We start from the raw sequence: 72,089 nt of genomic DNA on the forward strand, positions 1-72,089 counted from the left end.
TCTCTTACATGCTCAATTAGTGAGCCTGGGGAGTTACAGCTGCATCCCCCCGATCTCCTAATGAGCGCTAACTTCGCCCACTCATGCCAATCCTGGCAGTGGTCTCATGCTGTGCTCGTAATAAGACAGTACAGTGTCTGGATTGGCTCTGAGATGCTCTGAGATGCGGTTAGCAGGCCTCTTTAAACAACTGAAGCTAAAGCGCAGGTGCCGCGAAAGCGACCCTTGACCCTGTCTGGCAGGCAGGTCGCTCCCCCACGCTGCGCAGCTCCTCCTGACTGTGCCCACATCTCAGCCTCAATCTGTGCTTGTTGCCTGCTCAGTTCTGATTTTGTACTTTTCCCCCCCTTTTTTCCGCTGTGCCCATTTTTCTTTCTGCCACCACCGGTCCCGCCGTTGCGTCCCCACCCCACCCCCCCCGCTCCCATTTGTCCGCTCCCCCCCTCCCAGCTGCTCCTCCCTCCCACCTCCCTTTATTATGGCGGCCGCTATGCGGCCGCGCTGCTGGCGTGCCACATGCGTGCCTAAGGCAGGCCCGTCTGCACCTGTCCGCGCCTGGACTGCGCCCAGCGCCAGAACACCTGGCCCCCGCAAACACCACAACGCCCGACAGAGCTACGATGCCAGCACCCTCCACGCACTCAACCCCGGACTTGAACACACCTGCTACCAGGCCACCCCGAAGCGCACCCAAGGACCCTTCACCTGCCTGAACTGAAGCTTCACCGGCACTCGGTCCGCAAAACCACCAACCGAAGGACCCAACTACTTAAGATGCTTCCTCCTCAACATCCGCTCCGCCCGCAAACACGCCATCAAACTCTGGGACCTTCTCGACTCTACCTCCCCAGACGTTGCCTTTCTGACAGAGACCTGGCTGAACCCCACCTCAGCTCCCGACTTCACCATAGCCATCCCGGAAGGCTACAAGATCACCTGCAGGGACCGCACCAACGGCATAGGAGGAGGTATCGCCATCGTCTACAGGAACACCATCAGAGTCTCGACCAACACCGATGACACCCTCAGCATCGCCGAACACATGCACTTCCAGATCCACACCAACCCCAATACCACCCTGAGAGGAACCCTTGTCTACAAACCCCCCGGACCCCGACTACCATCCAGCGACTCCATCGCCGACTTCATCAGCACACACGCCCTCGCCTCCACAGACTACATCCTCCTCGGGGACCTGAACTTCCACCCCGAGAACAACAACAACACCAACTCCACCACCCTGATCGCCAACCTTGCCAACCTCTGACTCAGACAGCTCATGACAACACCAACCCACGCCGCCGGCCACACGCTCAACCCCATCTTCATAGCAAGCCCCCACGTCTCCTTCAACCACACCACTGAACCCCACTGGACCGATCAGCACTGCATCCACTTCACCTTCAGGAAGCCCACCACACACCATTGCACCCAACAGATGCCTTGACGCTGCTGGAGCAAGGTCACAGAAGACCAGCTAACCACCTCCCTCACCCAGAACCCACCCAACGACTCCACCAACCTCGCTGCCCGCAACCTCAGGCAATGGATCAACGAATGTGCCAACACCCTCGCCCCGCTCAAGACACCCTCCAACAGCCACACCAACAAGAAAGCCACCTAGTTCACCGAAGACCTCCAGGCCTCCAAACTAACGTGCCGAAAACTGGAGAAGAACTGGTTCCGTGAACGAACACCAGACAGCTACGCAGCCCACAAGAACGCCACCCGCAGACACCATCAACTCATCAGAGCCGCCAAGAGGACGTCATTCAAAGACCGCCTGGATAACAACGCACACAACAGCAAAGAGCTCTTCAACATCATGAAGGAACTCTCCAACCCCAGCTCCAACACCAACGACACCCCACTTTCGCAAGACCAGTGCGACTCGCTGGCCACCTTCTTCCACCGCAAGATCACCAACATCCACAACAGCTTCAACGCCATGGCTGCCCCGACAACCCCTGCCCCCATGACCTCCACCTGCACCAACCGCTTGCTCTCCTGGACCAGCATCAGTGACGAGAACACCAGCGAGATCATGAACACCATCCACTCCGGATCACTGTTAGACCCATGCCCTCACCACATCTTCAACAAAGCCAGCACAGCCATCGTACCCCATCTCTGGAAAGTAATCAACATCTCCTTCGAGACCGCAACCTTCCCGGAAATCTGGAAGCATGCTGAGATCAACGCCTTACTCAAGAAACCCAAGGCGGGTCCGAAGGACCTCAAGAACTTCCGACCCATCTCCCTGCGCCCGTTCCCAGCAAAGGTCACCGAGAAAATCGTCAACAAACAACTGACCCACTTCCTCAAGGAGAACAGCATCCTGGACCTGTCCCAGTCTGGGTTCCGCAGCAAACACAGCACTGAAACTGCCCTCATCGCCGGGCATCGACAGGACTCAGAGCATCCGCCTCCCCCCCTTCCGCTCCATTGCCACCGAAATCATATGCGGCGTACCACAGGGCTCTTCCCTCAGTCCGATGCTGTTCAACATCTACATGGCACCCCTCACCCACGTCGCCTGACAGCACGACCTCAACATCATCTCCTACGCCGACGACACCCAGCTGATCATCTCCCTCACCAAAGACCCCCACACTGCCAAAACCAACCTCCACGAAGGAATGAAGGCCGTCGCCGAATGGATGAGGAACAGCCAACTGAAGCTGAACTCGGACAAGACGGAGGTCCTCATCCTCGGCTCCAGCCCTTCAGCCTGGGACGACTCCTGGTGGCCGACAACACTAGGAACAGCCCCGACACCCACCAACCACGCACGCAATCTAGGGGTCATCCTTGACTCCACCCTCTCCATGACTAAGCAGGTCAACGCCATCTCCTCATCCTGCTTCAACACCCTCCAAATGCTTCGCAGGATCTTCAAGTGGATCCCCACTGAGACGAGAAGAACAGTCACCCAGGCCCTCGTCACCAGCAGGCTGGACTACAGAAACGCTCTCTACGCAGGAACGTCGGTCAAGCTCCTGAGACGATTGCAACGCATCCAGAACACCTCGGCACGTCTGATCCTCAACATCCCCCACCGCAGCCAAGTCACACCCCACCTGAGAGACCTGCACTGGCTCCCCGTCAACAAGAGGATAACCTTCAAACTCCTCATCCACGTGCACAAAGCTCTCCACAAGACCGGCCCAGCATACCTCAACAGACGACTTAACTTCTACACCCCCACCCGCCAGCTCCGCTCCACCAGCCTCGCCCTCGCCACAGTCCCCCGCATCCGAAGAACGACCGCCGGCGGCATATCCTTCTCCCACCTCGCCGCCAAGACCTAGAACACCCTCCCCACCAACCTGCGGCAGACCCTAGACCCACTGGCCTTCAGAAGACTCCTTAAGACCTGGCTGTTCGATCACTAGCAGCACCCCACCCCCCAGCGCCTTGAGACCCTCACGGATATGTTGTGCGGTTTATAAATGACATGATTGAATGATTGATTGAATGCTTCAAAAGTCAATAAATAGACAAAAATGAGCCTGCATGCCTTTTTTCTAGTTCTATACTATCGCGGCACCCGAACTTTAGCTGTAAACATCTTAAGCTAAAGCTCGGTTGCCGCAATTGCTTATAAATGGAAAAAAATACGCTGCATGCATTTTTTTCTATTTCGTTAATTTTGTTATAATCGCGGCACTCACGCTTTCGCTTTAAACATCTTAACCTAAAGGGTCGGTGCCGCAATTGCTTCAAAAGTAAATAAATAGAATAAAATACGCCTGCAGGAATTTTTTTTCTATTTCTTTACTTTTGTAGCAATGGCAGCATCCGCGTTTTAGCATTAAACCTCTTAAGCTAAAGGCAGGTTCTGCGATTGCTTCAAAAGTCAATAAATAGAAGAAAAAAATGCGGCCACACACCTTTTTTTCTATTTCTTTAATTTTCTTACATTTGCAGCACTCCCCGCTTTAGTTTTAAACATCTTAAGCTAAAGCATGGGTGCCGCGATAGCTTCAAAAGTAAATACATTGGGGGAAAAAGCATTTGCAATGCAATAGGTCTTGCATTACTGAAAGTTTGAGCTATTGGCGTTGCAATATTATTACCAGAGCCAATAGCTCAAACTTTCAGTATTGCAAGACCTATCGTATTACAATTGCTTGTTGTTTCTGCCAAAGGTGATTTTTAAACAGAGGTTGTTGATATTTCTGAACTGCTGGAGGCACAGGGCAATGGATTTTGTTTTTACCGATTTTTATTGTGCCCTGTTATTCTGCCTGTTACTTAGCTGGGCATGTGATCCTTATTTTGAGGTTTATGGTGCTATTTGCACAAAGATTGGTCATGCTCGTAAAGCAGAGGTCAGTGTTGCTCTATATGCAGAGGGCAGTATTTTCTTCATGTAGAGCTTGATCCTGCTCTTTTACGGAGGTTGGTGGAGCCCTTCATGCAGAGATTTGTTGTCCTCTTTATGAAAAGGTAAGTAGTACTCTTTTTGTTATAGGTTGGTGATGCCCTCTAAGCAGAGGTTAGCACTGCTCTTTATGTAAAGCTTGGTTCTGCTCTTTTGGTGTGGCTGGTGGTGCACTTCGTGCAGAGATCGATCTGTTGTCCTCTTGATGGAGAAGTAAGTAGTACTCATTGTTGAGGTTGGTGGTGCTCTTTGTGCAGAGAATGGCTGTACTAATAATGTAGGTGCTGACATGCTCCTCATGTATAGGTGGTTCTGCTCTTTATGCAAGAGCTGATAATTAGTGTGCTGCTTGTGGAGTGCTATTGGGACTCCTAACAGAGAGCTAGTCAGTGCTCCACATCAGAGCTTGGTGATGCCAACTGGAACTGTTCAGCCATGCAGAAGCGCCCACATTCCTCTGATGTAGCTTCCATTTACACTCCAGTCGTTATTCGCAGTAAAACCCAGACGCCCTTCCAGCCAAGACCTCGTGCATTCTGTCATTAGTTGAGCTTGACCTCTTGCTCTCGAATTACAGAGTAACCCAGAGTTGGCAGACCAATGTTGTGGAGAACTTTGGACCTCTGGACCACTGTGCTACTGCCATTCTGGTTCTGGCACCATCCCATAGACCCGCGCTCGATCGCAATAGTTAATATCTCATCCAGCATTACAAAGTCCTGAAGTTGTTGTACTGCCCGCTGTGACAGTGGGGGTGCCTCAGTTGCAATGGTAATGCAGTTCCACGAAAGCCGGATTCATCCGGTTGAGGTCAATTCTACGGCCATGTCCTAAGATCACTCACCCCTTGCACAATCTCTTGACTATATTAAGAGGATGCTCCACACTCCCTGCATACAGGTGGTCCTCTCCTTCCAATCCCTCTATCCTCTCACGCCTCACCTCCCCCGACACCAAGACAGCAGCAGCATGAAGATTATTATGGTAAGTAGAACCCTATCCATTTTCTTCCTTGGCATTTACTGATTTGACTGCCCATGGCATTTTTCTGTTTTACCTTTTGATCTCAAATGTCTAGTAAAAGGCTGGAGGGTGCGACTAGCTCAGGCAGCACGCTGTCAAAGAATGTAGAATGGTCTGCCCCACTACTCAATAATATTAGAAATCTGCCTGGGCTCATATACGCTGGTGCACTATACGTACACCAATGACAATGTGTTTGAATGAGGCATCCTCTGGGACTGGCATCACCATGGCACGGCTCTCCCGAGACCTGGATACATGTGGCCTCTTAAGTAATTCCAGCCATGCTCCTTAGGTATGATCAACCAATGAGATGCTGACTTGGCCACACAGCGTATGTAGGAGAAATACACCTGGTTTTAGCCTACAGGATACACCTGGTTGTAGAGGTTTCTATAACTTTTTAACCCCTTTCTTCTTTGATCTTCCACTTTACCATGTGGGGCAAAAACTTGGTGGAAAGCCCTTTAGTATCTGGGCTGGGCTGGGCAGGGCTCAGAGTTCATCTGACAAATGTTAATCTGGCTGCTTAGGAGTCGGGGAATTTCATCTCTTCGGATGATTTCTGGGGGAGGTTCAACCACTTAGCATTGCCACTTGTCCGAGTTTCACCCCAGCAGTACAGTTTATGTAGATTTGGGCCATAGGTCCAGTCTGCCCCATAGCAGCAGGTAGTGGATTCGCATCTGGTTTAATTTTAGCTCTGGCCAGAGGAGAAAATACCTCCCTGCTGGGTTCAGCGATGTGTTGAGGTCCGGTGAAGATTCCAGGCAGCATTTTTTAGGTCTGGCTTGAAAAATGGGTGAAATCCTGCAGCAAAGCTGCCTCATAGCACTGCATTTGTGAGTTATTTCAAACACTCCGTTTCCTTTAACCCTTTAAGAAGGCAAACTCATTATTGGTGCAATACAGGATAAACTCTTCAAACCACTACTTCCATCTCCTGGCCATCCTTAAGCCAGAAGTCCAAAGAGGCAGGTGTAGGACAGGAGACACTCGGGAAAGATCCCACCTCATTCCCCTAGAGTCAGCCGGGAGCAGGAAGATGTTTATACTTGGGGTTCTGTTGGCTGAGCGCTAAGTGTGCTGTGAAAGTGCTGCTCGGAGAGGAACTGCTGGAGAAATGACTAGTCTCCCCTCCTTCCAGTGCATTTGGTATTCACTACCACCTGTCTCTTAAAAGATCACAGCCCAGAGCTGGGCAGCATCCTGCTCGCAGGAGGGGTGGGTCGGGGGGGACTGGTGGAGGGAGCTGAGAGCATTAGGTGAGAGAGTGTGCAGTACAGTGTTGGATCACCAAATATGCAAAGTAGGCACCGGCCAGTGCACAACGCCCTTTGGGCTGAAAGGACTGTAGTGTCTGGAGTCTTATCTCCGGCCCACCCGAGTTTTTCACAGGTCTTTTTTAGAGACCATTTGCATATTCACATGCATATTTACATGCCTTTATTAACTGGTTACCCAGGCTTTGTTTTTTTCTGGTTCCAGGGCCCCTTGGCCCCCACTCTGCCTATTCTTTTGCCATAGTGTGAGAATAAATTTAATGAAAAGGAACATAAATTAGAGACACCTAAATAGGGTTATAACTAAAAAAGTCAGTATTCATTTGTAATGTGACTTTTCTATCCTTGTTCCCTTTAATTATCAGGCATGGATCATTCAGGCAGCCCTAGAACACCATTAAAAGTGTGTTATATTTATATCTGCTTTTCGAAGTATACAAGGATAAGTTTATTTTTGTACCGTCTGGGACATCAAAATAATAAGCTGGCAACCCTAATCAAAAGACTGGAGGTTTGTTGCAGGATCAGCACATTATATATTTCCTCCACCCTCAATCCCTGATTAATGCCATAATAGCAATAGTTTAACTTATATCTTAAACCCTACGCCACCGTCAATACATGCTGAGGTACTTCAAGAATCTGGGAATGCACTCTGCATTCATACAACACACTCCTCATTCACGCCCTTCACTTTCACGCTCACCCTGCACTCACAGCAATCAAAATGCACTCATACTGCTCACCTGGCACTCACATTGATCACTCTGCACTCACCATGCATTTGTGCTGTTCATCCTGTACCTCACCATGCAGTCACACAAGCACACTACTCACCCTGAACTTATGTGACACTACACTAACCATGCATTCATTCCTCTCACTGTGCACTTACATCCACACCCAAATTCATATGGTCATCTCACTCACCTTGCAGTCACTCCTCACACTGTCACATCACTCACCGTGCACTCACATGGGCACTTCTGCCATCCACACAGCACAGAGGATTAATGTTCCTGCTACAAAGGACGTGTACAATGTAGGTCCCAGAACTGAGTGTGAGTAAACTATGAGTAGCTCTATAAAAACATGAAATGTTTGTCAGAAAGGTGCTGTAGAGAGATGCATTATTGGTGAGTGGTAGTGAGGGAATTCATGGAGAAGGAGGAAATGGGGGAGGGGTGCCAAAAAAGACTGTTGCACCGTGTGCGACCAGTGCTAAGGCCATCACTGGCTGGGAGTGTTAGCCCCCAGGGGCGGCTCCTCCACTATGGCGGAGGAGTGTCGCCCCACTGCTTTCGAACAGTGGAGAGGAGATATAAAATAATGACTTTCAGTTATTATCATTTTATGTTTCCTTTGCGGGCAGGCAGATCTGCTTTGGGAGCAGGGCAGGGGAGGAGTGGTATGCCCACTCCCAAGTGCACAATGACTGTTTAGTCATGCACACTCTCCCCTTCTCCATGCAGGCTGCATTACAGCTTGCATGGAGAAAATGCCCATCCCTACAAATCCTGCCTGAGCACCATGTTAGGGCGCTCAGACCAATCATAATGTTGCATTGCAGCATTATGATTGGCTTAGGGGAGGGGGTCTGGCTGCCTTTTCCTGTTCCTGAAGTTTGAAGCAGGAGCAGGACCAGAGACGCCGGACCTGGGCCCCGGCTGGCGGAAAGGTACAGTTGTTTTCCCCTATAATGACCCTCCCCCTGCACACACCCCTGCCACCTGAGAGATGCCGGCCGCCCCTGTTAGCCACCCCCTTTCCCCCCGAAGTTCGGGTGTACTTGCACCCCTGGCACCGGCCTATGGGCCCCACTCCTTTTAGGGGCCCACGACAACGGATCAAAATAATATTGATTTGATCTTGAAAGAAAATTACAAGCAAGCTTTCTTAAATTGTTGTCAAATAATTTTTTATTAATAATTGTTAAAGTTTAGTTTTGTGTAATAAAATTGGTTTATTAAAACTGTTGGTTGACAGAATAAAAAAAGTAATTAGGAGTTAATTTGCGACAGGGGTCCCGACACTTCGCCTGCATCGGGCCTCCACAGGGTTTAATCAGGCACTGGTGCAGCAGAGAAGCACACATAGGCTTGGCTCGTGTTTGATTCCAGGGCACAAGAGGACATGAGCTCCAGTATGGCTCAGCCCCTTAGTGGCTCACCCACCTCTGATTCTTTCCAAGCAGTATTAGCTCCTCAGAGGCACAACCTGGCTCGAAAGCTTCCAAATCTCTATATATGATGCCCGCCTCTGTAAAGCAGTGTTTAGTCGAATGATAAGCATTGTACTGTGCAGTCCCTAGAATTTCTAAAATATAAATGTGACACTTGTAACTTGGCATCATCTAATTTAGAAGAGTTTGGTGGGCCAGGTGCTTATTTCAGCACTTTGCTCAGAAATTCAAAAAGACCTCCATTGTGTATGGGCCATATCAGAGAAACTTTATACTGAAGCTAACAAAGGGCTAAACATTTTGCACTGTTTTGCTACTTGTTTAATAGTGAATAAACCAAGCTAATCTTGCCCCAGTATATGTTACAAAAATGTGTTTTGCACCGGGAAAAAAAGTAAACAATATATTATTAGCCATTGCTAAAACACATATAACACATTTGTTTTAAATCATTTTATTTACGTTATGGAGATTTTGCTAAATATGTCCTAGACCATGAACAATTCAGATAAATATGCATGTAAATCACTTACCACTGTCAATGCAAATTGTATACTCAAACGAGCCACACATTGATTTTCCATGAAATATCTATAAAGTGGAAGACATGCTAACCTTTGTCTTATGCTTGTTTGTCATTATATTACAGTCAAACTGCTTAGTTTGTAAACAAAGCAAAAATAATGGGGAATCAGTTTGTGCCATGTCTACCCTGGTGCAAACGCAATTTGCTCAATTCACATTCCTCAAAAAAGTACCAACTAAACGGTGCAAAGGGGTGTGCTCTCTTTCTCCTGCAACAGTGCAATGTTTTTGTAGTACGGGCCCAAACGGGCAAGCGTCATCCTAAAAGGGAACACAGAATGCTATTGCCTGACATGTGAATTGTTTTATTCCACTCTCATACTCATGGTTTATGTTACTGCCAATGACTATGTATCATTTTCCATGTATTCAGTGTACAACATTTCTGGTTGAACTACCCAAGAAACCAATAAATACACATATACAGAGGGCAAAGGGTGAAGGTCTGTGTGAGCAAATGAAGCCACCATTGAAGAAAGATCTCCAGATGTTAGGTCCCATTAAAAAACAGGTTTAGGGGTTGCATCTTGGGGTATTATGTACCCTCTTTCTGTAGAAAGCAATGCAATCTTCCCTTCCTGTCTTCCACTTACACATCTTCTTTCAGGTAATCCCAATAATTTGCCTTGTTTCTAATGACTGGTTTGTCTCCACATTTCCAGGGGCCCGATCCTTCTCTGGTCTATCGGCCGGATATTGATCCAGATGATGTCACAGACAAAGAAAAGTACAGGAATTACACAGTAAGAGATTTCACTCCATTGAGGGCACAACTGGTGAAAGGTACAGGATCGCAGGGCGATGGAAGACCAAAGATGGCAGTAATTGGTAGAACTGGGCTTGGAAGTCTTTGGGTATACTTTACATATTAGAGGGGGATCGGTGCACTGAGAGCACTAGAGGTAAGAAGTGAGAGGGCCCGATTCACACAATGACCTTAAGACTAAATCCTAAACTTACTGCTATTTGGTATTCACAGAATGCACTTACTACTTTCGGGATTCACAGAGTGAACATACTACTTTCGGGATTCACAGAATGAATTTACTGCTTTCGGTATTCACAGAACAGATTTAAGACTTCTAAGTTTACGTCCGCACTCGGGCCGAAAATTCCGGCCCGGAGGCAGAGTTTCCAGTCCGGAGGCGGGGCTTCTGGCTTGGGGGGCAGAGCTTGTGGCCCAGAGATGGAGTTTCTGGCCCAGAGGCGGGGCTTGTGGCTTGGAGGCGGAGCTTCCGGCTCGGAAGTGGGGATTTAGCCATGGCTGAAATCTCCACCTTTGAGCCGCAAGCTCCGCCTCCGGGCCGGAAACTCCGCCTCCGGGCCGGAATTTCCGGCCCGAGTGCGGACGTAAAGTTAGTAGTCTTAAATCGATTTTGTGAATACCGAAAGTAGTAAGTTCATTCTGTGAATCCCGAAAGTAGTAAGTTCACTCTGTGAATCCCGAAAGTAGTAAGTGCATTCTGTGAATACCAAATAGTAGTAAGTTTAGGATTTAGTCTTAAGTTCATTCTGTGAATCGGGCCCAGAGAGTGCAATGTGGTGTATTTTGGGAGATGATACGGAGAATGTACAGAACGGAGACGTATGAAATATGGCAAGCCATAAGAAGCATGGCTAGGGTGAGGGCGAGCAAGAGTGAAGGTAGTGACCTTGCAGAACATTTAACGGTTCGGAATATTGAGGCCCAGACAGTCACGGAGGGTGTGATAACATAATTTGGGAAATTGCAGTAAATATGAGGTTTGGAGCCATTTGGGGAGTGGGATGAAATTCATGCTAAATAATTCAGACAAATATAATTTAGAATAACTGGAGGAGCTGGGTAACATCCAAGGTCAGTGAGACAAAAAAGGGGAAGTCTGAGTAGACAGAATTGTGGAACAATAGCAGGTGGGTACCAGTAAAGGAGGAGAGATTGAAGTATGATGGACTTACTGTCATCGAAAGAGGCAACTGTAGAAGGTATTCATTATCTTATAACTGAGGGGGGACTTTCAATGTAGTTGTCAACGTTTGAATGTGAGTCAAAGAAAATTTGAGAGGGTTTCATCCTTAAATATATCAATTGAGGAAAACTTGTTGATGGCCATCAATAAATAAACCATTCATTGACAAATTTGAGTCTCGATCTCTTACCCTCTATTACATCATCATCATTGACAAACAATAAGGGTTCCAGAATGTCCCTATGTATGATGATGTCTAGTTGGGCTAATGAAGCTATTGTGACATCATTCAGTAGATGGCCCCTTTGAAGGCCATGTCTTCTAAAGTATTGGTAGAGACTACCACTGAAGGGGTTGATTTGTTTGGAAAAGGCAGCCATTATTGACAATGAGTTAGAAAGAATTAGGGCTGCTGTTGAAATAACTGGAAGAGCCCGCCATTGAAGACGTTGAATGTGAAGAAGGTGGCTGCGCCTGCCGTAGGCAATGATGGCTTTAGAATGATGGGAGAGGCTTCCTGTAATGGCTCTGGGTTTGGATGTTTTGAGAGAGACTGCAATTGGAAGGCTTTGGATTTGTAATCACTCTTGGGGAAAGTATATCAGTAATTAGGGCTATTTTGGAAGAATTTTGAGGGGTTACCATTGAGGGCATTAGTTTGGAAAAATATGGAGAGACTACAATTGAACAAGGTGAATTTGGAAGGATGGGAGCTGCAGTCATCGAAAGTATTGGATATGGAAGGATTGAGAGAGATGACTTACAAGACTTTGCATCTAGGAGAGCGGCGAGTGGCTGCTATGAAATCATTTGAAGCGGCTGATGCGGAGTGAGTGCCATGTTCCACCAGTATTATGATGCGATACACAAGAAGAAGTCGCTATTGAAGGTGTTTAGTTCTTTAAGTGGTAACTGTTGAAGTTGGAAGAATTTTGACGGGCTGCCATTGTGGGTGCTGGATATGAAAGAGTAGAGAGAATCTACCATATTAGGTCTCTACTTTGGAATGATAGGGAGAAGCTGCCACTAGGGTGTTTGGTTCAGAAGGATGTGCAGAGGGTAACTTTGAAAAGTTGGCTAAAGTCCTCATTTTAGGCAATGCATTTGGATGAGTTTTGGGGGGGCTACCTCTGAGGGTTCTGGGCCTGAATTAAATGGGAAAGATGTCATTGATGACTCTGGTCTAGAAGGACAGGGATTGCTTTGAAGGGGTTGACTTTGAAAGGATTCGCTGAGGTTGCCACTCTAGATGCTGCATTTTGAAAAATTAAGAAACCTGCCCTTGAAGGTGATGAGTCTGAAACGTTTGAAAGAATCAAAATGGAAGACTTTGAGTATGAAATATTGAAGGAGTCTGGAGGTATTTGTATATACTGATAGTATCTAAGCGACAGGCTGTGAGTCTAATGTGACTGGATACAGTGGTATAAGCTGCTTTTGGAGAAACTGGCAGAGGTTGGATTTTGACATTGGAACATGTCGCAGCATTCGAGATTACTGAAGAAACATCAAGGCCTTTGTAAGGTGGGATTGCCTGCGACTTTAGGTTTTTGGAATGGTTGTAACGACTTGACAGCATTGAATGCAATAGAAATAAAATTCACTTCGCACAATGCATGCTTATAGTTAGGACACTAACCTGATGAGCCCGTGTTACTGCACTTACTCAATGTAAGGGCTATCCTTTGAGAGATGTTGGGTAGGTTATGCTCAAGATTGACACCTGTGATCTGCCACACCAAGATGAGGAGGTGAGTAGCTTGCAAGATCGGACCACGCAAGAGCACTTTACTGCTAAGAACCAGGATGTAAGGCCCCAAAAAGTTCTGAACACTTCCTTCTTTAGGAGCAATGATCTGGCAAGTAAAGTGACGTCAGAACCCACAGGCAGGAATTAGTCTTGACAGGGGCGGTGTGGTGTCATGAGATATTAGGGACTGTTACTGGCAAAGGGTCAAGTTTCAGAAGAACATGGAATATTTGAGAGTGGAATCTACTTTACAGGATTATGCATGCCTAATTTGGGAATACAGATGTCTTTTTGGTTGCCCTGGGAAGTGATTTCACTGGAGCCAAGCAAGTGTGTGATCAGGAAATAGTGGCCTCTTAGAGGTTGTGAGATTTGTAGACTTATGGCAGTTTTGAGAGCTACTCTGAATAAGATTAAAACCAGAGTTGGCTGGCCGCAGGAATGTGTATATATGACTCCAGAAATGTTTCCTAAAGTATGCCTCGCTGTCACTGATACCCCTCACCCACCATCTCTCTTCATTTCCGTTTCAGAATGGGCCTCTCCAGGAACGTGTATTGAACACATACACCCTGATGCACACATACCAGTCGGTGGAGTTTGTCAAGCATAAGGTGTGGCTCCATTACTCAGGCATGTCATATATGGGATTGTTGCAGCAGTGGTCTTCAAACTGTATACCTCAGAGTGGGATCTTCCAATCACAAACCCAAGAGCATTACAAAGGCACACCACCTGACTTAGCCCTCTTCCATGTGACCACCCAGGTCCATACAGTCTTCTACCCCTCCCTGTTTTCCCTCAGGAGCAATGATGAGACTAGGTTGGAGGAGATGTCTACACTGCTGGCACGCAAAACGGGTGCATTGCTGCAGTTCCCTAGTCAAGGTACACTGCCTACAAGTTAAAAGAGAAATTGTCATAATGTTCCATGCCTCTAAAATTCCTGAAAGCCTAAGGCAAATTAGGCTTGTCAGATAGTTTACTGCCATTCTCCACCCATTGCACACTTTCAGATATAACAACTCTCAAATATGGGGTCATAAGGAAGTATATGCTAAGACATAGAGTGATCTATCCTATACTACTTCCAGAAAAATATTACTCACACAAGATATAGGGTAGCAGGGTACAACTAAGGAAAGGCTGTGGCAGGAAGGGCACAACAGGTGTTTGAACGAGAACCCTCACTCACCCGAGGGTGACATCAGAATAATTTGTATTGCCAGGAACCACTGTGATGGCCGTTCCTGGCAATGTTTTTTTAAATGACCACATAAAAGCAATGTGAGACAGGGTTATGGATGCGTACCCTGTAGTATGGTCAACATGTTTCTGCCCTATTTGACAAATAAGTTCAAGGCATTCATCAGGACCAAGATCTTCAGTCACTCTGCTGGAAAAAACGTGCAAAAGTAAAATAAGAAATATACTCAGGCCTCTATTCTTGACCAACCATGCGTGGCAGTAACAATCAGTGGGGTAGGTGAGATGGCCCTATGAACAACATGTACAGTGTGACTCTACCATCTACAGAGTCTCTCACCACATACATTCCTCTTACGTATCACGGTGGTGAGCTATCATAGCCTCACATTGCTTTTATCCCCTATCACGTAGGACATAATAATAAAGTTGTTGTCCCTACTTAGACAGTTTTAAACACACACTTTTTGTTGCACTCTGCCCCTCAACTTCACCCTTGAAGTATTGAAATCTGACGTGCTCTATATAAACACTACTGCTCCTTCCCCGACAGGAAGTTGTAGCCCACACTGGGCACCTTGTGGTCCTAATGTGTTGGAGGAACCCAATGATGAAGCATGTCACCCTCGAGTGAGTGAGGGTTCTCGTCCAAACACATGTTGTGCCCCTCCTGCCATAGCCTTTCCTTAGTTGCACCCTGCTGCCATATATCTTGTATGAGTAATAACACTTTCTGATATAACAGGCCATTAATTAACTTACAGAAGTGTCCGAATGATGTTTTACCCTGCAGATCAGGGCCAACGCTGTTGTATTCTCTATGACAAAATCACGTCATTCCTCTAAAGTCTGCTATTGATATGAATGTGGTGGGGTCAAGCATGTGCCCACTCGTGCACTAACTGAGCGGCACTACCCAGGACAGGAGACAAAGGGGGTGATTTATTTCTTAGTGGGTGCCCTGCCTTTCCACCAAAGGGGAAGATGAAATTACTCCGTCAACATGGTGGAGAGGCCGCCCACCTAACTTATAAATGGCCACCAAGCCAGTGGTCATTTATAAAAACATTGCCAGGAACGGCCGTCACAGTGGTCCCTGGCAATACATATTATTCTGATGCAGCCCTTTAGCCCTGCAGCACAGAGTATTTATTTATTTACAAAAAGAAAATCCCAAAAATGTAGTTTCTCTACGTAAAGATAAATATAATGCTCTCCTCACCATAAGATAATTTTTTCTTGAGGGTGAAAAAGAAAAAAATTATTTAAGGTTTTTGTTTTTCTTTTGATTTCTGTCAAAAGTGTTTTTGTTGTTTATTGTTGTATATAGGTGTGTATATAGGTATGTATATAGTGGTATATGGTGTATTAAGTATTGGTAAAAAAATGTTTGTTTGTTAAAAGAAAAAAAGAGAATAAGAAATAAGATAAAAATTATTTATGCTGATTACAAAGAATAAAATGTGTAATCATGTCCCCTTGTGCGAGTGATGATGTACAGAATGTTTAATTAATTTAATAGTGAACATTTGGCATAGAAATAGGTGAATTAATTGTCTCCTATTTTCTAAAATAGTGTAGATCTGTTCTTCCTTTTTCCATTGTTCTTGTTTCTTGCTCCTCACCATAAGAGTCATCTCCCATGGCAGGGGAAGCATTATAATGTTTCTACTGTAAAGCTTGGCGGTAAAAAACAGCAAAAAAAGTATGTCTGCCCATCTAAATTGGGCAGGCGGACATGTAGTCATTTCTCTGATGATCCTTACTCCCCATGGCTGTCAGAGAAGTTTGGCCATGGCGGAGACAGCGTAGTCTCCTTCGTGGCCAAACGGAAGGTCAGGCTGCATTTTAGATTGGACGGGCAGCCCTTCATGTTGGCGCTATGAATACTCTGTTGCTGTTGCGATGGAGTATAGGTACTGCCAACATATAAATCACCCCGAAAATACCTTGCCTGTAGAGCAGTTTCTCAGTACTAGCATCAGGCCAGCCAGAGGTCTTACTTTTTAGACTTGTCAGAAGGAGTGGGGCAAGGAAGAGAAGAAGTGAACAAAACTTGCTGTAGGACGTGTGGCCATGTCTTTCAAGGAGCTCTGGGCATGCATGCTCCTTGTATTTGCTTGTAGACATGTTCTCCTATTTAGGAATCTGGACGCTCCACACCCCAGGCCTCTTTGGAGCTTGTTGGAGCTTCCTCTGCTTATGTCATATACCAGTGATGTAAGGCTTTTTTTTAAAGGGAACATCTCCCATAGTCCATCTTCAATGTCAAAGTGGAACTTCTATTTGCCACAAAGATAACCATCGATCATTGGGGAAAAGTCCATTGCCGGAAGCAGAGTAACAGCCACGCTGTATGATTGCCCAGTTCTTGACTAACATCTTTCCCACCAATTATTTACCCTGACTCACACACTTCCGTTACTGTGGATGTTGCCTCTGACTCAGTATGTGCACTTTCCTTGTAGAATGCAAAGTGGTGTTCCTTCAACCACAAACAAATGTCCATCATGGAGGCACTGAATATGCTGGACGACTTGGTAGATGAGTCTGACCCAGATGTGGATTTCCCAAACTCTTACCATGCCTATCAGACGGCAGAAGGCATCCGGAAGAAGCACTCGGACAAAGGTGAGGCTCCATCATCATGGGCAGCTCACAGCAGAGATTACACATGGGCAAAGGTAGGTGTCTATCACCAGGTACGTCTCACAGCAGAGGGTAACAGGAGGATACACATTGACAAAGGTAGGAGTCTATCACCAGGTGCATCTCACACCAGATGACAACAGGAGAATGCACATGGACAAAGGTATAAGCCTATTGCCATGTGCATCACACAGCAGAGGTTAATAGGGAGATACACATGGACAAAGGTAGGAGTCTATCACCAGGTGCATCTCACAGCAGAGGGTAATAGGGGGATGCACATGGACAAAGGTAGAAGCCTATTGCCATGTGCATCTCACAGCAAAAGGTAACAGGGGGGTGCATATGGGAAACGGTAGGGGTCTATCACCAGGTGCATCTCACAGCAGAGGGTAACATGAGGATGCACATGGACAAAGGTAGGAGTCTATCACCAGGTGCATCTCACAGCAGGGGGTAACATGAGGATGCACATGGACAAAGGTAGAAGCCTTTTGCCATGTGCATCTCACAGAAAAAGGTAACAGGGGAATGCATATGGGAAAAGGTAGGGGTCTATCACCAGGTGCATCTCACAGCAGAGGGTAACATGAGGATGCACATGGACAAAGGTAGGAGTCTATCACCAGGTGCATCTCACAGCAGAGGGTAACAGGGGGATACACATGGACAAAGCGAGGAGTCTATCACCAGGTGCATCTCACAGCAGAGGGTAATAGGGGGATACACATGGACAAAGGTAGGAGTCTATCCCCAGGTGCATCTCACAGCAGAGAGTAACATGTGGATGCACATGGACAAAGGTAGTGTTCTACCACCATGCCTAACAGACATCAGAGTAGCAGGTAAAAGATTTCCATGAAAGGAAACATTGTTGTGTATAGAGGTACCATTAAACTTTTTTGTAATGTGAGGTTGAAAGTCATCACATCTTTGCTTTTTTAAGAGAGATAATACCTGTTTTGTCAGTCGCGATTTACTTATTCTCCCTGTCTGTGTGGCCATCAGGGTTTGGCTCTTTCTACAATGTAACAGGCCTCCATCATATGTAAGTCATGGACCTGTTGCATAATGAAGTTTTTTTTCTTCAAACAACAAGTGAGATAACTCCAAAAAGTTAATTTAGAAGCCACAGCTCAAAGAATTGTGAAAGCTGTTCAATTTCAGCGTGGACATGATAGAATAAAACCAAGATCATTTTAAGTGTAAGCATCTTGTATGATTAGTAAGGGCCATTTTAATTTGACCTTCCTATTTTTTTATTTTTGTTGTGCTCCCAATATCGGTGCTTGGAATTTACATAAATAGACTAAATTGTGCTTTATATTTCTCAAACAGAGTTGTAAAGAACAAGTGAGCTTGTATGTAAACAAAAATTAATTGTAATACTGAGGCAGTGGTACTAACACCGTATATTGAAGTATCACAGCAACTTATGAAGCAATTTGTGCAGCTTATGAAGTATTAGAACATTGGAATGTTGATTGAGCCTTCGGCTCGGGCCTTTAACGCTACAGCGAGCCTTTAATAGCCAGTATAGCCCGCTATGGCGGGCTAAAAGGCTATATTAAACAGTATGCCAAAATATAAGAATAAGCTCAAAGCTATGAAATGATTACTGGTTAAAGGTTTCTTTTTTTTTTTTTAAATCATCTATTTTTTTTTAATGAAGCTTGCACAGAATATACATCCTGATGAAGACCTGTTGAGTTACAGATGTGGCTGAAACACATTAATCACACAAACAGCTTCAATACGAGAATAATGACAGACTAATAAAAATGTATCTTTCTTTAAAAAAACACAGTTGATTATTTTCAACTATATAATACAATTAACTTAATACTATATCTATGTGTGAGATTTATGTAACACCAGTAGCAAAAACATCTCTGTGTGTTTCAGCAGATAAAAAGTTAATATTAGACCAAAAGAAACTGTATAAATTGCTTTACCCGATTTTGCTAGATAATCAACTTGTGCTGAAAGACAACAAAAGCAACTTTTGAGTGGAAGCTAACATATTTGACTAACAAGCTGCCCTATAATCAACATTTTACTAATATGTAAAACAATCTATGTTTTTAAAATTCTCTAATTGTAAGACTTTTTGATCCCTAAAAATTCCTATACATAACTACAGGACTTCCTAGGAAACATTCACCCTTACTATATTATACCTATTGCAGCATTACTGGGGCACCTTAAACTATGTATATCATAAAAGAGAGGGCATCTGAAGGAGGCACATGGGCAAAGGCAGGACCCTGCTACCATGCTGACTACAGAGTATCAGTAGCTGGTAACAAAAAATGCTATCAGAAGCCCAAATTCTAGTCCTTCACTGAAAGTTTTTTTCTCATTGTATATGTACTGTCTTGAGTATTATCAGGCATGTTTCATTATTTCCTCTCTCCCACAGGTTGGTTCCAACTGGTTGGTTTGCTCCACGATATTGGGAAGATTCTTTCTCTTTACAATGAGCCACAGGTAAATCATGGGTTAACTAATTTAAAAGAAAATAAAAATAGGGGAAGGAGCCAAAATAGCCTTTCATCTTGTCTATTGCACAAATGTAACACAGTCCTAGCCGGCCAAGCAAAATACGTAAACCGTCTGACTAGCATCTCATTCCAGAATAGAGCCCAAAAACACAGAACAATTGAAGAACTGTGCTGTGCACATGATAATGGCACAATAGAACATAACAATGCATTTTACTCTCATACTAAAGAGATTGCAAAATCCCACGCTACCTCTTACCACACATGAACTGCCGGTCCAGGGACATGGAACTAGTGCAGAGTATCCTCATTGGCAGTTAATGGACAGGAAGGTGGTGCAAAATCTCATTGCTGATGCTCCATGAAAATGGAACAGCTGGAGAATCTCGTTGATGTTGATGTAGAGACATGGAACTAGGGTTGAATCTTACTGCTGAAAGTCCATAGAAATGGAATTGGTGCAGAATGTCAACACTGACAATCTATAGACATTAATCAGGTGCAGAACACGACTGCTGATGGTCCGCGGACATGGGACTAGGCCAGAATCAATGGAACTGGTGCAGATTGGCATCACTATTGAGCTAAAGTCATGGATCTGGTGCAGAACCCGATGGATGATGGTTCATGGACGTGGAACTGATGCACAATCTCACCGCTGCCAGTTTATGGACCTAGAGGTGGTGCAGGATCCCGCTAATTATAGTTCATGGAATTGGTGAAGAATCTCACCACTACATGTATATGGACAGATAGGTGATGCAGAATCATATTGCTGATAGTCTATGGACATGGAACTAGTGCAAAACTCACTGGTTCAGATTATGGACAAGGAAGTAGGGAGAAGGCCTTCGCTGCTGCTCCAGGGACATACTATGCAATATTATACTATTTACATTTCTATAGCAAGTGACAATAAATAGGCATCTCAGCACAGAAAGGACAATACTGGATTGCCGAATAACTCCGTCTGGGGATAATTCTCAAAAACACAACTTTGAAGCAAGTTTCAGAAGGACAGTTCATTGGCCACAATCTGCAAGGCCGGGGGAAGGTAATGCCAGAGCCAAGTAGTACTGTAGCAGAAGCACCCTCCTTCACTTCTTGCTCTTCTGATAGGAGGGACTAAAGCTCTTTGTGCTATGGAGGTCCGGAGGACCCTCTTGGGAATGTAGGGTGTTATGAGCTGCCGAGAGATAGGTGGTCCTTGCTTTCATTCAAAGGGCTCTGTGAGTGATGCTCAAGGCCCTAATTTTGATTCTTTTTGTGCTATGGGGAGCCAGTGGAGGTCTGCCAGACTTTGTCTGACTGAGGTGTGCCTGGGAATCTGTAGCAAAGTGCCTGCTGCTGAGTTCTGCACAAACTGTAACTTGCTGACAACTATTTTGGGTGCACCCAAGTAGAGTGAATTGGCGTAGTCCAGATGGGAGATAATCAGTACCTGAACTGCCAGCCGCTTGGATGATGAGGAGAGCACGTAAAGTATTTTATGTAGCATTAGAAGGATTTCGAAGCAGCAGACCGAGAGCTTGGTTGTCTGGGTATCCATAGATAGTGTCGTGTCCAGCCATACCCCCATATTTTTTATAATTGTTTTGAGGGTAGGGGGTGGGTCTAAGCATTCTGGCCAGCTCAGGGACTATTGGGAGTTAGGATTGTTCCCTAAGATCATCAGTTCTGTCTTATTCCCATTCAGCTTGAGGCAAGACTTTTGAACCCAGCTGGCTACCTATTCCAGACATGGTCCCAGAGTGGGAGCTGCAGGGTCCAGGTCTGGGGTGACAGAGAATACCAGCTGGGTATCATCTGCGTAGGATACAATTGAGATCACAAATAGTGTAACCATGTTCGCGAGTGGCTGCAAGTAAAGATTAAAAAGTTTGGGACTGAAGGATGAATCCTGAAGAACTCCACATTTTTGTGGGGAATTCTATCTGAGAAGCAGGACTTGTCGATACCAGGAAGGATCCATCCTTCAGGAATGAGATGAGCAACTTTCTCTGAGACTCTAGCCCTGTGAATCCCTTTTAGGAGAGTGTTATGGTTAACTGTATCACAGTTAGCGCTAAGGTGAAGAAGTGTTATGGCAACTGTTACTCCTTGGACAAGCTTCCTTTATGCGTCCTTCACCACCGCAAGAAGGGTAGTTTCAGTGCTATGTTTACTTTGAAAACCGGTTTAGGTGGTGTGAAGGAAACCGGTTGCTTTGATGAATTCAGAAAGGTGGATATTGAGGTGTTTTTCAACTCTTTACTTAAACGTTTAGGATGGTTTGCCCAAGGCGTGTTTCCACTCCAAGGGTACTATTCACTTCTCCAAGAACAGGTTAACCATGTCAAGGAGGATGGGAAAGATGAGTTTACATGAAATTAGTGACGAATTCTATTGCTACACGTTTAGGGACCCCACCTTTCAAGGGGCCCACTGTTAAGGTGATTGGGACAGTCAAAGTACCCTCCATCATAAAGGTGTGAATAAAACCAGATTTTATTTTTAATTTGGGGTCTGATAATGCTTAACAGACTCTTAGAGCGCATGCCCGGACTGGACAACCTTAACCCCCACACTCTCAGCCAGTTGGTGGCAATTAAATCGAAAAATAATCTTTGTGATTGATCACTTCTTACTTCACCTCACCCGTCTCTTTACTTTTCTTTCTACCTGTCTCTACATCTCTATGTACCTACACTCTGCAGCGAAGTACTTCAGTGAGCGGTGAACAGCTCTGTCCCTGACACACTCTACAGTGGTGCAGGAATAATATTTAGAGGGAAGGATTCTGCCATCAATGGTACATCACTGATGTCATGGGGACTTTGAAAAATAAACATTCCAGCATCACCCAAAGAATAACTACAGAAAAATTAGCCACGTCCATTCAGCATGAGAGTAGTATGGATGTGTATGTGCCACTGTCACATATATTACTAAACCATGGTATAATATTGCACTGTCATTTATAGACAGCACATTTTCCACTAAAATGGGCCCTAAATTTGCAGAGGGAATTGGGGTTTCAGCAAATATTCATCATCTCCTCCTCACCAAGTAGAATGTCTTCATTTGCTTTGATCTGTTTCCATCACACTTCAGAATTACCAAAAAAATTTGCTTTCATGTGTGCTGCCTTCCCTAACTGCTGATATATGTTCAAATGTGCGTTAAGTTAAGTTCCAGGCATATAAATTTTGTTAGAAAAAACAATTACATGAAAGCCTTTCCTTGTACACTCCTAGTACCCCTTCAAGATCACCACATACACTTTGCAGTCAGAAAAAGAAAAGTAAACACCAATCTCCATTTTAAAAGAATAAGCAGCAATTTGTGAGCAGACATAGCCTGACAAAGCCAAGCGAAAAACATAGCCAAGCTTAAAACAAAAATATAAGATACGTTTCTTACTCATTCACCTTCTGAACTCCAGCATGTTATTTGGGGGACGCTGCGGCACCTCGCGCACCACTACTTCCAGCAGCTACGTCACTTTGATCTGAGATCATCCTTAAAAGCATTTCTGAAGTGCGTCACAGATGGCAAGCACCCCTTTGATGCATTAAATATAGGGGCAGAAGCATTTAAAAATGGGCTGGTAGTTTAACGGAAATAATGCAGGCTCGTATACACTAACATACATAGATAATGAGGTTTTTCCTGATCTCAGGAGTATCCTACGTATTTCCAGGATCACTCGACGGCCTAATAAATTATTATCCTCAATCACTAATTTTTCAATGTTTCATGGAATTAAACACATTTTTATTGTGATATGAAACAAGTAATACTTTTCTCTTGCGAATAAATGTTTTAGCATTTTTATAAAACACCTTCCTCTATATGATTTCGACGAAAGAACACGAGTACATTAGAGATAATATTCCAAAGCTTAAAAATCATTAATTGTTGCCGAGTGTGGGGTCAATCGCGATACAGAAGCGTGCAGAGCCACCTACTGGCAGGATGCTGAAACACTACTAAAACTGTTCACTCAAACTGCTCTCCAATGCGGAGTAGTTCATATTATGTGAGAGAAATTGCGCAAAATGACAAAAAAATTACCTGAAAGTATGCGTTATTATGTGAAATGCTAGCTTTGGCATTTTAAACTATTTTAGCCAGAAAAGTATCCGTGCGACTATTTCTGACGTGATAGTACATATAAATATGCGCGAACAGTCCTTGCGTTCACCTCCTTCGCCTTATTTAGTCCGATATCATTTTTACACACAACAAGATTAGCGCAGTCCTAGGTGTAATTCCCATTAAGGTGCAAAAATAAACTAATTAATAGAATTCGTTTGCACTTTGAGGTGTATTTCTAGGTATTATCGTCTGCTGATGCTCTTTCTCCGTCCGCAGTGGTGTGTTGTGGGGGACACGTTTCCTGTGGGCTGCAAGTTTCAAGATTCAATCGTCTTCCAAGACTGCACGTTCGAGAAGAACCCGGACAACAAACACTCCGAATACAGGTGAGTCGAGGGGCAGGCAGGGTCCCCTACGTCTCGCAGAATGAGGTAAGCGACTCCCCCTAGAGAACAGTCAAAACCACGTAAGTTGTATGGAAGGGATTACCAGGCTTCGCCTTCTCCGGAGCTATTGTGGGGACGGGATCCCTCTCTTGATTTAATAGCTCAATCATTTATATCAAAGTAGAGCCAAATGTACATTTGGAGGTTCATCTAGCATATGGCGCCATCTTGTGGCAACTCCCGTTGCCTGCCTTGTAAAGAAGTACAAACGCCGTTATGAGTTTGTACAAGTACTTTTATTTAGGAGCGCCGGGGCTGGCTTTCCTAGCGGTCGGCGCCAGGGAAACAATATGGCCGCCTTCCACTTCCTCTGTTGTCACTTCCTGTTCCGCCTTGGAACAACTAGAGCGCTACCACATCTCCCCCCTTTAATCACAATAAACAAATTTACAAAAGTCTTACTTCCAGTCCATCTCATAGTCCTTGAATCTCTCCGGTACCTTAATTCTCCGTCCTGCTCGAGTTTCTCTTCTCTCACTCGTTCTCTCTCCTCCTGTAGTCTCTTGTTCCTTTCTCTCTCTCTCACCTTCCGCTTTCCCGTCCTTTGCCATCTTCTCACTCTCTTCTTCGCCTCTGCTCCTTCCTTCCGTAGTCTCTCTACTCACTCTTTCTTCACCTGCCGTTTGTCCTTCCGTTCCGTTCACATACTCTCCTTGCCTTTCTCCACCTACACTTTCTCCATCCTCTATGACATTCTCCGTTCCTTCTTCCGCCTCATCTTCCCACTTCAGTATCTTGCTGCATTTGGCCATTCTGTCCATGGACCAAATCTTACCATCGCTCAGGAGAGCTGATCTAGCATAGGGCTCCACCACCTTGAGGGGAGGTGAGAACTTGCTCTCTCCTTTCTTCTTCATGATGGCTAGCTTCACCCTCACCCAATCACCTTTGTCTAGTTCTGTACTTTGAGTGTTCCGTCTTCTGTTGTAGTGTGCCGTGTAGACTTCCTGGGCTCTCTCTAAATTTTTCCTGACCACCGCCGGTGACCACTTACTCTGGACAATCAACTTCCTCCATGCTGCATTGTCTTTGGTGAAGGCCTCCCTGCCTCTTAAGATCTTGAAGGGGCTGTAGCCCGTGCTACCCGGTGTGATTCGGTATGCCCAAATCATCTTCTCCAGCTCCATTTCCCAATCCTTACCATCCACAATGGCGGCCTGAATGGTGCCCATAATCACTCGATTAAAGCGTTCCACCTGGCCATTTCCCGCCGGGTGGTAGATCGGGGTGTGTTTCACTTCAATTCCGTTTCTGTTGGTGAAGGCAGTCCACTTTTCTGACGTGAACTGGGGTCCATTGTCGCAGGTGATGATCCTCGGGATGCCTTCGCTGACAAATGTGGTACGCAAAAACTTTATCACTGCCTCAGTATCCACTCGTTCCAAGACTTGTAGCTCGGGCCACTTGGAATACCTATCAATGGCAACCACCACGTACTTTTGAGTGCCCTCCTTGTTCAGGACCGGTCCCATTATGTCCACTGACAACATCTCCCACGGGCCCTCTGGAATTGGAAATCTTCCCAGCGGTGGCCTCAGCATGCTCTGAGCCTTGTCCGATTTTGCGCAAGACTCGCAAGAGCGCACGTGTCTTTCTACCTGCGCGTCGATGGCTGGCCACCAGTATGCCTGTCTGGCTAAGGCTTTCGTTTTTGTGATGCCCTGGTGCCCTTCATGCAGTAAGGACATCAACCGTTCCAAAATGTTCCTGGGCGGTACCACTTTGTCCCCTCGGAGTAAGAACATTGGGTTTTCAGCCAAAGACAGTTCCTCTCGGACCTCCCAGTATCTCTTCAGCTCCTCCTTTAAGTGTCTCTTCTCTGGCCAGCCATGAACGACATATCCTTTTACGGCCTCCAGGTCTGTGTCTTCCCTGTAGGCTTCTTCCCAGTCCTGGGCGCTTATTACCTCCTCAGTGTCCTGGATGGTGGCTACCACGTATCCTTCCCACTCTTGCCTTTCTTCATTCCTTGCCTCTTCCATGGCAGCTGCCCTACTTAGGAAGTCGGCCACTTTGTTCTGTGGCCCTGGAATGTGCTCGACTTCATAGACAAAATCCAATAGCCGTAGGGTCATCTTGGCGATCCTGGGTGTGGCGTGGTCATGTCCGCTTGATGTCAGGACGCGAACTAAGGGCTTGTGATCGGTTTTCACAAGAAACTTGGCACCCCACAAGTATTGCCTGAATTTTTCTACCGCCCAGACTACCGCCAGCATCTCTTTCTCCACCACACTGAACTTCTCCTCATTGGGCGATAACGAGCGGGAGGCGAAGCTGACGGTCGACATCTCTCCTGACTCCTCTCTCTGCATCAGTACCGCTCCTAGTCCTCGGTCACTGGCGTCTGTGGTGAGAATAGACTCAGCTTTGGGGTCAAATCCCTTGAGGGGAATGGCTGTACCCATTTCTTGCTTGAGCGCGTCGAACTCTTCTTGCTCCTCCTTTCCCCACTGAAACCTGTTCCTTTCCTTGAGCAGTTGTCGTATGTAGTGTGTCTTTGTTGCGAAATGGGGGATGAATTTGCTGTAATACTCGGCCATCCCTAGGAATGACCGAACATCTTCCTTCTTTTCTGGAGTGGGCGCTTCCATGATGGCTCTCATGTTCGTTTTCTTCGGAGTTATGCCTTGTCCACTCACCTCATGGCCGAGGTATGTGACCGACTGTACTCCCAAATTGCATTTCGTCCACTCGGCAGTCAACCCACTGTCTTGCAGTTTCTGTAGTACCTTGTGAAGTTTCACATTGTGATCTTGCCTCGACTTCCCCATTACCAGAATGTCATCCTGGAAGAAGAGGACATCCTTCAGGTCTTTCAGGAGTTTATGCATGATTTTCTGGAACACAGCCGCAGCGGAAGCTAGGCCGAAAGGCATCCTCACGAACTCATAGCACCCGAATGGTGTGATGAACGACGTGAGGTGGGTGCACGACGGATGAAGCTTAACCTGATGATAGGCCGACGAGAGGTCCACCGTGGAAAACCATGTGACGTCCTTCGTTTTTGCCAGCATCTCACTGATGCGCGGCAAGGGGAATTTGTCTATGACAATGTTTTTGTTTAACTCCCTTAAGTCCACGCAGAGACGCACCTTGCCGTTGGGCTTTTGGGCTACAACCAGGGGAGACAGCCACTCCGCGCTCTCTATCGCCCTGATGACTCCTTCCTTTTCCAACCTGTCCAGCTCTACTTGTACTGCCTCTCTGCTGCGGAACGGAATGTTCCTCACTTTGTGCACTACTGGTACTGCCCCTTCCTTCAGTTTGATGAGGTGCGTGTACTTGCCCAGCTCGCCAATCTGCCCGTTTAATACTTTGGGATATGTTTTCTTCCACAGCTGCACATCTTCCCTGACCTCCATATCCATGAGTAGGATTTTCTCTATGCCACCAGGGTTGAGCTGGATCCCCAAAGCTCCTTGGTCCTTCCAACTCAGCACGGACGGGCCTCTCTCCGCTACGTACAGCTTGCATTGCGCGTGGCGACCTCTAAATTCAAACAAGAGCGGGCAGTAGCCCAACATGGGGATCTTTTGTCCAGTGTACGTTACCGGCCTCACATCCATGGGTAGGAGTGTTTCTTTGATCCTCGCTGCAAAGTTGTCTTCCCATACCTGCCTCTGAACAATCGAGATGGGTGCTCCGCTGTCCGCGATCATCTCCAAGGGTATGCCCCCTATGTGCATGTCGAGTCGGGGCCTGTCTGTGTTGGAACCGTCCATCTCCAGAATTTGGACATCAATGTACAGGAATTCCTCCTCTTCACCTTTGTCGTCCTGATCACTGGAATCGTCTCTCTGATCTTGGTCTACCAATCGCACCACGGCATTCTTCGGTTTCCTGCGACACACCTTCTCGTAGTGTCCAAAGATGTTGCAGTAGGAACACCTGGCCTTGAAGGCGGGGCACGCCTTGTCGTTTCCCAGATGGGTGCTGCTACCACACCTGTAACACTGGTTTTTTCCTGTTTTGTGTGACTTGCTGTCCGCCTGTGACTTGGTGGAGAATTCAGCTCTATTTCCTCCTTGGGTTTTTCTCGTCTCATTTTGCCTCCACCGGTCGTTTCTATTAGGCGCCATTACTCTACACACGGCTTGTGCTTCCTGGGCGTCTCTCTTCGCTGCTTGAGCACACCTTTTCGATAGCTCTGCTTTCTTGACCATCGCCCAGATTTCTTTGAGTGGAGCGTCGCCATTCACCCACAACTTCTCCTGTATGTGGGCACTAGAGGTATGCATAATAATTTGGTCCCTGATGAGGTCATCATGCAGCCCTCCAAATTTGCACGTGATAGCCAACTTCCTCAGTGCTACAACGTATTCGTCAACAGACTCTCCGCTCTTCTGCTTCCTCTGAAAGAAGTTGAATCTATCAATGGCGACACACACAACAGGCCTGTAATGTGCGTCTAAGTCTTCGATAGCATGATCAAACACCTCCGTGTCCGCTGCGGCTCTTTCCCCTTTCACGATAGTGTCATAGATCCTGAGCCCTTCTGGACCTAAGTTATGGAGCAGGATCTTCTTTTTCCTCTTACTCGTGAAGGGTGTATCGCCTTCCTCTTCTAGCGCCTCCAGATAGTTAAGGAAGTACCTCTTCCAGTCCTCCCATTTTCTTTCCGGTTCTCCACTCTTCGTGAGAAATGGAACTAGCTGGGTGAGGGATGTGCTCTGGCTCGCCATGGCTTGGACGTTCCTCTTGGCTTTTGGTACAGAGACTGTTTGCCTGGATGGACTCCCTGGGGCGCCTTGCTCTCCTCCCTCGTCTTCTCTGTGTTCCCCCTCGCTGTCCTCTCCCAATCCACCCTCTGTGGTGAGAGATGCTGCTCTCGAGCTGCCTCCTGCCTTTGTACTCGATGGGCCTGCAGTCTCCGCCAGCGTGCGCCTCTGTTCTCTGTTTCTATGGCACTAGCAAGGGCTTGCAGTGGTGCTATGGGGCTTGGTACCTTGTTGTCTCCTCGTGGGTGTCTCCTGCCGCCTCGCTGTGCTCTCTGCCTTCTTCTGATGTTGTTTCTTTGTGCAGTAGCCTGTTCTGGGTTCTGGTGTCGGTGTGTGGCCCCTTTCTGGCTTGTGGTCGTCCTGGTGCTTTTTTCACGCTTCTTTTCTACCTTGCCGGCTCCTCTGCCGCGCTCCGTGGTCGTTTTCCGCCTCACGCGATATGCGTGCGCACCGCAGGGGTCGCGTGAGCGTTCGGGTTCTTTACTCGTCCCGACTCGTCGCCATTGTAAAGAAGTACAAACGCCGTTATGAGTTTGTACAAGTACTTTTATTTAGGAGCGCCGGGGCTGGCTTTCCTAGCGGTCGGCGCCAGGGAAACAATATGGCCGCCTTCCACTTCCTCTGTTGTCACTTCCTGTTCCGCCTTGGAACAACTAGAGCGCTACCACATGCCTCAATTCGAATTTATCATAAAAGCAGGCAAACCTGTTCTCATGGTACATAAATCAGACGTCGAAGCGCAAAAGTGTGGGAACTATGGTGAGTGCAATAGGGGTCGGTCAGCGAATTTGGGGTGAGGCAACAAGAAGTATGGAAACTGTTAATGTTAAATTAAAAAAGATTGGGACTGTCTTTCCCAATAGATTCTGCCTACTTCAACCAGTGCATCCATTAACTCGGCAGCAATTGCACGGGGCCCTGAAAAGTGTGGGGCTGTGGCAGACACAAATATCACACTTGGCATATATGAGCCCCCCCCCTTACAACGCACAGAAGTGATCCCTATATTTTGATGATATATTCTGGTGGTTGCATACCTTTGGGAGAGTATCTGTATTCATCTCCAGTGGGTAAAAAAGGGGTGGTAACCATGGACGACATTTGGAGGTCAGCAGAGTTCGTAGTTGCTACCCCTAGCTTGCCCCTTGCTACCCCTGGCACTGCCTTGAGACCCCAGGCATCAGAGGTGGCAAAATCAGTACCAAGAACACAGGAGTATCTCGAATTTCCAGAGTCAGGATCTAACCTCGTTTTCTGTTCATTACATTATTAGTGAATAATTATTTATTATTCACTATTAGTGTAATAAATAGTGAAGCAGCAAGATCTGGGCCTTCACTGGTATCTTAGATAAGAAAAATAAAATGGTTTTAATGTATGTTGTGTGTGTGCATGTGGGTGAGAGTGAGTTTGGGCGAGTACGCGTCTATATTTGTGAGAATGTATCTCTGTATGTGGGATTGTGGATATGTGGGTGTCAAAATAAGTAAGTATAAGTGAGTAAGAGTGAGTGACTAAGAGTGGGAGATTCAGGGTGCATGATTGCACAAGAGTAGGTGAAAATAAATGAGTGCATGTCAGGCTATTGATATAGTGAGTGTGTGTAAGTGTGAATAAGTGAATGCAAGTGAGCATGTGTTGTTATGCTTGCATGTCCGCTGTTGGACCTGGCATGCTTCTTGGCTTATAGATACACCTTTAACAAAATGTTAGCACTGGAATACTGGAGGCAATACTTGCATATGGGGTACCATCCACAAAATACTACTGCTGGCACTCTGTAGGTAAACTTTGGCATAGAGCACTCATGCAAAAAATGCCAGCGCTGGAGGAACTTCTTGGCATAGTTGGCACCTGTGGCAAATTGCTTATGATGGCACATTGGAGGAAATTCTTGGCATATGGGAAGATAGATGTGGCAAGGTCCTGAGGCCATTCATGACAAAATGTGGTCCTGGATATATTAGACATAACCTTTGACATAAGGGACTTCCACAGTGCAAGAGAAGTACTATTAAGAAAATTCAGGCACAGGCATATTGTATGTAATGTTTGGGAAAGGGGGCCACCATGGCAAAATGCTGGTCCTAGCAATGGAGGTAATTTTTGACTTAAGGGGGCACCCATGGGACATTTTAAAAACATAATTGGGTGAACTCATGGGGACTGTTAGATTTCAGTAGCTTGGCGCATCATGAAAGAATTTGAAAATTTAGTGAGTGGTTTTTAGAACCTATGGCTTTTTAGCAAACTATGTGAAAATTGTGCATTGAAATGCACTAGTAAAGCCCTTTATTTCAAAATGTTCTCAGGGAAAAGAAGCCCCCACCCTTTGTTCTCCCCTAGAAGAATGTACAATATTAATTATGAAACTTTAGCAATGTTAATTATTATGTCATCAGGATTAAGGTTATGGGACATTACTTCTTGGGACGGTGCAGGGTCATAGGTCATATAATGTGACTCCCTGTGACATCATTAAAGCCTAAGGGTATATGATGTCATTTCTGCTACCACTGGCATTTTGGTGAATCGACGTCCATGGTGGTAACAAGAGAGTTTCTTCAGTATGTAAACTGTCTCCCCATGTGACAAATCCAGAAAGATGTGATGGGAAAGTGAGCGCTTTCTTTGGGTGTCACCCTAGAGTATAGAGAGACGTTTGTCTGCGAGACTCTGAAAGGCTCCACTTACTCTAATTTCCTTCAAACAGTGAGGCTGAGATGAACTCTAAAGGTCTCTGTCATCTCTCTTCCTAGCACAAAGTACGGGACTTACACTCCTCAATGCGGACTGGACAACGTGCTGATGTCATGGGGCCATGACGGTAAGGAACTTCCAGGTCTCTGTCTCTTTCAGGGGTAAGACTTTATCTCGGGGATCAGTCTCTTGCGTCAGATGAACCCTCAAGAGTTCCTCACTAACAAAATTACCACTCTCTGTCTGGTAAAATCTGCCCACGAAGTGCACAACACACAGGGATTTTGGGCCCTGGGGTTTTCTCACAAGTAAGATTTTCTGGCAGAGCGGGCTAGACAGGCACTTCTCAGTAGCATACGTTGGTACATAAGGCGCTCTCAGCAGCAGAGCAGGTAAGGCGGGTCCAACATCTGGCCTGGCCCCGCCCACTGTTTGCTGCTCTTCTGTCGCCTTTTCATCCCTCCACTAAGTCATTCTCTTCCATCGCTGTCTCTACAGTCCCAGTCCCCTGCTAGCAGCCGCTTTTCCTCACTCCTACTTTCTGCCCCTCTTCCCGCACAGACACCCCTAGCTGTACCTCCCTTCACAGCCACAACTATTACTTTGTTGGTCAATAATCTCGTAAGGGTCAGAGCTGCCCCGGGTCTTAAATACCGCCCTTCGGCCTAGCTCGTTTACCTCAAACTGTGACATTGGGAAGCTTTTGCCATCAACGCTTTTAGCCACCATTAGCGTCAATAAGCTTCTTCTCGCTGCTGTGACGTCAATGCAGTAACTAACAGCATCTTCAAATGCCCACTTGGGCTAGTAGTCGGGTTTGGGACCCATACCTAATAAAGTGGGTATAGCAGGCTAGAGCAACTCCTGTCTGCATGCACTGACGTCCTTCTCTTTCTCTTCCAGAGTACATGTACAAGGTGTTGAAATTCAACAACTGCTCCCTTCCCGCAGAGGTAAGGTCAACGGGCATGTGATGGGATATCAGGGCAGACCAGAAGCATTCTGTTGTGGGATGATGCCAGAAGGGAAGGAGGAAAGAGGTGCCCTAACCCTGCCACTGAGGGTCTCTCAAGAGAGGTCCTACTCTCTGACCATCCGATGGACTCGGGTCAGGGCTCTAGCTTCTTGCTCTAAGGTCTAGGAAGAGGTCTGTAGCCCTCCAGGGCCAGAGAGTGACTTTTCCAAAAACAAAAGAAATCCACCAGAGGGGACATCCCTTGAGGCCATTAGACCCTCCAATGAATGGCCGGTCTGGAAGGCTATCCGGTGCTTTAATTTGAGCCGATGGGGGCCACTCATTTTTGGGGATCATCACTTATTTTTCTTCATCAGATATTTCCTGAAAGAAAGAGGGGGCAAAACAAGTAGGAAGAGACAGTTGGAAAACCGTCACCAAGGGAGAACGCAAGAAAACGCAAGACAGAGTGAGACAACAGGCAGGAATGTCTGGCAGTGAATTAAAGAGGACTGTGGGGTAATCCAAACTTTGCAGCCTTGGTATTTATTGTGCCATCAAGCAATAGTTCCGTTTGCAGGCTTCTAAGCGTGGCACTGGCCCTCAATCTTTTACAAATTAGGCACCTATCTCCCCCTGCAGCTGGAAGCACCTCAGGAGAGCTCTGACTAACAGCGTAGAGCCTCCAGGGTGCACTGAAGTGTACACAAATATATCACTGGTTACCAGGGCTCTAAACAACGTAAACATCTCCTTCAGGAGAGGCCCCTGACCTTCCCGCCAGATTCTAACTGTTTTTCCCGCCTTTCTTGCAGGGTTTCTACATGATCCGCTTCCACTCGTTCTACCCCTGGCACACGGGCGGGGACTACATGCACCTGTGCGACAAGAAGGACCTCCGCATGCTGCCCTGGGTGCAGGAGTTCAAGTACGTGCGTGCGTGCGTGCGTGCTTGTCTGCCTGTGTGCGTGCCTTTCTGCATGCGTGCCTGTCTGCGTATGTGCGTGCGTGCGCAACGAGTATGTAACAGAAAGGTTGGGAAGGCGCTGCTCTGTACAGAGGCAACCATGGGCGTCCGCAGAAATGTTTCCGGGGGGGGGGGGGCAAAATGTTAACTTCATCACTCGCCTTCCTGGGGGCAAAATGTTAACTTCATCACTCGCCTTCAAGGCACGTTTAATGCAGACGGACCATTTTCATTCTTTATGTGAGGATCAGCAGCAGAGAGAATGACAATGGTCCTGTCCACAGTCTGCTCGAGGTCGGGGAGGGGCTGCTGCTGCCTCTAGAGTTCAAAGAAAAGTGTGAGAGAGCCCAAGTGAGAGAACTTTTAAACTCCTGGAGCTTCTCGCAGGGGAACAGCCTGCTGTAATCTTGAACATTACGGACCAAAAGGAATGGGACCGGCGATCCAGGGGGGGGGGGGGGGGCAAGCGCACCCCCTTGCCCTCCACTGCGGACGCCCATGGAGGCAGCCACAGGGAAGGGATAAAGGAACTCTGGAGACATCACCAGACAGGGAAAGAAGACTCCAAGGTGGACAGAAGCATGGACAGGTGCAGGGGTCCACACCCAACCATGGGGGTAGAGCTAGTGGGCTCTAATGAGAGCCGGGGGTTGCTGCGACTGTACTGGCAGGGGGGCCGATGAAGAACACTCAACTGACAGCAACAGAGACCCAAAAAGGGGACACCATGGAGAGAGAGAGAGAGACATGGGACGGGTACAGGGGGCTATAGTCTTGGGAGGCGAGTGGAAGATACCCCACAAACACCCATGGGGCAAGTACAGAGACTAATGGGGAGTGAAGATGATCTTTTGCAGACAGTGACAAGTGGGGAGAATCGCCAGACATACAGACAGCAGGCAGAGTGCCCACAAAATGTGATAGTAATGGTGAGGTTAAATAGGGGTCACGGTGAGCCCTAGGGATGAGTAAAGCAGGTGTAACTAGTGTTGGGGTAGTCATGAGACACAGTCATGGAGTGAGTACATAAGTATTACAGACAGCAGGTTTGTAAAGGGTGCACTTCAGGCAGAGTTGAAGGGTACAGGGTGCCTGACAGACAGCCGGGTGTAGCAGGGTCTTCACACAAAGAGAGCCTGAGGTGTGCACAAGGGTTTTTGAGGTGTGCAAGTCAACCACTGGTGTGGGGAAGTAGAGCGAGGACCCTACAGACAGAAATGGGGGGGGAAACAAAGATATTTCTACAGCTGATTGGGCAGGCAAGAGTGCGTAGACATGACCAACAATCATGAGAACAGGCAGTGAGGTGGGCAGGAATGTCCACAAATATAGAGTGACTTGCGAAAGCCCCAGGAAGAGGCGTTCTGCAGCCCAATAGTCAGGGACAGGTGAGCTCCACAGACAAGTCCCAGGGACTGAAGTGTGCCGCCAAGAGTCCATCTTAGTGAGGGGAGGGACTGTCGTCCTTCATGAAATAAACACTCTTTTTATTCTATTTTTCTTTAGTAAATTTGACCTCTACACCAAGACAGAAGACATGCCGGACGTGGAGAGCCTGCGGCCCTACTACCAGTCTCTGATTGACAAGTACTGCCCGGGCATACTGTCCTGGTGATAAAAGCGTGGCTCAGCCACCCAGAAGACACAAAACGGGGGGGGTGGGGGGTGAGGAGAGGGAGGGAAGCGGCCAACCTGTGAACTCAGAAACACTTGTAACTGAAAAACCTGAGATGCAATCCTGCATTAGGAGCAAACCATAGCTGCAGAGACAGGGGAGTCTCCAGTTTGTGATGAGGCAGGGCAAAGGGCTGACCTAATGGGCCCCATTGGAACCTACCTACTCCGACATGGATGGAGGTGGCCCAACAGCTGACATCATGACAGCATCTGGAACAAAGTTTGGCGTCCTGCAACTGACTGTGGCACTTAAGGGTCACGGGGAACAACAAACAGATTCTAAGCAATATGGCGTGAGCGGGAAAGTGCCTGCCCCACCCCTGGCACTACACTACAAAATGCCCACTACCAGCCAGAGCAAACTAGACTCCCAGAGGTCAACGGATTAGGTCCTCTCTGTGGTTGTTGCCAATACTTTCGCTTCATCTTGAAACCTTTTTAAGGTCAGATAAATAAATGAAGAGCTGTATGAGGTCAATGCCACGCGCAAGAGGTCGATGCCACACGATGGAAACGTAGGTGACGGGTCAATAAAACCAGATAAGTCTCCGATGCTTCTTTGGCATCTGCTCCATCCTTCTTGACTCCAGGCCTTTGGAGAATTAAGCAATTCTCGGTTGGCTCGTGCCCCTACAAGCTGGGATGGCATAAAGTAACTGAACTTACCACTTGCTGTGTCCGGTTACCCCAGCACCATTTTATTGGAACCACTAGACTTCTGGAGCAGACGGATATGTTCTACAAGGTCAGTTGCAGCGACCCATTGAAAAGGACACCCTCCATTGCAGCTTTTTTTTGCTCAGTTTGTAACTTGCGTGTCTGATTGAATAAACATCTAATTGTTTTAATATTAAAGGCAGTGTTGTTTGTACTCATCTTTTGCTTTGTTTATCTGACTAGTAAGTAGCATCACCATCCCCTGAGTGGGGTCATCAAGCTCGAGTGTTAACACGAAAGGACACAGAGCATCATTTGATTAGATACTAAAGTGCAGGCATTTACTTAATCGGATACCCACATTCACCTTTGCCAGGAGCTTTGCTGGTGAGGATCAGAGTGAGTTGAGTTTGTGAGTGGTGGGATAGGACTTCACCTCGCAGAAGAAATTCCTTATGGTTAGGAAGGTCTGTTGTGCTTTTAGGTGGGTCGAGAGTTTAGGGTACGTAGCAGCTGCTATGAAAGAGCACCCTGCAGGCTGGTTTATTCTTTTTCATGGAGAATACGAGTGTCAATGCAATATTGGCTTTAGCGCTAGTAATATTATACTTCGACTACAGCGTTTTTGCAGAAATGGTTCAATATGCTGGCCAGATATGTTTTTTGCATGTGAATTGCTTAGTGAGTGAGCTGTAGGAGAAGGTGTTTTTTTTTTATTTCAAAAGATTTTATTAGAAGAAGTTTTTTACAAAACAGTACAGAGTAAGCCGATCGAAGGCAACACTGGTAAATGTAAACATACGTATCGGTAATAATACATACGGGCTTGTTATGGCGTATGTGAGCTGGTTATACATCGGCTGCTTGAGTCCTTGTCTTAACATACCGGTCAAAAGCATTGCCCCCCTACGGTCGGAAAAGATCGTGTGTAGAGGTGAGTAGGACAGAGATGAGAGGGAGTGAGAGAAAGGACGGACACAGGTGCGGTGAATAGAGGTTGTGTGGCCAGCGAGATTTTGCAGACGGGTTACGCCACGGGGGGTTAGGGTGGTGGCGGGGGTCTGTGTGGGGCCGAGAGGTGCATTCACGGCAGTTTTTATGAGGCAAGGTATTTGTCCCGGGAGAGCCACATCTCATTGCTGCGTCCAACTTGTGGTGTTTGATTTTTCGTTATGTTGTCTGCTCCCCTTAGGAAGGTGACCCAGTTGAACCATACTTTGAAAGTGGCCTTCCCTGTATCTTTCCAGTTAGACAGGATTGTCTTGGTTGCCGCCGTGAGGAGCAGGTCAATGAGGCTCCTGTCATTGGCAGATTTAATCTGCGGTGCTGTGAATGCGTACGCTATGCTGAGGAGATCTATTTTTGGAGTGTACCCAGTTACATTGTGGATGAATCCTGTTACTTTCCCCCAGAAATTTTTAACTTTAGGGCATTGGAATATCATGTGTTCTAGGTCACCTCTCTGTTTCTGACAGTTCCAGCTTAATAAGTCGTTGTCAGTGAGACCGACCGCTGCTAGGCGTGCCGGGGTCCAGTATGCCCTGTGTAGGAGCCAGAATTTTGTTTGCGCTAGTGTTGAGGTGACTTTGTACCTGCTTGCCGAGGCCAAGGGAGGGCCTTTTCTTTCTCGCTAAACCGCCCTTCGTTTAGTGTTTCCCAGCGATCCATGAATTTCCTGTTCAAATTTGTTGTTTTTGCCCTAAGTAATTTGTAGAGGTGCGATGTTTGGTGTCCAAGTTTGTTGAGATTTGACATGTATTGGTGTATTGTTGGCACTTCTTTGCTTAGTTTTGCTCTGGTGATGGCCGCTTTGATTTTGAGGAAGTTATATAATTCTATGTCTGGGAGGTCGTGCGCCATTTGTAGGTTGGAGAAGGTGGAAGGGGACCCTCGTTCTTCTAGCTGGGATGGGGTGTGGATACCTCGCCGGATCCAGGGGGTTATATTAAGTACGCTGTTCTTGTATTTAATTTTTGTGTTGAACCAAATGGATTCATATTTTGTGTTTCTTATACTCTTCTCCATTCTTTTGTCTACTTGCAGGAGGGCATTTTTGGTGTTTCTGAGGATTATGTTGGTGGCTGCCGGATGTTTGTTAGCCGTGAGGAGCTTCCTCTAGTTCCAGCCAGGCTGGTGTGTAACCCTGTTCCTGCGTGAGCCAGTATATGCCTTGCCTGGCCAGGCAGGCTGTTTGGAAAGTCTTAAAGTTTGTGACGTTAAGCCCCCCTAGGTCCTTGCTGAGCCTGAGTTTCTGGAGGCTAATCCTGGCTTTTTTACCCCTCCAGAGGAACGAGTTTATCATTGTGTTCAGTTTTTTGTGGAATTCTTCCGTAACTATCAGTGGCAGCATACTCAGCAGGGAGTTGACCATTGGAGTTAGCATCATTTTAACGGTTTCTACTCTGCCCCACCAACTAACGTACTTGGGGGCCCACGTGTCAAGTCTTTCTTTTATTTTGTTTAGTATTGATTTTTCGTTATGCTCCAGTGTTGACCTGAGGTCCCTGTCAAAGTAGATACCTAGGTATTTAAGTGCCTTCTTCTGCCAGAGTAGGCCGGAGTTACCCAACACCTCCCTGGTGGTGTGGACGTTGAGTGGCTTGCATTCGGACTTGCTTCTGTTAAGCTTGTACCCTGCTACATTGGCATACACTTCGATGGTGTTCATTAGTGCTACTATTGAGGGCTCGGGGTTCTCTGTCACGATGAGTATGTCATCGGCATATGCTGCTAGTTTGACCGTGTTCCCGTTGACCTCCACCCCCTTGATCTCGGCATTGTTCCTGATCATGGTCAGTAGTGGTTCTAGGGTCAGTAGGAACAGAGCCGGGGATAGTGGGCAACCTTGTCTGGTTCCTCTTTCCAGAGATAGGGCCTCTGATGGGCCTCCATTAACCATGACTCGGGCTTTGGGTGCCTTGTACAGAGCCATGACCATTGACCTATACTTCTAGCCTAAGCCAAACTTCTGCATACACTGGTCCAGGAAGGGCCATGAAACTCTGTCAAAGGCCTTTTCTGCGTCTAGCGCGATCATCACCGCTGGTTTGGTGTTGGAGGATGCACAGTTAATTATGTGGCAGAGGAGTCTTGTATTGTCTTGGGATAGTCTGTTTTTAAGGTAGCCCACTTGCGTTTTGTGTATGAGGTTTGGGAGTTGCGCGTTGAGTCTACCCGCTAGTATTTTTGCGTATATTTTGCAGTCTACGTTAATTAGAGAGATGGGTCTACAGTTCTGCAGAAATTGCGTGTCTTTGCCTTCTTTGGGGACGACTATGATATTGGCCTCTGCCATTGAGTTTGTAATTTTCCCTGCTTTGATGCAGTGTGCAAAAACCTCTTTCAATGTGTTTCTAATATGGGGGAGGAAGTGTTTGTAAAATTTGGTTGTGTATCCGTCCGGACCCGGTGCCTTATTGTCTTTTAGGGCCGCTAGCGCCAGATCTATTTCTGCCCCTGTTATTTCAGATTCGAGTGATGCGCATTGTGCCTCTGTTAGTTTGGGTAGGCTACGTTTGCTCAGTAGGGTTGCACCCCCCCATCGGGGTTAAGGTTTTTGTCCTCTTTGTATAGTACCTCATAGAATTCTTTGAAAACTCTGAGAATCTCTTTGTTGGTTGTTTGAGATTTCTTGTTGGTGTCAGTCATGGCTGCTATATCGTGTTGTCTTTGCTTGTTTTTAAGGTAGGAGGCCAGTGCCTTGCCTGCTTTGTTTGCTGAACAGAGATTTATGGCTTTGTACCTGTTGATCCATGTGCCCGCTCTCTCTCTTAGTACCTTATTTAGTTCATATTTTTTCCTTGTCAGGGTGGTTAGTGTGTTCCTGTCTGCTCGGTTGACGCTGTGGTGCACCTCCAGGTCTTTGATTTGTCTCTCCAGTTCTGCTATTGTTTTGTTCCTGTCCCTGTTCATTTTGGCCTTGATGCTTATAATTTTCCCCTTTATTGTGGCCTTCCTAGCATCCCAGAGTACTCCCTAGTCTATGTTTGGCTTGTCGTTAATTTCTAGGTATTCTTTGATGGCTTCCTCTATGGCTGCTGCATTGGTTGGGTCCTTAATGACATCGCTATTAAATCTCCATCTACAGCTAGTTGGATCATTGTGGCGACCGCTAAGTGTTAGGCTAATGAGGGAGTGGTCGGACACTGTTCTTCGTGCAATCTCCGTGTGTTCTATGAGGTGAGTGTGAGTGGCTGATATTAGGATGTAGTCAATCCTGCTGTACGAGTTGTGGGGGTGCGAGTAAAATGTGTAGTCTCTGGCGTCTGGGTTCTGCAGTCTCCATGGATCTCTGAGGTGGTATTTGGCGCATAGGTTCCTAAGTGTGTGTTGGGGCTGTGTTTGGTGACTGGTCCTTTGTGGGTGTCTGTCTAGAGTTTGGTCTACTACCAGGTTAAGGTCCCCTGCTACTATCAGTAGTTCCTCTTGGGGGAGATTGCCGAGTTTGTCTCCCACTGCTCCCCAGAAGGACTCGTCCTCCGGGTTGGGGCCGTAGATGTTGGCAATGTGTATCGTTTTCTCTCCCCTCTTCAGGCTAGTTATTAGTAGGCGTCCATCTTCATCCGCCTGGTGTTCGAGTAGGGTCAGTCTGGCTTTCTTATTTATTATCGTTACTACTCCTCTTTTTTTGTGTATGGCTGGTGAGCACATGGTTAGTCCAACCCAGCTCGCCTTTAGGCCCTGCGCGTCCTCTTCAGAAAGTTTTGTTTCCTGCAGGACATATACATCGCTTTTTAGTTTGGTTAGATAGTTCATTATCTTCCACCTTTTTATCGGGTGGTTGAGCCCTTTGACGTTAAGTGAGGATATTTTCAGGTCAGAGAGTAGTTGGGGGTCGTTGTGCGTTGTCATCTTGAGTGTGTATTATCGCACATGTTTGATGCTGTCTGTAAGGGGTTGGCTCCTTTGCGTTTTAGTCTATCCGCCCCCCTCCTGGTACCTCCCTGCGTGCCCAGTCTGGACTGTCTGCAATGCGTGATGGTTGTGTATATGTGTCCGTTGAGAATGAAAGAAGTAGAGAAAGAAAGAAAAAAGGAATACATAGTCTGTACTGGTCTACCCCCCTACCCCCCAAACCCCCACCCCCTCCCCCCGCATTTCGATAGATGGGCGTGCGACAGCAAAGTTCCTTCCCCCCACTCCTCCCCCCGAGGGTTACAGTTGTCTACGATATTTGCGCCGTGCATAAACCCAGGATTATCAGAAAAGGATATACACTTGGTCCATACGGGAGATGATGCCATGTTGGCCTCCCACTCGTCCCAGGGTGGTTGAGGTAGTATCAGTTTGCGGATATTGTGACAGGGTCCACCCTAGGAAACGGGAGCGTCTTCTTTGTGCGTACCCGATCTAGATACAGGCTATACCGTGAGGTAGAATGTTAGTTGAGGTAGAAGCGTTGCTCGTGTCCTGGAGCTCTTTTGTGTGCCTGGTTATTGTCCACTGCAGACCTGGTCTTTTGCACTCGTGTTGTCCGATGATGCTCTTCTCTTCGCCGTCTCTGAGCGTGTTGACTTCATGTCTTCCACCGGCGGACCGCGTAAATGTCTTCTCAGTTCTCCCGGGTCATCGAAGATCAGTGGGTGCCCCTTGTCCACGATTCTCAGCCTTGCTGGGCCTGCAAAGCTGAAGGTGATATTGTCTTTCCTCATTTTGTCTCGCAGAGCTAGGAAGCCTTTCCTTGTTTCGACAGTTTGGCGCGAGAAGTCTTGAGTGATTGTTATTTTGCTGTCCTTCCACTTTAGTGTTTGGTTCTTCCTGGCCACTGCAAATATTGCCTCGGTCTGTTGCGATCTAAGGGGTCTGCAGATTATCGGCGGGGCCCACGTGCGCTTTGTAGTTTCATCGCTGGTACTCGATAGGCCTTGTCTAGTTCGAAGTGTTTGTCAAAGCGGAGACCAGTGATATGCGGGATGAGCTCCTCTAGGAGGGCTGCGCAGGATCCGGGTTTGTCCGCTTACCCTTCTGGTACGCCGAGAAGTCTTATGTTGCCTCTTCTTGTGCGGTCGTCTTGTTCGGCCAGCTGTTGCTGTAGGTGGCTTTGGAAATTGACTAGAGGGCTCTGGTAGATTTCGTGTTGGTGTCTTCGATCTCGCTGATTCTCACTTCCGCCGTGTCAATCCTGGTGTTTGTGTTGTGTTGGTCTGCTCTAATGGCTGCCAGCTCTAGTTGCATGTTGTCAATAGTTTGTTTGGTGGATCTGGCAACTTCGTTGACTTTCCTGAGGATTGTGTCCAGCGTTGTGTCATTTTTGAGCTTCAAGGGCGAGTCAGGATTGTTTTTGTATTTCTTTATTTCGTTGGCTACTTTCCCTTCTTGGTTAGACATCTCGCTAATGCGCCTTCTGGCTAGGTAGCTGTCCAATCTGTCGCCCTTACGTTGTGTGGCCGAGCTGGATTGCTCTCCTCTTGGACCCGGTGTGGCTTTGCTCGTGTGCTGGCGGTCTAGTCTGTACCTGCTAGGCTCTCGGATGGCCCTTGTCCTTGTTTTAGCTCCCGCCAGTTCCGCTTGATGGTACTGGTTTGCTTCCTCCCTCGGTGCACTTGTTTGCTGCTGCTGGGCTGGTGTGTTAAGAGTTCCTATATTTTGCCCTTGTTTGTGTTTACCGTTTTAGTGGCCCTAGAATGGTGTCTGCTATGCCTGGTGTTTGCTGCCAGTGCGCGCTTTCAGTTTCTTAATCGCCGTTGTTGCGTTTCTGTTGTTCCCGTGGTTTTGTTGTTTTTTTGCACCCTCTAGGCTGATCTGCTTTTTTTTTTTTTTAAATTTTTATTTTTGTTGCAAAACACATGTAGTATAAGTACACACCACCAGTCACTTGAACATATACAAACATGAGGCGCCCAGGAGGCACTGTAGATGCTGAGTCAGGATATATTCCGGCCCTCGAGTGCCGTGTGGATCCGAGGCAAATTAAGTGACTGGATGAACGGCAGTATATATACAGTATAAAAGATACCGGTTGCATTTTCAGGTTTTTTGATGTGGTTTGCATTTAAACAACTTAAACAAGAAAAACTGCACACATAGCTCTACATGTTGGTGAGGTAGTACCTCCTGTATCCCGCATCCCAGTCCATAGCAAGGAACGTGTCAAGCGATCCCATGCTCCCTGCCCCACCCCCTCTCCGCTCCCCATCCCCCCTCATGCAAGTCCAACTCTCACCCACGTAAAATATCCAGCAGTCATCCGTACATTCAATCAGAGGTCCCCCTCACTCTCAGATCCGTCGAGATCATCCTCCTCCAGTGGTTCGCATATGTCCCCTCTGTAGGAGTTCCACGTTTGCCATACCCCATTCCATTTGCGCGGGTTACTCCTCAGCTTATACACAGCCCTCTCAGTCAGCATGAGTATGTCCATGTTTCTGATCCATTGGGCCAGCGTGGGCAGGTCAGCCGATCCCCATTTCTGCGCTATGTCTCGTTTTGCCGTCACCAACCCCACCGTCACCCATGTTCTTGCATAAAAGGTGAGGTCAGTCGGCCCCCAGACATTCAACAGGCACAACCGCGGGTCCATATCAAGGGTGGTGTGTAGTGTCTGGGCTATGGTGCGCAACACTCTTTGCCAGTAACTGACCAGCCGCGGACAGCTCCAAATCGTATGCAGAAACGAACCTTCTTCCCCGCAACCCCTAAGGCAATAAGGATGCTCAGCCCTGTGCAGCTTGTGCAGTGTCGTGCGAGTGTAGTAGATCCGGTGTAGGATTTTCAGCTGCACAAGACGGAATTTAGAAGAAATGCCTGCTTCGCGCGGGGACGCCAATGCTGCGTTCCATTCAGTTTCGTCCAGATCCCCCACCTCCACCATCCACTTGTCCTTCAGCCTCCCCAGTGGGTCAGGTATGTTGTTAAGTAATTTACGGTATGTGATCGAAGTCGCCCCCTCCTGCAAGTAGTCTGTGAGCAAACGGTCTTCTAGGGGGGAGGATTCAGGTGGGGATGTGTCATACGGGATCGCCGCTCGCAGGGCATGTCTGATCTGAATGTACCTGTACAGTTCTGTGTCCCTCAACTCATATTGTGCCTGTAGGGTTGCAAATGATATCACACCATCGCCCTCCCACATATCCCCCACTGTTGAAATACCGATATTGTCCCACTGTTCAAAGCCCTTATAGCGCCGCAAGTGGCCCAACGCCTTCGCGTCCCATAAAGGGGTAAGTTTAGTGATGATTCCGTCCCATTTCAACTTCACCTGTGCCTTGTACCAGAGACGCACTGTGTGTTTCGTAGGCCCCGTCAGCTTCGCCGCGGCACCACGGTGATACAGTGGGGTCAACAGACTGTTCGTTCCCAATTGTTCCCTGTCCGCCCTGAACGCCGGGTCCTCCTGCGGGGCGTGTAACCACTGGTTAATAATTTTCAGCTGGGCCGCCCAATAATATAGTTGTATGTTGGGTAGCGCAATGCCTCCGTCGTACCATCCCCTGTTTAATTTTGTGTGGGCGATCCTAGCTGGTTGGCTGCCCCAGAGCAAGCCTGAGATCTGCGCCGTTATTTTCTGTAGGAAGCTATCTGGCACTAAATAGGGAGCATTTTCTAGGACATAGAGGAAGCGCGGCAGTGCCATCATTTTGAAGAGTGCTGCTCTTCCTAGTAACGTCAGGGGGAGTTTTTTCCAATACTGTACATCACCCCGGAAGCGTAGTAAAGGAGGCTGCAAGTTTAGTCGTGTGAATTCCGCCTCATCCCGGGTGATATGAATCCCCAGATATTTAAAGGACGTGTGTGCCAGGGCCAACGGACAGGAGTCCGGGAGCGGCGGGAGCGGCCCCCTCAGCTCAAAAATTATGGACTTCGCCCAGTTGATGGTGTAACCCGAGATCCGCCCATGTGCAGTACAGAGGGCCAGGAGGTTAGGAAGACTTTCTCCCAGGTCTGTGAGGTAAATGAGCATATCGTCCGCGTAGAGGGACACTCTATCTTCCCAGTGCGGAGCCCACTGAATACCTTTCAGGAGTTGTGTGGTGCGAATTGTAACTGCCAATGGTTCCAAGACCAAAGCGAAAAGGAGGGGCGAGAGCGGACACCCCTGCCTGGTGCCACGGCCCAGAGAGATAATCCTAGAAGTGTGGCCATTCGCCACCACTCTTGCCATGGGGTCCCTGTACAGCATGCGTATCCAGGAGATAAAAACTGGGCCAAACCCCATGCGCGCGAGCACCGCAAAAAGATAGTTCCACTCCACCATGTCGAACGCCATCTTGGCGTCCAGTGAAAGGATCGCGGCCGGACGTTGTAGCAGAGGGATGCGTGCCACCACCCCATGTACCCTGCGGAGATTCAAGGCTGTACTACGGTGTGGCATGAAGCCGGATTGGTCTGGGTGAATCAGTTGAGGTAGGCACGGCAGGAGCCTGCTCGCCAATACCTTAGCGAGAACCTTGGCCTCTGGGTTCAGCAAGGAAATCGGTCTGTATGACGAGCAATCGCTGGGGGGTTTACCTGGTTTCGGTATGGCAACGATGGACGCCAACCGTTGATCCGGTGGCAGTCTACCCTTCACTCTAGATTCTTCGTACATGTGAAGTAGGGGCGTGCTTAGGAAGTCCGACTCAGTCTTAAACCATTCAATGGGGATCCCGGTGGGGCCCATTGCCTTACCTGGGTGGAGGGCGCCAATAGCCAGCTGAACCTCTTCTATCGTCAGTGGCGCATCTATGTCTGTCGACGTCTCTGCCGTCAACTCCCGCAGGGGGACGTGCTCGAGGGCAACCCTGACCTCGTCCTCCCCCACCACAGTCTCAGGAGTGTACACCCCCTCAAATTAGTCCGCAAGGACTTCCACGATCTCGTCCGGGCGCGTATGAACGTTACCACGCGGGTCAGTAAGTTGAAGGATGTTACTTCCTCCCCATGCCTCTTATCTAACCACGCCAGAAGCTTGCTGGCTTTGTCTCCAATATCGTAGACCCTGTGTTGCGTAGCCGCAATGTCCGACACCGTAATCTTCCTTAAGTGGTCAGTGAGACGGCGTTGATGGACCTGGAGCTCATGGAGCGTGTCCTCTGAAGGGTCAGCCCCATGAGCGGTATTGGCCCTTTCAAGGTTCAACTCTAAAGCAAGGGCCTCGCGTCTGTGCGCCTGTTTATGGTTCGCAATCACGGCAATGGCCTGACCCCTAAAAACGGTCTTGTACGCTTCCCATAACGTAGAGGGGGAGTCCACCGAGGAACGGTTTTCCTCAAAGTAGAGCCGCGTAGCCTTCTTCAGGTCTTTAGTGATTCGGGGAACTTTAAGATAGCCAGGGAAGATCGGGAATACCCTATGTTGTTTCGTGTGCGTGGTGGTAATTGTCAAGGTGAGTGGTGAGTGATCTGATATGCCCCGGGAGTGAATAGTCGCCTCGCCTACAGTAAGATGCCCGTTGGACAATGTAAAGAAATAATCTATCCTTGAAAGGCTATTGTGTGTGGCCGAATAGTATGAATATTGTCGCTGGTTAGGGTGTAGCGTGCGCCAGATGTCCACCAACCCCTGAGCATCCAAATAGGTCTGTAGCCTACTAGGCCCTTCTGCGTGCGCGCGCGCGGGGAATCGGTCCAGGGTGTCCGTGAGTGCCATGTTAAAGTCCCCTCCCACGAGGAGGTCCCCGTCAGGGAGCGTCAGCAAAAAGTTCCCCAAATCTGGCAGTGCCTCAGAGTGCAGCGCTGGTGGTATGTATACAGAAACTACGTTTATCAGTTTACCCTCCCACTGACCATGAACTGCAGCAAAGCGACCATGAGTATCGGTGGCTGTGGACTTTACAATAAATTGTGATGATTTTTTCCGCAGGATACCCGTGCCGCGGGATCCCGAAGTAAATTCAGCGTGGACTATCATGTGGTAACCTCTCCTATCTAGGGCCTTCGTGGCCGCCCCAGTCAAGTGTGTTTCCTGCAGGAGAATAAGAGCAGGTCCCTGCCTTCTAATCCCTTGCAGCACTAATCCCCTCTTAATCCTATCTCCCAGACCTCTGACGTTCCATGACATGACAAGCAACGGGTTCGGTGTGGTGCGTCTATCCCTTACAGCCATAAGAAAAAACAGTGATCAGCCCCCGGACTCCCCCGCCGCTGGCGAGGCATCTCGTGGAGGCCAGTGTAATGCCGGCGGGACCATGTCCAATAAATCATAGTCCCAGTGTCCCTACTAGACCAGATTGCCTCAGCTGCGGGAAACATGTCCATAGATCTATGTGTGCTTAGAACAAAAACCTGCAGGACCAACAGGACCCATGCCTCAAACTTACCCAACACCCGGTCCACCCCCCACCCTGCCCCCCTGCTGCACGGACTCAGAACTGCCCGCCCCCCCAACTGAGCAGAGTGCATATCCCCATCCCAAACCAGTGTACTTGCGCGTTGGGGTGAGGGACTCTCCGTCGCCGGCAGTCTCTCAGTCACACCTTCGGAGGCCCTTCACCCAGTGTCCAGTGGCGAAAAGCGCTTACGTAGCAAGAAGTTCACCGGTGCAAAGTGAATAACAAGCGGTCAGTGTTCCTCGGTTTCTTCCCTGCCACCCTCAGCACCTCCTGAATCACCGGTGACCGGTCCATCACCCGAGGCCCGGGAGTCCTGTCGGTGTTCTTCAGCTCGGTCTTTCTTCGGACGATTCGTCCGTCGCTGGTTCTGACCCGGTCTCCATCCCTCCAGCCACTCCAGCACTGATTCAGGGTTGTCGAAGAACCACGTTTTGTTCTCCGCCACCACCCGTAGTCTCGCAGGAAAGAGCATCGAATATGGCAGTTCCCTAGATCTCAGTTCTTTTTTCACCTCAAAGAATGTCCGCCGCCGACGGGCGACCTCCGCAGTGTAGTCGGGGAAGATGGCGACGGTAGCGTTTTGAAGTTTCAGAGGAGGTCCTGGCCGCCTGCAAGACCGCGTCCCGGTCCCGGAAATTGAACAAGCGTGCCACTATAGGTCGTGGGGAAGCCCCTGGTTTTGGCTGACCTCCCGGGACCCGATGTGCCCGCTCCACTGAAAAGAATTTCGACAGCCCCTTCGGTTTAAGTTCCTCCGTTATCAGGTTCTCCACAAAAAGATCCATGGCCTGTACACCTTCCGTCTCCGGCACACCTATAAGGCGGATGTTGTTGCGCCTCGAGCGTCCCTCTTGCTCATCCAGCTTCTCCCGGAGCATTCTATTGTCCTGCGCCATCTTCCCCATTTCCCGCTGAAGTTCCGAAACGTCCTCCACAAGAGACTTGGTAACCACCTCCATGTCTTTTACTTTGTCTGACATCTTGTGGAGGTCTGCCCTCAGGAGGGAGACGTCCGTTGAAATGGCGCCTACGGTAGTTTGTAGCTGGGCCAGGGCGAGCATAACATCATCCAAAGTCGCCTTTTTGCCTGCGTCGGGTGATTTGCCACCGTGCTCCTTTCCCATGGGGGAGACGGCGTGTTTGTCCGAGGCATAGCGCTCAATGCGGGTCTGCGTGGAACCACTCTTAGCGCCTCTCCCCGCCATGCCGTGAAGTGTCCCGCTTCTCGTGCCCCTATGCCCCAGGATGCGTGGAGTGGTGGGGACCCCTTTCCAGTTCAACCCTCTCAGTGATCAGGCCTTAGCTTAGCAGTCCGGAGGGCCAGAGGTGGTCATGCAGCGCGGGGCGCTCTCTTACTCCCGCAAGGCAGAAGATGGCGGACGTCCTCTCTGTCCCCGGCTCCCCAGGTCCCGGTGCCTCTAATAGCTCCTTCAAAGACGGTCAGTGCGCCAGATAGCGCTACTCCAATAACCGCTCCTCTGGGCCGCCCGGGTCCTCACCTCCGACCGGTCAGTTGTCTGCCAGTCACCGGCGCCAGCACCTCGCGGGCACTTCCGGCCTCGGTCCCCGGGCCAGCTCTCACTTCCTGCCGGATGCACAGCCAGGAGAGGTCCCGGCTCAGGAGACGGTGAAAGGCCAGTCCGCGGCCCCGGCGAATCTCGGGCATCCGACGTCGGATCTCGCCGCCGCTTGTCTCAGCGCTCCCCGCCCGGTCCTGGGATCCGGTACCTGCCTGAAGGGCTTATGAAAAGGACGGATTGTGTTGCGGATTGATGGAGAGACTGCGTCAGCCGCGGAGCTTGTCCCTTATGCTGCCGCCATGATCGGCTGCTAGCCACGCCCCTCGGCTGATCTGCTTTTGTTCGCAGAGTTTGTTGCGTTAAGTGCGTTTGCCCTGGCCAAGATGTCTGCTTCCAGTGTGCACCTTCAGTTTCGTATTCCCCGTGGTGCTGTTGCTTTTAATCGCAGTCTTTTTCTTACTTTGCGCCCCCTGGGACGGCCTATTAGCTGCTTTCCCCCTTTGTGCAGACGCTCGTTTTGCCTTCTGCTTTGGTCGCCGAGCTTGTCGTGTTAAGTACTAGTGTGCTGGCCAAGATGGCTGCTGCCAGTGTGCACCTTCAGTTTCGTATTCCCCGTGGTGCTGTTGCTTTAATCGACATCTTTTTCTTACTTTGCGCCCCCTGGGTCGGCCTGTTGGCTGCTTTCCCCCTTTGTGCAGGCGCTCGTTTTGCCTTCTGCTTTGTTCGCTGAGCTTGTCGCGTTAAGTACGTGTGTGCTGGCCAAGATGGCTGCTGCTGTGCACCTTCAGTTTCGTATTACCCGTGGTGTTGTTACTTTAATCCCCGTCTTTTTCTTACTTTGCGCCCCCTGGGTCGGCCTGTTGGCTGCTTTCCCCCTTTGTGCAGGCGCTCGTTTTGCCTTATGCTTTGTTCGCCGGGCTTGTCGCGTTAAGTACATGTGTGCTGGCCGAGATGGCTGCTGCCAGTGTACACCTTCAGTTTCGTATTCCCCGTGGAGCTGTTGCTTTAATCCCCGTCTTTTTCTTACTTTGCGCCCCCTGGGTCGGCCTATTGGCTGCTTTCCCCCTTTGTGCAGGCACTCGTTTTGCCTTCTGCTTTGTTCGCTAAGCTTGTCGCGTTAACGTACGTGTGTGCTGGCCAAGCTGGCTGCTTCCAGTGTGCACCTTCAGTTTCGTATTCCCCGTGGTGCTGTTGCTGTAATCGCCGTCTTTTTCTTACTTTGCACCCCTGGGTCAGCCAGTTAGCTGCTTTCCCTTTTTGTGCAGGCACTCATTTTACCTTCTGCTTTGTTCGCCGAGCTTGGCGCATTAGGTGCGTTTGCCTTGGCCAAGATGGCTGCTGCTAGTGTGCACTTTCAGTTTCGTATTCCTCGTGTGGTCGTCGCTGTGATCGCAGTCTTTTTCTTACTTTGCGCCCTGGGTCGGACAGTTAGCTGCTCCCCCCTTTATGCAGGCGCTCGTTTTGCTTTCTGTTCTTGTTCGCCTACTTTACCGCACTGGGTAGGACCGTGTGGGCCTGGGAGCTTAATTATGTGGGCACTTCCAGATTCGTGTGGGCCATTTGCCTTGATCTTGGCTACGCTGGTTGCTAGTAGTGTGCACCTGCAGTTTCGTATTCACCATTGTCTTGTTGTCTTTTGATGTCGTCAGCGCGCCCTCTCCCAGGGTTGTTCTTATGTTTGGTGGGTGTCTGCTAGCAAAGATGGCCACTCCCAGCGTGCACCTTCAGTTTTGTATACCCCGTTGGCTTGTTGCCGTTCGATATGTATTACTTGTTCGCACTCTCAGGTTCGTAGGCTCACCGGCTTCCAGGGCTGTGCTTTAGGATGTTTCCCCCTGTAGCAGGCGCGCCTATGTATTTCTTCTGTGCGTTCTCACCTACTTTATTGCTTCCTGCGGTTGTGTGCTGGCCAAGATGGCCACTGCCAGTGTGCACCTTCAGTTTAGTTTTTGCCCGATTGTTAATTAGTCCTTTTTCGCGGTTTCGCAGTTTAGTGCTCTCTTTTCGCCAAACTCTTAGCACTAACCTGGCTTGGTGGTTCAGGTGGGTGCTCTGTTTTCGGTCCTTTTCACTCTCCTTTTCTCGGGGCCAAATCTTCTCATGCCATGGCTAGCTCCGGTGCGATGCCATGGCTAGCTCCGGTGCGACGCCATTTCTGCTCCTCTTCGCGTCTGTCTTGGTCTTGTGTTGAAGACCATTTCTTGGCTATGCGGTTTTCTTTGGCTGTGGTGGGGTACCTCAGTCTGTGCACTTGACATTCAGACGTCTGTGCTTGTAGTTTTGGCTGTTGCGCTGGTTTTTTTCGCTAGCTAAATCGCCGTTATTTCCTCGGGTTGGTGGAGGTAACTGACTCATTACCCGATTTCTTGTAATGGCCCGGTATAACCATAACCCGGAAATACCAATACGTGTGGTATCAGTTCTTCCTGGAGATAAAATACAGCTGCAGTTTCCTGCACCACCGGTGATGGGGTCCTATATTTTCTGCAAGCTGCCAGAACGAACATAGTGACCTCTGTCTGAGTAGCAAAGGCCTGAATACAGAGACCTAGTGCCTGGTCTGATGAGCCTACAGCCATTGTAGAACAGCTCTAGGCCAGCTATTCTGAACTGGGCAAACACACTAGAGGTTCCCGAATAGGAATATACAGCGCTGGGTGCACTACCACAGGCCATCACTAGAGGTACCTGGATAGAAATATACAGCGCTGGGTCCACTATGATTCACTACCACAGGCTGTATCTAAAAATAAGGCGGATGGTTGAGGGATGAGTATCCTCAATCATGCCACTCCCCAAACTGCAAAGAGTAACTTTTGCTGCAGGTGATGTGTTCGGTATAAGCAGCGCCATCTGTTGGCATCAGCTTTTATTCTCTGATGCCTGGCCACACGTGTCCCTTTTGGGACATGTTTAAAAAGAAATCCAGCACTACCAGGCTTCTCAATCCCATGCTGGAGCCATCCACAGCCCAGACCACTACTTCCTGGAAGTCTCCCAACAATGATGTAAAGTGTTGCCACAGGAAACCGAAACTAGACACAGAAGAGGGACAAGGAGGCATGTCGTCTGCTGCTCTTTAATTTAGCACCAATAAACCATAAAATGAAACGCGTAACGTGGTGGGGGGAGAAGTGGTTGAGGGGGCGGGAGCACCAGGCACACAGAAGAGTAGGAGGGGCATGTAGTGATATGGGAGGAGGTGGGAGGGACAAATGCTGCATTAAAATGCAAGCAGCTATGGGCACCGAGTTGAACACAGGCAAATGTTAAAAATAGCAGGAAACCAAGGGAAAAAAAAGTATACCCCAAAAAACAGTTAAACAACCAAAGCTTAAAGATACAGTACTTGGTCCCTGGTCTGAGGGAGTAATGAAAGAGAAAAAGGAGGGACAAAGTGGAAGGACTGACCACTAGCGAACAAAGAGTTTTAAAGGAACCTGAAACAGACACATGAAAAGTAGGGGGAATAGCTTTAAGCCCAAGAGAAGTATAAAGTATATACAAGACGTCATGAATGCTCAACCTTAAACATCAACACGTGCAAAAATAAAGTTGGATACTCTTGGAACCTTTTTATGAATGACACTACCTCAGGAGAGCATGATGGGCAGTGAGGAATTTGCAGGTAGATCTAGTATCCATAACAAATATTATTACCAAACTTAAATAACTTTTCACTGTGACAGATAATTCCAACAGATTCTTCACCTTATGAATGTGCCACAAAGCAGTACCAAAGACTGAGTAGTGAAGAGTAACCAAGGAAACTTTCATATAGGTACAATTCACACTGCCTTAATATAGGCATATAAATCATTCCCTTATTTAGACATAGCTCATGCAGACCAAATACAGGCATTGGCTACTTCAACCCGTATGAAAACGTCACGACGATTTCTTGGAAAATCAGCTTAAGCAGTCAGGGACCTTCCCTTGCTTGAATATTGATTTGTCCAAGAACTCATGTACTTTACAAAGAACTACTTTTCCCTTGGGGTTCTTTCCTGACGTTATTATGCCCGACTTTACGTCAAACTAGACACCTTCAAGGTATAAATATGCCTTCACTTGCTCTAGCAAGACACGGTGGTTCGGAGCAGTTCGACTATCTACATACCCGACGCAGCTCGCTACAGCAAGTGCCGAAGGAAGTCGACCCTCCAGCTGACGCACTGATCAAGAGGCTGCATTTCTCTCGGCGAGAATCCAGCTCCAGTGTTTCCAAGCTCCCCTTGTGGGGTGTTGGGAAATCGAGTCCCGAGACTGAGATACTAGCCCTCCTTCATTCTAAACTAAAGATATGGAGCTGATAAGAACCTAGAGAAACCTTGGATAGATTCTTGGCAAAGAAAAACTAAACCTATGCTACACCACACTTACTTCTTCCCGCGTACTAGACTTAGGTTAGGTACATTGGGGTAGGTGTATTTTAGAAGCACCAGTTGAGTACTTTTAAGCCCTTGTTATTTATGTATGTATTTATATATGGTTTAGAAACCATACAATGCTCTTACAGTATTATTTTATAATATTGTTCTCGCTGTACGCATTACTTTGCCGTCTGCATTACGATTGTAGCAGTTCACTTTACTTGCATGAGAAAGAAAACTGCTCAATAAAACCTTTTATTGAAAACGCTCGTCTCTCTATTTCTCTTCACCTCTGTAGAAACAAAGCATGCATGAGTGACTGAGTGAAATACTTATCTACTGTTTCCGTGACTCTAGAGATACTTTTCTTATTCTTGGGAAACAAAGTTGTCATGTTTATGCAGTTGTCAGAAACTAATCCCTTCTTGTGAATTCGAGAAAGTTTCTAGTGACCTCTGAGCTAGCTGGCGTTCACTATTAAGTTTAATATATTCGATAGAGACCTAGTCGACCTCAGTCCTACGTCTAAACGATAGGATATATTATTCCAATCGCAGAGCCTATTGGGAATATAGGAACTACACTACATGGCGCCCAAAGTTTGGTAAGGCACTAAGTTAACCCTAGATACTAAAGTAACTCAGTCGTGCTTTTCTCAGAGACCCCTTTCGCCCGTAAAGTACTCCAATAGACGTCTGGAGTGGGTAAAAGGATAAAATATCCACCATAACTGAGTAGGACGAAAAATCCTATGTATTAGTTTTTGGTTTGTTCAACGTTGAAGGATACAGTGTTCCAAAATATTGTGCACCTTATCTTTGTTTCCTTGAAACTTGCGCCATAACTTTCATTAAACAATGACCGAAAACGACGACAACGCAACCGGTGGAGCCGCAGCCCTACCTGGCTTAGACGTTACAGGTTTCCAACAAGATGACTTGGATGCTATAATCATCCCAGAAAATTTAAGAAACGCCAAACTATAAAACTTATACCAAATGGCCATTAATCAAGAGGTGGTAGAGTAATTTTTGTGATAGAAGCACACGAATATAGGCAGACAAAGGTATTCTATTCATGGATTATCTTCCCTGAAGCAAATTTAGTAACACATGTGTTTCACTTCTACAAAGTAGAGGAACATCCAACGGAATACATTCCTTTCGAGGATATTGAAATTCCACTAACTTACCAAGAGAATACACTCTGGTTTAAAGTCACCCTACACCATCAGAATCACATTACCCGGCTCGGTCCACTAGGTAGACCAGGAGCAACATGGCCGGTACTAGCCAGCTATACACCACATCCTGACATTGAAGAAATGTCAGGTGATGAACTATAGGTTCAACTAAAACAACTAATGAAAATACATAGACAATTGGTTCAATATGTCATGCGGACTCTAACAGTCCAACCTCCTATAAGGATTCCACAACACACCCCTTACCAGGGGAACACAAACAAAATCACACCACAGACTATACAATCAGTCATTGGTAAATTACCTGCAAAAAGGGAACAAATTCCATTCTGGATAGCTAAAAAAATGACTCAAATTGAGGCAGTATTTCCCGATACTACCCCTCATGAGAAACACAAGATTTTAACAATCTATTTACCAATGGGGATCGCACCACACCTGGAAGACTGCGATACTTGGGGTACAGTCTTTGCTGCAATCTACACAAACACATGGTGTTCCGTCTATGGCGGTAATACCAGACATCCTGAAACAGATTCAAAATGAATACAGGGCAGAGCCTGCTTTACATCTAGGTATGAAATAACAGAGATTTCAAACAGGTCTCAACAATAATATTAGCTAATATTAAAGGTGAAGCAGCATCCGTGGCGATCCGCCGAAAGTTAAGAGAATTTGATGTAAGCGAGCAACCTCCAGAACTAGCCAGAATAATTGAAAAATCCTATGAAGAACTAGGTAGAGACAGTCTGGGTGGTAAACCGGTAAAACCCCATCGGACTAAAAGTCCTGAAAAGGTCTTTATTAAAAACACTCTCACAACTCCTAAAAAGAAGTGGGAGAACACTAAAGAAACTTCTAAAGAGAAGCGTTCTTAATCCCGAGGTAGGTCTCCTCAAAAAGAGCCCTCTGAAAGGAGGTATAACCTCAGGAATAGGGATAATTTGAGAAAACCGGATAGATATCAAGATACTGATACACGTTCCTCTCATACCTTTCAGACTTCATCACAGAAATCTGGAAGAAGAGGACAATCAGAACAAAAGGAAGAATGCGTGAAGTCCAAAGACGATAAACATGTTCCAAAAAAATAAGAAACCTCAATTCACCAAAAAGGAGGTAGCAGGTCTAAAAATCAGACATGCCGAGTATCTTGAGAACAACTCAAGAACGGGGAGTGGGCTCAGACAATTTTAGACAGCGTAGCGGAAGTGACGGTAGCTCGCAAGATCTTGAAGGATCATCTGGAGACAGTGGACTTGAATGAGTACATCCAAGTTGAAACTGCTGATACCAGGGTTAGTGTCCCACACAAGTTATATGAAATAACACTCAGGATGGAGGGGAATATAACTAGAAAAATAAGAGTGCTCTTTTGGGAGAAGCTCTCCAAGTGTAATGACATTCTTCTAGCTGAACAAGACTGGCCACCTGAATTTGTCCAGGAGTGCCTGCATGGCAAAGACATCATTATGCCAGCCTTCTCAAATCATATTTCAATTTATAAAAAATACACATGCCAGAAAAAGGGCAGTTGCCCAGGCTCCTACATTATATATAAAAATCATGTAGGATGGGATGAGGATTCTCCTCACCATGAAATCCAGTTAAAAAATCAACCAACTGTACAAAGGCAGTATCCAGTTAAGCAAGAAGCAAAAAAACAGGTCAGGGAGATATTAGATCAACTTGAATACCAAGGGGTGATTGAAACATGCACCTCATCAATGAACAATCCTTTGTTTCCGGTCTCCAAACCAGACAATACATATCGTCTAGTTTTGGATTACAGACATCTAAACTCTTGTTGCAAAACTTTTGCAGTACAAAATACACACAGTTCAGCACTAATGAATAACATTGTGCGTAAAAAATATAAAACCACAGTAGATATTTCTAACAGTTTCTTCTGTCAAAATATTGCACCAGAAAGCAGGTACTTGACCGCATTCCTCAATAATGGGGACACAAAGTCAATTCTGTCGTCTCCCCCAGGGATTCAAGAATAGTCCTGGGTTATTTTCAGCCAGAGTAACAGAGTTACTACAAACCTATGATGATGAGGCATTATCATATGTTGATGACATCTTTCTAACAGACGATGACTTGGACAGGCACTTGAACAGGGTGAACACCAGACTACTTGGCTTCGCCTCTGCAGGGTATAAATTCAATTTTAAGAAATCGAGAATTGCCCATTTAAATGTCCTATTTTTAGGATATGAATTATCAAGTGAAGGCAAAAGCCTGGCAGCAAACTTTCTAGAGAAATGTGCACTGCTCCAAACTTCAAAAACGCTGTAGAACTTGCAGTCAATTCTAGGTTTCCTAAATTTCAGGAGAACTTATATTCTAAATTACGCAGAAAGGGTTAAACCTCTCAACGAATTAATCAAACCGGATTTCAAACAAATTAATTGGACTCAAAAACACACCGAAATTTTGCGTTCAGTGCAAACAGACATGTTAGCAACCACACATTTACTAACACTCGTAAATATACGCAACTTAGTAATCCAAATCATTCCAGGAAGATGCGGATTCACTTAATTAACCGTTAATGAAGGGGAAAAAGTACCAATTGCTTATAAATCACACTTGTACACACAAGCTAAAATGAAATTCACTTCTACAGAAAAAAAAAATTCTGACAGCGGTTCAAACTGCAGTAGCAAAAGAGAGAGCCCTAGTACAGGGAAGACGCATAATGGTCGTTACTCCTGTACCTGCTTTAGAAGCAGTATCAAAAGCGAGCATTCTGAATGCAAAGGCTTTACATCCAAGATGGATGCAATGGGTTAATTCTCTTGCTGCAACAGTCGTTGAATACGTGTTTGACCCCTATTTAAAAACACAAGAATTTCTACAATACGAACAAGAATGTCCTCTGCCCACTGAGATTCTGCCTCTAGAACAGTACAGATGTATAATTTATACAGACGGATCTGCGCAACCCACAATTGAGGGTAAACAAGCTTATAGTGCTGCGTGTGTGATCGTTAAAGGTCGCTGGCACGATGGTAAATTCCGACCTACGGTCACAAAAACACAATCTCTCGGAGATTGTACAGCTCAGCGAGCTGAACTACAGGCTTTCAAGATGGTGCTCAAAAATACAGATCGCGAATTCCCCACACTCAGTGTGCGATTCATATTATTGCGTTCAATTTTATAACGAATACTTGCGGAACTGGATTAAAAACGGTTTCAAAGATGCAAAAGGTGGCACAATCAAGCATAAATTGTTTTGAGAACAAGTAGTTCAATTACCAAAAGAACTACAAAAAGCTCACGTGATCCATACACTGATTCATCAACGTGATGGCGTTCACGTTGCAGGGAATTCATTGGCTGATGAAGGCAGCTGTGCAAACGGCTTCCGTAGCTGCAATCACTCGTTTAAAAACGAAAATAGACGGCGAAATAAGGCAAGCTGTCAATGCTTCAAGCAAAGACAGTGGTAAAACATTACTAAAATGCTTTCCACTCCAATACTTGTATATAACTGATGCAAATAATGTTCAGTTTGCTCAAATCCCTGGAGTGGGGGATAGAGTGATTCCAAACATGGCACATAGATTAGGACTAATCTTAGCAGCACATGAAGGGCTCGCCTCTGCACACACAGGTGTTTCTGCTACAGTATCATTATTAAAGCAGCAATACTGGTGGCCACACATGAGGAAACAGACCAGAAACTATGTTTTGGAATGTGAAATCTGCCAAAAGATGAAAGTTCCTACAGTGAAACGCCCGGCGCAGACGCCCCTGTTAATTTCAGATAAACCATTAGCTTGCGTTTACCTGGACCACTGCGGTCCCTTACAGAGGCAAGGTAACTACAAATACATCATGGTCGCAGTAGATTCATGCTAGAGATTCATTTGGATGTGGCCCCAGCGCTCGGCTGACGCCCGAACTGTTATAAAAGATTTGCGAGTCTTTATCGGCACATGCGCAGTCGGCACGCTACATTCTGACCACGGTCCTGCGTTTAGCTCAAAAGCTTACAAAGAGGCCATGGCCAATCTGGGCGTTGCATTGCGGTAGTCTAGTCCATTCCATCCTGAGGGAAATTCAGTTGTGGAGAGAAAAAACCGGGACATGAAGCAATCTATAACAGCTAGGGTACTAGGCTCGGGTGACGGGTGGGTCAAACATCTAATAAGTGTCCAATGTAGTCTTAACAATCTGCCAAGAATTTCTCTAGGGGGAATCACTCCATATGAAATCCTTTTTGGAACTAGAATGATTGTCCATGACTTTGATCGTCACACTTCAGTGGTAGAACAAAAACCTTTTGATATCAAAGACCGTTTGGCTGTTTTGCAGGACTTGAATAAAACAAGAAAAAGTCAAAGCAACACATTCCTGAAGCCAACGACCACTGAAGAAAAAAAAAACGTCCCAGCAAGGCCTGCCTGGATTCCAAGGATTGGGGATCAAGTCAGAGAAAAGATCGCGGACAAGAAGGAATTTGGGCCTTCTTACAGACAACCTGTACCTGTTTTAGCAATTCACGGATCAAGAACAGTACTTCTGCCGCCCCTTGCTGGAAGAAAGGAGAACAGGTTCGTATCCATCGACCTGGTAAAACCACATCATGTGGCCGATCATAAGTAGTAGGCCAAGTGGACTCCAAAGATGTAGCAGACACCCTTTCTTTGATTAGCTTTATTCGATTTCAGTATAAAAAATCATAAAAGCAACAGCAGTACATAAATATACACCAATACATTAATACATTTCATTTCATTAAAAAAAATAAAAAAAATGATCTGTTTAAGAATAGATTAAATAAATAGAATAAATCAGCTAATCAATGAACAACAGGAAGAGTGAACAGATTGATAAAAAGCAGGGGAGAGGTGGCCACTCAGTACAAGACCACTTCTCGCCGTCCGGAAATTACTCTATGTTGTTTGGCATTGCGACGGGGCGTATAACGTTCTGGGGTAGAATTCACTTAGACTCCAAACGGATATAGGTCCATCACCTATTTGTGGCTGCCAAGATTGGAGGTATGGGACGACATATTTATTTCTAAATTTTACGAGTACCAAATCACCCACAGTGTTTTTTGGGAGAGGTCCTAACCAGCCCACCCTTCTAACGCTTAATATAGTCCCGTCTATATTGGGGGGCAGAGGTCTATTTTTGGTGAGCCAGAACACTACCTTGTTCCTTAGGTCCTGCTGTCTTTCATGTTTCCCCTTTGGGAGTTCAGGTATTCCTGAGAGGACACACACGATAGGGGCTGCCTCTGGTGGCAAATGTAGATGGTTAGTTTTGTGTGGTAAAGTATCATGACTAGCCACTATTCTTTTTTGAGATGACGTCTCTTTATTCTGCCCAGCCCTAGGGTAAGAACTCTGTGATGTTGTGGCGGCTTTCGAGATATTTAAGATTTTCATGTGTGGGGCAGCTGATTGGTTACAGGAGATCTTGCTTTGTGTAATGGAATTAGGTGTTTCTATAGGGTCTGGATACTGTAATTGTACGGATCCTCCCATGGTTTTTGTAACTATCGACTTCGCTTTTATTGCTTCCTCAACACCCTTGAGCCTGTCCCCTAAGCTAGCATTTTATCGATCAACGGGGATATGATTGACTTCATCATGGTTTCGAGCGCCGACAGTAGGGAAGTCTGTGTAGATGCTTTCAGTGTAGCAGTGCTAGGAGTATTGGGTAAAGATGGATTACGATTTAATTTTTGTAGCTTGGCCTGACTTCCCGTTTGTTTAACCTCATCTCTCTTCCTTTTGGCAGAGAGCGCCTGGTTGGAGGCTGCCGGTAGAGAGTTTGCTATTGGTCGTATTATGTGGGGCGTTACCTGTGGAGTTTGAGTTAGTTGGGAAGAACAGCTAGACCCAGGATTAGACGTAACTATAGGGGAGATAGGAGCGATAGTTTGCACTTTTTCTGAATCCAGAGGGGCGTACGAGGATTTACACAATTGATTTAGTTAATCCAATAATGATATAGCTGGGGCTATATCAGCAATCTGTGGAGGAGAACCCAAACTGAAAGAACTGTCCAAGGCTGGGGATCGTTCTATTCTGTCTAATTCATTAGCAATGGGCAGTATAGCACTCATAATATAAAAATCCATTGTTCCCCTAAGCAGGTCACCCTGGGAGGAAAGTTTTCTAAAGCCCCCTTTGCAGGACATAGCGTGACAGCTTTTACCAGTAAGAAAAAATTGTACTAAGTCAATATCGACTACCTTAGAAAGGACCTGTTACATGAACCGGAAATAGTCAGTAGGTGACGGTACCTTTAGTCAATGTTCCTCGATTCTTGGCTCAAAAGCTAAGAGGGGTGCCCCGACCCGGCCTCCTCTGGCCTATGATGGCTGCAGATGGCCTCGCCCTTGTCCCGGCGCGCGCTCCGCGGGGCGGAGGTAGCGCTCCTCCTTTCAAGCGCCTCCGGGCGCTTCCTCGTGACGCTGCAGGTGTGCGCCGCTGGGGGAGTACTGGGACTTGGAGTCCTATCCCTGGTGGCAGTGACGGCGGGAGAGAGAGCCGTGCTGCAAAGACCCCGGTGCAGCCTCTGCGGGTGATGGGCTGGTACCGTGGAGACAGGTAACCCTCCTGCAGTTAATTGGACCCCCAGGAGCTACGGCAGCGCTCCTCCTTTCAAGCGCCTCAGGGCGCTTCCTCATGGCGCTGCAGGTGTGCGCCGCTGGGGGAGTGCTGGGACTTGGAATCCTATCCCTGGTGGCAGTGACGTCGGGAGAGAGAGCCGTGCTGCAAAGACCCCGGTGCAGCCTCTGCGGGTGATGGGCTGGTAGCGTGGAGACAGGTAACCCTCCTGCAGTTAATTGGACCCCCAAATCTGGCTACTATCCAAGAGGTTCAAACTGAGAGACTCATCACCTTCGAAGACTCTGCAGTACAGAATAAAGGACTATGCAACAAAGCCATGGAACTTGTGCCTCTTGAGACCCAAATAACAGTTAGTCAAGAAATGCCTGTCTACAATGAAATAGCATCTGACTATACTAACATGACAAGTGATCAAGTGGTTCCAGAGATATCATCGAATCCTAAAGCAATCCCTACAATTGACAGAACTGCCTCTGGCTATTTCATTAACTTTAATACTTTTTCCGAGGATCCCAGCAAACCTGAAAGGACGCCAGCTAAACGTGGTTTTAAGGAACAAGCAACAGAACTTTTTCATCAACTGGAAAAGACTTAAATGGTTTCAACTTGGATTGAATTTTGGATTGTGTTGGGTGTACTTTTTCTTCAAGTTTGGTTGACTCTGGTATTTACCTTGGGAATGTTGATCGTTGGAGAATATAGTACAAAGGACACAGTAAGAAAGAACATCAACTTACTCCTCAAACCACACAAATAATCCCATTTAAAACAAAGAGACTTGTCAGCAGTAAACATCACAGCCTTTCCTATACTAGGTGGTATAGCTTTGGACAGAACGGAATATGACATTCTTGGTCCGGCAGAGCTGTTGAAGATTCCACACCAATTCAAGGTTTCCTTGAGTGACTGTTTCACCTAGCACATTTTCTGATGATTGGGACTTTGAGAATGTTAATAATATGATGCCAGACTTAGAAATGTCAGCAAAAATTGACAAAATATTAATATTTAGAAGGTTCATCACACTATGAACAAATGTACTGTTATAATCACTATGGTCATCATTTCTTGCATAGATCTGCAAACCCTAGAAATGTTTTTACTTCTAACCAATGGGAACATTGTCCAACGCTACCAAAGGGTAGTTCAAAAACATTTTATGACAAATTTCCATACTTTTCAGGGCATAATGTATCCAATCCAGAATCATTTTACTTTAAAAATGTTAATAGGACAGAAATGAAAAGTATGTTGACAAATACAAAGCAAGTTTATTCTGCGGCCTTTTATGCTCAGTTGTCTGCATTAGGTTTTGACTTTTGGAAAGACACCATTGAGACAAAAACTGTCTGGGGCACAAAAAGCTGGCAGGTGCTTGGCTTAGAAGCTTTATTTAGAGCCTGCATTATCCCAAAACAAATAATGTTTTTGAATGACACTGTTCAACAGACATCTTGTCTTGGATTAGCTAAGATAAAAGATTTAAACAAACAGTCAGTACCTAAACCTACACTTGAAAGAAGTAACACTTCAGAGGGGGGAGGTCGATGTACATACTATTTTGCATCACAACAGAATAGATCCCGATTGGAAAAAATGGTTAATCTGGCCCACAGACACAAACAACTGTCAAGATAGATCCCTGAATAAAACACAAGGGTTCACATTCACTATGCCAGATCCAGGATATGCCCAGAGACAACATCCAGGGATAGTAACATCATACAGTGTGGGAAAACTGTGCCTTGAGTGGCTACAAAAATATACACTGAAGGAAAAAATAACACTTATCTTTACTTAAAGATGGCGTTGATTTAAGGGACTTCTTACAAGGACCTGCGAAACCGCGTCATAAACGTTTTATATACACCGGTATCTATGCCATGTATAAAGAAGCATGGAAAACAACGCAAGCAGAGACTGCAGAACGAATACGAGAAATTGATTGTATTCATTTAGAGAAATCTCTCTGTAGTTGACAATGGGTTAACGACTCGGTCATCCAGAATACATTCTTTGGACAGCATAGTATCCTCTGCCATTGACATAATGGAACAGGACTTGGTCATGTTACAGCATGATCAGTCACAATTGCGCTCTATAATGCTTTTGGGCTGGACGTTGCAAAACCTTCGTTCTGGATATGTGCCATGGCGTCTAATCAATACCACGTCATTGTTTCGGAGTTTAACCTTACAGATAAACAAATCACTTTGGTACAGAGAGGGACAGACTATACAGTGCTGAGCATTGAAAAACTGGAAACTGTTTGAGAAGCCTGGGACAGAATGGATAATACATAGTACAATCACTCTGCCTGTGACGATTTTCCATTTTCAGTATTGCTTAAAACATATACCAGCGGGCGTATATGAAAGGTTGGGTAAAGAATACATCAAGACATCCTGGGATTTACCTTATACACACAAATGTTGGAGTGGGGGAAAAGAAGTGTTTCTTAGTGGTACAAATTGTGAAAACACAGTAAGTGGTTCACTCTTATGTCAGGGTATTAATTTACACGGGGCCTGCGATGGTTCCTCGAACAACTTATCCTGCCACCTGCAAGGTTCTCAAGCTGCAGGGATAGATCCCATTTTTAGGCAGCTTTCTAATGGAAGTTACATAATGTTGAATGATCACAGCTGTTGTGGCATGGTGCCAGGAACCCCCTATCTTTTGTTACTGTGTCAGCCAGGGTCACTTGCTGTATGCAAGTATTGTTTCCTAAAACTAGGTCAGACGGGGAGTCACCATTATGGCCAATCACTGAACATCTCCAACTAGAATTGATACTTTGAGCAGACTAAAAGCCATTCTTTTCTAAACAAATTGTGCCACTGACCTCAGCCAAAGAGACGTATTATCTTCAGGTTGCAAGGACTTCTGCAGAGATACATACCCTTTTATTGTCAAACTGCCCTATACATTTCTTAGAAATGTTAGGTTTTTATCTTAAACATATCAGATACCAGTTGTATTGTACATGTATTAAGACGATTTTTTCAGGACTGTAAGCACCTTTTGAAGCAGTCCTAGGCATATTTCCAAACGTTGTGCTCTCTGTGTTTGGCGGCCTGCCTCTCGTTTTGGGTCTCGTAGCAGGAATACTATTTTTATTCATTCTGCTCCGGTATGGCAAGTCAAGTCACCATCGACACCCAGATCACCTTGGAGAACACCCTCCTGGCAATTAAGTGTCGTGAGCGCATAATACAAATTCTGGGCTTGGCTCGTTTAAGAGATTTAAATACCAAGTGTTTTCTATCATTCCGACCAATCTGGCAAAATTGCATCTTACCTGTTCTACGATGACTGCTATGTGGAGAAGAATGCGTGCTAGACATCTGTCTGACACTCCCATCAGTCCTGCCAACGGACTTTGCTTGGACCAGTAACGGCTCATGCACTGTGTTGTCCCCAGCGGCTACCAATCCTGATGACGGCATTCATTGAGATCTCACAGACGCAAACTGCAGAAGGTGAGATACGTGGAGCAACAGGCACACAGGTACCATCTACTTCGAACATTGCTAATGTGGCTGTGGCTGATGGCGATGCTTCTCATCTATGTGCAATTGATCTACTTAACGATGTAGCCCAACTTTCACCTACAGTAGTAGACAAATTCTTAACCAGCTTAGAGGATTTGATGTTTTCTCCAAACAATAACACTGACTTTTGAAGTTAGCACAGAGTGTTCTCTGAATTCGACCTTCACTTTTCAAAAACAAACTTCTAACTTTGGGACTCTATTTTTCTATGATTTGATTTTTTTCCAAAATCGAACTTTTTTGGGCACAAAGTAATCTGCTTAAAGAGTAGAACTATTCCTAGAGAACAAGAATTCTTTGAATACTTCCTTCCTAGAGAGAATATTTGAACAACCAAACAACTTATATATTCTGTCATGGAATGGTCTTGACCTTTTTTTCTGTATTTAAGAGACATTTCATAAATGTATTTTCATGATTCATTCGGATAGCATTCTTTAAATGTCATATATATGCTTTGAATGAAACATTGCTTTTAAATGCATACAGCACAAATACTCTTTTCGTGTACAACCATTTTGAATACATTTTTATGTATTTTGGGTGGGGTTTAACACATCATATTAGATATGTTTTATGTGTTTAGAACTTCGTAATGTCGTACATAATAAAGTGGAGTGGGTGTTGTATGGCGTTTTAGGATCAGAGTGAAATTTCCCGATTCATGCCCTTATATAGGTACAATTCACACTGCCCTAATATAGGCATAGAAATAATTCCCTTATTTAGGTATAGCTCATGCAGACCAAATACAGGCATGGCTACTTCCACCCGTATCAAAACGTCACAACACTTTCTTGGAAAATCGGCTTAAGCAGTCAGGGACCGTCCCTTGCTTGAATATTCATTTGTCCAAGAACTCATGTACTTTACAAAGAACTACTATTCCCTTGGGGTTTTTTCCTGACATTATTATGCCCGACTTTACGGCAAACCAGACACCTTCAAGGTATAAATATGCCTTCACTTGCTCTAGCAAGACACGGTGGTTCGGAGCAGTACGACTATCTACTTGCCCAACGCAGCTCGTTACAGCAAGTGCCGAAGGATGTCGACCCTCCAGCTGACGCACTGATCAAGAGGCTACATTTCTCTCGGCGACAATCCAGCTCCAGTGTTTCCAAGTTCCCCTTGCGGGGTGTTGGGAAATCGAGTCCCGAGACTGAGATACCAGACCTCCTTCTTTCTAAACTAAAGGTATGGAGCTGATTAGAACCTAAAGAAATCTTGGATAGATTCTTGGCAAAGAAAAACTAAACCTATGCTACACCACACTTACTTCATCCCACGTACTAGACTTAGGTTAGGTACATTGGGGTAGGCGTATTTTAGACGCACCAGTTGAGTACTTTTTAGTCCTTGTTATTTATGTATTTATATATGGTTTAGAAACCATACAATGCTCTTACAGTATTATTTTTATAATATTGTTCTAGCTGTACGCCTTATACTTTGCAGTCTGCATTATGATTGTAGCAGTACACTTTACTTGCATGAGAAAGAAGACTGTTCAATAAAACCTTTTATTGAAAACGCCTGTCTCTCTATTTCACTGCACCTCTGTAGAAACGAAGTATGCACGAGTGACTGAGTGAAATACTTATCTATTGTTATAGCGACTCAGAGATATATTCTTATTCTTGGGAAACAAAGTGGTCAGGTTTATGCGGTTGTCAGAAACTAATCCCTTCTTGCATATTCGAGAAAGATTCTAGTGACCTCTGAGTTAGCTGGCACACACACAATTAAGTTTAGTATATTCAATAGAGACCTAGTTGACCTCAGTCCTACGTCAAATCTATAAGATATATTATTCCAATGCGCTGAGCCTATTGGAAATATACAAACTACCCTACATGGCGCCCAACGTTTGGTAAGGCACTAATTTAACGCTATATACTAAAGTAACTCAGTCGTGCTTTTCTCAGAGACTCCTTTTTCCGTAATACTCCAATAGACGTCTGGAGTGATTAAAGGGATAATATTCGCCATAGCGGAGTAGGACGAAAATCCTATGTATTAGTTTTTGGTTTTTCAACGTTGAAGGATACAGTGTTCCAAAATATTGTGCACCTTATCTTTGTTTCCTTTAAACTTGCTTTGCAAACTTTCATTAAACAAAAATGTCCCTAAACGGGGATAACAACACAGAGGCCGGTGGAGCTACAGGCGATAACGCAGTACAAGCTTTAAACTTTACAGGTTTCCAAGAGACAGATGATGATACTATAAGCATTCCAGAAACTTTAAGGAAAGCCATCACTATGAAACTTATAAGAAATGGCCTATCAGCAAGAGGTGGTAGGGTAGTTTTTGTGATTGAGGCACATGAATATCATCAGACAGAGGTATTCTATTCATGGATAGTCTTCCCTGAAGCAAATCCAGGAACAAAAGTGTTTCACTTCTACAAAGAAGATGAACCACCAGAGGAATACATCCCTTTCGAGGATATTGAAATTCCACTAACATACCAAGAGCATGCGCTCTGGTTTAAAGGCGCCCTAAAACATATACATGACATTACCAGGCTCGGTCCACTAGGTAGACCAGGAGCAACATGGCTAGCTTTAGCCAACTACAGACCTGACCATGGCATTGAAGCAATGTCAGATGACGAATTACTAAGTAATGTACAGAATTTAGTAGAATTACATACTTAAAGGTCTTTATTAAAAACAGTCCTACTCCTCCTCAAAAGAAGTGGGAGAACACTAAACAAACTTCTAAAGAGAAGAGTTCTAAATCCCGAGGTAGGTCTCCACAAAAAGAGCCCTCTGAAAGGAGGTATAACCTCAGGAATAGGGATAATTTCAGAAAACCTGAGAGATAAAGATACTGATACACGTTCCTCTCATACCTTTCAGACTTCATCACAGAAATCGGAAAGAAGAGGACGATCAGAACAAAAGGAAGAACGCGTGAAGTCCAAAGACGATCAACACGTTCCAAAAAATAAGAAAACCCAATTCACCAAAAAGAAGGTAGCAGGTCTAAAAATCAGACATGCCAAGGATCTTGAGGACACAACTCAAGAACAGGGAATGGGATCAAATGATGTTGGACAGTGCAGCAGAAGTCACCATAGCTCGCAAGAACTTGAAGGATCATCTGGAGACAGTGGACTTGAATGAGTTCATCCAAGTTGAAACTGCAGATACCAGGGTTAGTGTCCCACATAAGTTATATAAAGTAACACCCTGAGTGGAGGGGGACATAACTAGAAAAATAAGAGAACTCTTTTGGGAGCGGCTCTCTCAGGGTTATGACATTCTTCTAGCTCAACAAGACTGGCCACCTGAATTTGTCAGAGTGCCCACATGGCGAAGAAATAATTATGCCAGCTTTCTCCAACCATATTCCAATTCATTTCAAATATACCTGTGCCAGGAAATGGGAAGTAGCACAGGCTCCTGCAGTACATAAAGATCATGTAGGATGGGATGAGGATTCTCCTCGCCATACAATCCAGTTAAAACAATCAACCAACTGCACAAATGCAGTACCCAGTTAAGCAAGAAGCTAAAAAACAGGTCAGGGAGATATTAGGTCAACTTGAATACCAAGGGGTGATTGAAACATGCACTTCGTCAATGAACAATCCTTTGTTTCCGGTCTCCAAACCAGACAATACATATTGTCTAGTTTTGGATTACAGACATCTAAACTCTTGTTGCAAAACATTTGCAATACAAAATGCACACAGTTCAGCACTAATGAATAACATTGCGAGTAAAAAATATAAAACCACATTAGATATTTCTAACGGTTTCTTCTTTCAAAATATTGCACCAGAAAGCAGGTATTTGACCGCTTTTTCAATAATGGGGACACAGCATCAATTTGGTCGTCTCCCCCAGGGATTCAAGAATAGTCCTGGGTTATTTTCAGCCAGAGTAACAGAGTTACTACAAACCTATGATGATGAGGCATTATCATATGTCGATGACATCTATCTAACAGATGATGATTTTAATAGGCACTTGAACAGGGTGAGCTCCATAATATTGGGCTTTGCTTCTGAAGGGTATAAATTCAATTTTAAGAAATCACGAATTGCCCATTTAAACGTCCTTTTCCTAGGATATGAACTTTCAAGTGAAGGCAAAAGCCTGGCAGCAAATTTTCTAGAGAAATGTGTGCTGCTCCAACCTCCAAAAACGCTGAAAAACTTAGTCGATTCTAGGTTCCCTGAATTTCGGAAGAACTTACATTCTAAATTACGCAGAAAGGGTTAAACCTCTACAAATTAATCAAACTTTATTTTAAAACAGTTAATTGGACTCAAAAACACACAGAAATTGTGCGTTCATTGCAAACAGACATGTTAGCAACAAAACCTTTACAAACACGCGTAAACGTAGGCAACTTAGTGATCCGAATCATTCCAGGACGTGGCTTCACATACTTAACCTTTAATGAATGAGAAAAAGTACCAACCGCTTACAAATCACATTTGTACACACAAGCAGAAATTACATTCACTTCTACAGAAAACATTCTGACAGCGGTTCAAACTGCAGTAGCAAAAGAGAGAGCCCTCGCACAGGGTAGGCGCATAATGGTCATTACTCCTGTACTTGCCTTAGAAGCAGTGACAAAAGCGAGCATTCCAAATGCAAAAGCTTTACATCCGAGATGGATACAATGGGTTAATTCTCTTGCTGCAACAGACAAATACGTTTTTGATCCTTATTTGAAAACACAAGCATTTCTACAACATGAACAAGAATGTCCTCTGCCTACTGAGAATCTGCCTCTAGAGCAGTATGAATGTACAATTTATACTGAAGGATCAGCCCAACCCGCTACGGTGGGTAAACAAGTTTCTAGTGCTGCGTGCGCGATCGTTAAAGGTCGTTGGCGTGATGGTAAATTCCAACCTATGGTCACTATAACGCAATCTCTAGGAGATTGTACAGCTCAGCGAGCTGAACTACAAGCATTCAAGATGGTACTTGAAAATACGGATTGCGAATTTCCCACACTCAGTGTGCGATTCGTATTATTGTGTTCAATCTTACAATGAATACTTGCAAAACTGGATTCAAAATGGTTATAAAGATGCAAAAGGTGGCACAATCAAGCATAAATTGCTTTGGAAACAAGTAGTTCAGTTACGACAAGAACTACAAAAGGCTCATGTGATACATACACTGAGTCATCAACGGGATGGCGTTGCAGGGAATTCATTGGCTGATGAAGACGCGAAGGCAGCTGTGCAAACTGCTTCCGTAGCTGCAATCACTCGTTCAAAAATGAAAATAGACGGCGAAATAATGCAAGATGTCAATGCTTCAAGCAAAGACAATGGTAAAACATTACCAAAAGGCTTTCCACTCAAACACTCATACATAACCAATGCAAATAATGTTCAGTTTGCTCGAATCCCCGGAGTGGGGGATAGAGTAATTCCAAACATTCAACATAGATTAGGACTAATCTTAGCAGCACATGAAAAGCTTGCCTCTGCACACGCAGGTGTTTCCACCACAGTGTCATTATTAAAACAGCGATACTTGTGGCCACGCATGAGGAAACAGACCAGAAACTGTTTTAGAATGTGAAATCTGCCAAAACTTGAAAGTGTCTACAGTGAAACGTCCGGCGCAGACGCCCCTATTAATTTCAGATAAACCATTAGCTTGCGTTTACCTGGATAACTGTGGTCCCTTACAGAGGGATGGTAACTATAAATATATCATGGTCGCAGTGGATTGGTGCTCAAGATTCATTTGGATGTGGCCTCAGCGCTCCGCTGACGCTCGAACCGTTATAAAAGATTTGTGAGTCTTTTTCGGCACATACGTAGTCGGCACGCTACATTCGGACCAGGGTTCTGCGTTTAGCTGTCCAGCTTACAAAAAGGCCATTGTCAAATTGGGCGTTGCATTGCGGTACTCTAGTCCATTCCATCCAGAGGGAAATCCAGCAGTGGAGAGAGAAAACCAGGACATAAAGCAATCTATAACAGCTAGTGTATTAGTCTCGGGTGACGGGTGTGTCAGACATCTAATAAGTGTCTAACGTAGTCTTAACAATCTGCCACGAAGTTCTCTAGAGGGTATCCTTCCATATGAAATCCTCTTTGGGACCAGAATGATAACTTCGATCTCGATTGTCAGACTTCAGTGGTAGAACAAAAACCCTCTGATATCAAAGACAGTTTGCCTGTTTTGCAGGACTTAAATGAAATAAGAAAAAGCCAAAGCAACGTGTTCCTGAAGCCAATGACCACTGAAGAAAAACCAACCGTCCCAGCAAGACCAGTCTGAATTCCAAAGATTGGGGATCTAATCGGAGAAAAGATTGCGGACAAGAAGGAATTTGGGCCTTCTTACAGACAACCAGTACCTGTCCTAGTCATCCACGGATCACAAACAGTATTACTGCCGCCCCTTGCTGGTAAAGAGGAGAACAGGTCTGTGTCCATCGACCTGGTAAAACCACATCATGTGGCCTATTCTAAGCAGTAGGCCAAGTGGACTCAAAGATGTAGCAGACGCCCAAAGCTGGCTACTATCCAAGAGGTTCAAACTGAGAGACTCAATACTTTTGAAGAATCTGCAGTGCAAAAAGAAGGACTGAGCAACAAAGCCATGGAACTTGTACCTCTTGAGACCCAAATAACAGTTCGTCAAGAAACACCTGTCCACAATGAAATAGTAACTGGCTATACAAATGTAACAAGTGATCAAGTGGTTCCAGCGATTTCAATGAATCCTGAAGCAATCCCTACAATGGACAGAACTGCCTCTGGCTATTTCATTAACTTTGATACGTTTTCTGAGGATCCCAGTGAGACAAACTATGCCAGTGAAAAAACTTTCAAAGAACAAGTAACAGAACTTTTTCATCACCTGGAAAAGACTCATCTGATTTCATCATGGATTGAACTTTGGATTGGGTTGGGTGTGCTTTTTCTTCTACTTTGGTTGACTCTGGTAATAACTTTGGGAATGCTGATAAATGGAAGATATGTTAAAAAGGACACAGCAAGTAAGAACATCAACTTACTCCTCATCGTGAACAAAGAGACTTGTCATCAGTGAACATCACAGCCGTTCGTATACCTGGTGGTATAGCTTGGGACAGAACGGATTATGACCTTTTCGGTCCGGCGGAGCTGTTGAAGATTCCACACCAGTTCAAGACTTTGTTTCATCTAGTACCTTTTCTGCTGATTGGGACTTCGAGACTGTTAATATGATGTCAGACTTAGAAATGTCTGCAAAATTTACTAATCATGAATACTTAAAGGGTTCATCAGATTATGAACAAATGTATTTTTATAATCACTATGGTCATCATTTCTTTCACAAATCTGCAAATCCTAGAAATGTATTGAAATATAACCAATGGGAACATTGTCCGACGCCACCAAAGGGTAGCTCAAAAACATTTTATGGAAAATGTCCATACTTTTCAGGTTTTAATGTTTCAAATCCAGAATCATTTTACTTTAAAAATGTTAATAAGACAGGAATGAAAAGTATGTTGACAAATACCAAGCAAATTTATTCTGCGGCCTTTTATGCTCAGCTGTCTTCGTAGGTTTCGACTTTTGGAATGACAACATTGAGACAAAAACTGTCTGGGGCACAAAAGACTAGCAAGTGCAGGGTTTAAGAAGCTTTATTTAGAGCCTGCATCATCCCAGAGCAAATAATGTTTTTGAATGACACTGTCCAAAACAAGGGTTCACATTCACTAGGCCAGATCCAAGATATGTTCAGAGACAGCATCCAGGAATAGTAACAACATACAGTGTAGGGAAACTGTGCCTTGAATGGCTACACAAGTCTACACTAAAGGAAGTAAAACAACACTTATCTTTACTTAAAGATTGTGTTGATCTGAGGGA

General features: G+C 46.2%; 1 protein-coding gene across 2 annotated transcripts; it reads left to right on the plus strand.

Moving 5' to 3' along the window:
* Window positions 1-5,256: 5,256 nt before the first annotated feature.
* On the plus strand, window positions 5,257-35,916 carry LOC144820290 (inositol oxygenase-like). 2 transcript variants are annotated; one of them, XM_078677873.1, is made up of 10 exons: window positions 5,257-5,371; window positions 10,123-10,203; window positions 13,693-13,773; window positions 16,834-16,996; window positions 19,437-19,504; window positions 23,875-23,984; window positions 31,522-31,589; window positions 32,366-32,415; window positions 33,233-33,345; window positions 34,891-35,916. In XM_078677873.1, exons 1-10 carry the CDS (start codon window positions 5,264-5,266, stop codon window positions 34,997-34,999), a joined length of 951 nt encoding a protein of 316 aa, XP_078533999.1. In that variant the 5' UTR covers window positions 5,257-5,263; the 3' UTR covers window positions 35,000-35,916. The 2 variants fall into 2 exon arrangements, with proteins under 2 accessions (XP_078533999.1, XP_078534001.1); XM_078677875.1 differs by having other exon boundaries at window positions 33,233-33,333.
* Window positions 35,917-72,089: the final 36,173 nt, after the last annotated feature.

This window comes from Lissotriton helveticus, chromosome 1_1 (genome assembly GCF_964261635.1).
Source record: "Lissotriton helveticus chromosome 1_1, aLisHel1.1, whole genome shotgun sequence".
Classification (NCBI taxonomy): domain Eukaryota; kingdom Metazoa; phylum Chordata; class Amphibia; order Caudata; family Salamandridae; genus Lissotriton; species Lissotriton helveticus.

What these genes read in the sequence shown, in the direction of transcription:
- LOC144820290 (XM_078677873.1), top strand. Translation starts at nt 5,264, where the DNA reads ATGCTCCACACTCCCTGCATACAGGTGGTCCTCTCCTTCCAATCCCTC. An exon ending in AAAAGTACAGGAATTACACA is followed by an intron (nt 10,204 to 13,692) that starts GTAAGAGATTTC and finishes TTTCCGTTTCAG; the next exon opens with AATGGGCCTCTCCAGGAACG. An exon ending in TGGAGTTTGTCAAGCATAAG is followed by an intron (nt 13,774 to 16,833) that starts GTGTGGCTCCAT and finishes CTTTCCTTGTAG; the next exon opens with AATGCAAAGTGGTGTTCCTT.